General features: G+C 45.1%; 1 pseudogene; it reads left to right on the top strand.

Annotated features, from left to right (window-relative positions):
• Window positions 1–13,987: 13,987 nt before the first annotated feature.
• On the top strand, window positions 13,988–61,389 carry LOC110539774 (katanin p60 ATPase-containing subunit A-like 1; annotated as a pseudogene).
• Window positions 61,390–72,089: the final 10,700 nt, after the last annotated feature.

Genomic DNA, 72,089 nt, shown 5'->3' with positions numbered 1-72,089 from the left:
ATTTAAAAAAAATAAGTTATGGGTCTGGAGAGATGGCTCAGAGGTTAAGGGCACCGCCTGCTTTTACAGGTTCAGTTCCTAGCACCTACCTGGTGGCTCACAACTGTCTGTAACTCCAGCCCCAAGGGATCCGACACCCTCTTCTGATCTCCACAGACACTGACCACATATATTTTATATGTACATATGTTCTGCCCAGTTCACGAACCCCAAAAGACCAGGAATAAACAGACTCCGCTGTAAATACATGAGGTTCTTTTTATTGTAAATTACAAGCTGCAGCTTGGGCCCACACCCCCCACTGCCGAAGGGGTGAGAGCTGAGAGCCTTGTGCTCAGGTTAGTTGGGTGATATATAGATTCTGGTCCATGCCAGCATGCCCAAGGCAGGAGCGATTCCTGCCTGGCAAGCATCTATTGGTCAAAATGCTACATTTTGAATTGACTAGCTATAGGAAGGTCCCCAGACCATTAATGACCTGGTGTCCCTCCCTAGGGGGATGGGCCAGTTTCCTAGCAACTGTTATCTCTAGTGGGTGGGAAATGAATGCAGTATGGCAGGTTCTTCTCCTCAGGACATTCCTGGACTTCTCCACCCACCTAGTTCTGGCCTTAATTAATAATAGCTGATTTTTAATCTTTTGGTCTCTCACATACATGCACGTGCGCACACATATAAACTAAAATAATTTTACAGATCAATTATATAGTGTTTTTTTTTTTTTTGTAAAAACTAAATCTCAGCCGGCAGAGCAGGATGCATTGAAACCAGCTCTCTCCGATGTCAACCGAATTTGCCAATTGTGGTCAAGGTGGAGAGAAGGTGGTCCTGACTCTCTAGTCTGAGCCTAGACTCAGCCACTTGATGTAGAGATCACCACGAACAGAAGTCTTTCTGTGCCCACTCGGTCTCCTTCTGGTGTCTGCCCAACCAGGGAATAGTGAAAAGCCTTTTTTCTCCTCAGGAATCTCCCTGTGGTCATGGCAGCAGCTCGGGTGTCTTGAGTCATTCCAGCATTCAGTGGACAATTCCAAAGATGAATTTTGGCTGGGTGTCGGGGGTTGTATAGGGATTTGGGGAGCTAATCTCCAGTGCATCTGTTGTTGGAGAAAAGGAAAATGGAATTGCTCATTTACCCTCCTCCTGGCCCTCACTCCGTATCTGCCCCCTCCTATCCTGGAAGGGAAGAAGTCCATTTAGCCTCTTTTTTTTTTTTTTTTTTTTTTAACATTTCTTTTTTATGTATATAGTATTCTGCCTGCATATACACCTCAACACCAGAAGAGGGCACCAGATCTCACTATAGATGATTGTGATTCACAATGTGGTTGCTGGGAATTGAGCTCAGGAAGGCTGGAAGAGCAGCCAGAGGTCTCTTTGAGCCATCTCTCAACCTTTGAGCCATCTCTCAACCTTTGAGCCATCTCTCCAGCTTTCAAACTGGATATTTTTGAATCAGAAAGTTCTGGGACTGATATCTACAAAACAAAACATTTAAATTTATGGTGCTAGGAAATCAAATCTGGAGCCTATGTATTTGAGGCTAGCATTCTACTGTTGGGGTCCATCCTTAGACTTGAAGGAGTTCCTGTTCTGGTTTTCGGGGTACAAATGGTTCTGTATTCACAAGGATCACCCCACACTTGGGAATATCCAGTAAAGGTGTGGCCCCAATCTGGTGCTCCCGTGTGCTGCCGGCTCCAGAGGAACCACTGCTTCCCCATCACAGAGGCCGGAGGCTCTGCAGTCCATCAAGCATCTGTTAGGCAATGAAGTGTCTCTGTCAGGGCTTTTCAGGGTCTGTGAGTGGCTCTCTGAAACCCAGGGTTGGACCTCCTGCCACGGAGGGGGAGGGGTAAGTCTAACATGTTGCCTATTTCTGTGTAGCCCGGTGTTACCTTTGTTAAATGGTTGGAAAAAAGTTGAGAGAAGAATGCTATTTAATAGCATGGTTACTTATATAGAAAAGAGTTTTATTATATATTATATTTGTATATATTATGTAGTGTATATAATATATAATATAATAGATATAACATGTAATATTATATAATATATACAATATATTTGTTAAATACAATATTGTCTTATATCTTATATATTATATAGTGTATACCACATAACATATAATGTATACTACATAATATATGGCATATAATATGTAATATATAAATTACATATATAATGTCTTATATTATATATTACAAGGCCCTATTATAAATAGAGTTGAGTCACTTGTTTTCTGCCTCTGTCAGTACCTCAACATCCTGGTATCAGAAGCTTTTCCACCCTCAGCCCTAGTCAGCCAGCTAAAGCTGCCAGCGCATGGCCATGGGCTGCGTCCCTGGGGGCCTGGTCTAGGGCCACTGAGCACTGGCCTTCCTTATATTTGCTGGGCCTGGATCTGGGAACCCACCCCTTACCTGGCATGCCTGCCCTGGCCCAAACCCGTGTAATATAATATAATATAATATAATATAATATAATATATACACAATATATAATAATATATAATATATATGTGATAGGTGTCCATAAATAAAATCCACTTGAACCCAGCCTTGTTGTTGATTTATATCTGTCTCTTTTGATACTACTTTGGCTGCTTTCCCACTCCAGTGGCAGTTGTGGATGGCTATGGTGAGCATTAAATGGCTGGAGACCCCCCCCCCAAAAAAAAAAAGTTTTCACAAGGCTCTGCCCAAACCTGGCCTCAGAGCTTCATCTCCCTGGGTTCTGCCTCCTCGCTTTCCCCAAGGTGGCGGTGACTTAGTGGCTGTCCTGATGAGCCCACGGGCCACAGCCCTAAGATGAGGTGACTGTCTCTTTCTTCAGTGGCCTTGTTAGTTCGATGGTGGTCCAGAAAGGAGGGAGATGTCAGCTTTGGGGTGTCTGGGAGAACTCCTACCAGTGTGGCCATGGCATTTAAATATTTTTTCTTTGCCTTTCACAGTTGCTCTTTAGTTGTCTCTTTAGTTGTCCTGCTGGGGCACAGGTGACCAAGCTGAGATTGTTGGGCTGTGTATGTGTGTATGTGTACAAACAGGAAGTTAAACATCAAAGGGGAGGAAGGATGCTTAAAGAAGGGAGGAAGGGGCAGAAAGCATGATGTAATCCATGGGACATGAAAGGAGAGGACTATTAGAGGGGAGAAAGGGACCAGGAGGAGGCAAGCAAGTAGAATGGGTTGGGGTAGGCTGGCAGGAAGGAGGATGGATGAGAATAAAGTCTAATGACACGAGCACACACAGAAATGCCACCGTGAAACTCCTCAAGTTGGTCTGGAGAGATGGCTCAGGGTTAAGAGCACAGTCTGCTCTTCCAAAGGTCCGGAGTCCAATTCCTGGCTCACAACCATCTATACTGGGATCTGGTGCCCTCTTCTGGCCTGCACATATACATGCAGATGGAGTACTCAGACATAAAATAAATTAATAAAGTTTAAAAAAGAAAGTCCTTAAGTTGACTTTTAAAGTAATTGGGGGAAAACAAAGTTATTTACAGAATAATTTCATGATGTCATACTGTTATAGGAAATTTTTAAGGTCAAAGCCTGGGCCCTGGCAGCCTCAACAATCTTGGAAGGCTTCTTTCAGGAAGCTTTTTATTGTCAGTCTTATCTCTTACTGGTCAGAGGATGGGTGCTCTATCTTCTGTCCAACTCCCCAGTACAAGTGGCAAGAGGAAGAAAAAGACTAAACAACAGAAGAGAACATTCTGAAACAGGAAAGCTAAACCATTCCTAGAAATCTACAGAACTCACTGGCCAGCACCATGACCTATGGCCTCTCCTAGCTTCCACTGATAATGAAACCTGGATTCTGATAGAAAGAAGGCAAACACGGGCCAGGGCTGTGACAAACCAGAGAGACAGAAATGGGAATTCATCCTGTACCCTCAGGATGGTTCTCAGCAGTGACTTGATGGCTTCCAACCATCTGTAACTCCAGTTCCAGATAATTTGATGCATCCTACGTGGAATAGAATAATTTTTTTCTCCTTTGCATTTTATAACTCGTATAGTCTGAACTACTTATACATAGTCATGAACTGTCTTGGACAGTATGTGTGTGCACATGTGTGCGTGTGTGTGTGTGTGTGTGTGTGTGTGTGTACAGGCTCTGTTTATCTACACCCCACATCTCTGGCCATTGTTCTTTGTTTTTTTGTTTGTTTGTTTTTGTATCCTTTGGTATCACTGTGTATCTCAGGCTGTCCTCAGTTTTGAAACCCTTCTGCCCCCATCTTCTGGGAGCTGAATCATATGCATTTGCTATGAAAAATGTGCAGCTTGGTTTCATTTTTGTCCAGTGTGTGTTTGGTATGTTCAGTCTCTCAAGCAAAATATGAAATGCTTTAGATGAAGGACTATGCTGTGAAATGATATTTGTATTCTAGTATTGTACATATTAAAAAAAACATCTTGAATGTGTAACTAAAAACCTGTCTTTCCACATAAATATATTTCCAGACCTGAAAAAAAAATCTTTTATAAGACCCTGCATCTTTCTAAAAACACTTTTTCCTCCTACATGTTATTTTTATAGGCACTAAAAGAGACAGTGTGGCGGTAGTAAGGGGTAACACTTGTCGACTTCCAGCTGCTAAGGAGATGCTTCTCTGATTGTTTTCCCAAGTGATAACTGCTTTCATCCTCCCAAGAACTCTGGGAGACTGGTGTTACTGTCTCTCTCCTACACCTTAGGAAACTGAGGCATGGTGCCAACTTCATTGTCAAGGTCAGAAAGCAGGGTTCGGGTAGATAGGGCTGGTGTCCAAGGGTTTACCTGGCTCCTGCAGTGCATTCACAGGAAAGTAAGAGAATAAGGAGCAGAACTGTAATTAGAGGCTGGAGGAGGAGGAGAAGAAGGAGAGGGAGGAGGGGAGGGGGAGGAAAAGGAGATGCTAAGACCATCTCAGGATCTATCTATCTATCTATCTATCTACCTACGTATCTATCTGCCAGGTTTCCTGTGTTGGCCCTCCAGAAAGCCAACGCTGTTTCTGAGCCCTTAGCGTCGTCCAGTTCTGTCTTCCATTGCCTCACTGGATAACAATAAAATGCTGTCTATTTGCTGATTTTGTGGAAGTCCCAGAGGTATTTGTCTACAGGTCATTGTATAAGCTATATTGTATATGCTATAAAAGCATATATTGCATATGCTTCTCAGAAGAGAGGGAAGCCTCATCACTATTTAAACCTTCAGGTTTTTAAAAATATTTTATGTATACTGTATTCTGCCTGCATGTACACGTGCATGCCAGAAGAGGGCACTAGATCTCACTATAGATGTTTGTGATCTATGTGATGTGTGTATAGATGTGGTTGCCGGAAATTGAATTCAGGATCTCTGAAAGAGCAGCCAGGGCTCTTAACCTCTGAGCCATCTTAGTCCTAGGCTTTTTAATAGGCTCCCCCCACAAAAAAAAAAATGTTTGCAGCCGAATGCAAGATGGCATCAAATGAAACAATTCAGAGTGCCTCAAGAGCATCTCAAAAGGGAACAGGAAAGGGGGGCAGTCTGTTTGGGGGTGGTGCCAATATCTGAGGAAGGCTCCTTAAAAATTAATGCCTTTTACTTTTCGGCGTCTTCTTGTCTGATGTGGCAGGGGAGAAGCAAATCCAAAGATGGCCAGATAAGAGACCATTAGTAGTTCTGCAAAGCAAAAAGTCAAACTGAAGTGCAGATAGTTGTCGTCTTCAATTTTACGCGGATACATTCCAATAGTGTATTCTTCAGAGAGAAAAGATTTTTTAGATTTTCATTTTATGTGTACGAGTTTGCCTGCATGTAGACTATGCGTGAGGAAGCCAGAAGAGGGCATCAGGTACCCCGGAGCTGGAGTTTCAGATGGTTGTGCGCCATTGACAGTGAGCCTCTCTCTCCTCACCTACAATAGTGTTCCAAGACCTATGAGGACAGAAGGAGATAAAACGCTTTCAGGAGCACAGCCCCTGGGGAAGCAGAAGCCATTGCTACCAAGAATTCAAGGGAGGACAGAGCAGCAGTTTGAGGGGTGCTTCTGCCCTGTGGCCGTGGGGGTTACGGACAGCCACAGTGCGTGCTATTATTGTGCAGCAGGCCCGATGCCTGGTTTTGACTTGTCCTCTCCATTGCCTTGCAAGGCTGGGGAGCTGGCCTCAGCCAGTGTTCCTAGGGTAAGAAAAGGGGAACCCACCGAGTGTTTGCTGCTGCTGCTTCAGCCGCCTCCCCTCTGCTTCATTGGGTGGTTTTCTGGCTCATGGGAGGACATACATATACATAATAAGGACAGACGAACATATGCGTAGGAAAATTCTCAACGTTTAAAGAAAATCTATTGCCTGTACAGTATTGTGCTGGCGGATGCTTGAGAGTATTAAGTAAGAAATACGTGGAAATGGACTGTATTTGGCCATCTTTAATTAGTCACTATTCTGTTGTCGTGGTAAAACACCACAACCAAGGACATTTAAGGAAGAAAGGGTTTGTTTTAGCTTGTGGTTCCAGAGGGAGAGTCCATAGAGCAGAAAGCTGGCAGATCCACCCCTTCGGAAGTGAGGTGAGATAGGGACTCTCAAAGCCCCAGCACCGAGGCCACACCCCCTAAGCCCACCCTGAACCCGCCACAGTGGCGCACTTCCTCCAGCGAAGCCATACCCCCTAAGCAGACCCATATCCGGCTCCCACTTCCTCCCCACACAGGGCCTCCAAATGCAGGAAAAGTGTTCAAACACCTCAGCCTCTGGGGGAACATTTCTCATTGTAAAATACGTGTTATACCCACAGCTGAACATGGTAGGATGTCCCTGTCAACCCCTGCATCCTGCCTCTGAATTGTCCCCTGAATTATTCTGCTTGGCCTCTATCTAACTCCAGCAATTTGCTCTAATATTCTGGTTCCTTCTCATTCTCTGGCCCATTTTGCCTTCAATTTCTCTCTGTAAAAGTCTCCTGGTAAAACTGCCTCTTCTCTCTGCATTAAATATCTTAATATTTAATATCCCTTAAAGATCTTCCTTTTCCTCTCTCTGCTTGTTGGGAGTATCCTATTCTGTCAGGTCTTTCCTTGATTCATCCCTGTTCAATTAGATATCACTTTCAAACATGGGTGTTTCCTTCCACAGGCTAACTTCACCTTTATTGTTTGGGAGTACATGTACCAACAAACCTGGATCTGAGCTTTTCTTTATCAGAAACTTGCTCTATACCAGCCTGGCCTTGAACTCAGATCTGCTTGCCTCTCTCTCCTGGATTAAAGTTGTGTCCTCCAGGTGTGGTGGCTCAGGCCTGTGATCCCAGCACTCGGGGAGGCAGAAGCAGGAGGATCGCTGTGAGTTCGAGGCCAGCCTGGTCTACAAGTCCAGGACAGTCAGGGCTACACAGACAAATCCTGACTCGAAAAACAAAACAAAACAAAACAAAACAAAACAAAACAAAACAAAACAAAAAGTTGTGTCTGTATTCCAGCTGGATTACACAGACCAAGAAGGTCTTTGGATGTGTGATCTCTTGCCAGAGCAGCCATGTTCTGAATTAAAAATTCCTCTACAGTTTTAGCCCATGCTCTGGGGCAGCTGTAGGCTCATTAGTAGTCATACAGGCTGGACCAGACCTGGGGTCCAGCAGTGGCTGCACTCTTGTAGAACAGGGTCTCATTTGTCATGAGCCTGAAGTCTAGTGTGGTTCCACACATTTGCTTTGGCCCCTTGGCCCCTGTCTGTTTGAGTTTCCCACTATGACGCTGGACTGCTTGACACATTGGTTTGTACAGTCGGAAGTGTTACTTTACTTCCCAGTCCTTGCTGGCCAGGAGAAGGAGGAGGAGGAGGAGGAGGAGGAGGAGGAGGAGGAGGAGGAGGAGGAGGAGGAGGAGGAGGAGAAGGAAGAAGAAGAAGAAGAAGAAGAAGAAGAAGAAGAAGAAGAAGAGGAAGAAGAAGAAGAAGAAGAAGAAGAAGAAGAAGAAGAAGAAGAAGAAGAAGAAGAGGAAGAAGAAGAAGAAGAAGAAGAAGAAGAAGAAGAAGAAGAAGAAGAAGAAGAAGAAGAAGAAGAGGAGGAAGAAGAAGAAGAAGAAGAAGAAGAAGAAGAAGAAGAACAGGAAGAAGAAGAAGAAGAAGAAGAAGAAGAAGAAGAAGAAGAAGAAGAAGAAGAAGGAGAAGAAGAAGAAGGAGAGGAAGAAGAAAAACAGGAAGAAACCAGAAGGACTTTAGCAGAGAATTTCATGTAAGGAGTTGAATGGATGGATGAAAACTTTTGAAAGGAACTTGGATATGAAAACCACAGGGGGCAGCTGTGGCCTCTAAGGCTGCAGAACTGCTACCAGAAAGGAGGTTGGCTTTATTGGAGCCCAGAAACTTGGGGGAGGGGGTGGGTTAGCTGGAACTCCCAAACCCACAGACTCTTGCCACTTGAGCTGATAGCTTGGAGCCAAGAGTGGAGATGTAGCAGGGAGTGTGCTGCAGCCAGGAGACCCACCATCCAGCTCACAGGCTCCTGCCAGGTAGGGTAATGCGGGGTGCTTCCCCTCTGCTAGCTCTGTGCTTTCTGCCCAGCACCCCTGGAAGGCAGGCTGTGAAGCAAAAGCACTCTTTGCACTGTTCCAGCTCTCCCAAATGTAGTAGATGGCTCAGTAGCTTCCAGAGTGGCCTTAACTTTGAGGCTGTGCTCCGAACTTTAACAGCACGCCTGTCTGTCTGTTGCTGGGCCAGGAGCACAGACCTGTAGAACCAGCACTCAGGGAGGCTAAGGCAGCAGGACCCCGAGTCTGAGGCTATTCTTATTCACATAGTTGCAGGCCAGCTAACATGAGCTCCATCGCATTGATAACTTTGTGATAACTTTCCAACACCCAGGGAGGAAAACTGTTTCAGTGGGGAGTGCAGGGGGGAAGGGATGGGGTGCATAAAGCCTCCTCTCACAGAAACCTAACTTGCCAGAGTCCCCTCTGCTGAACACATGTGGGTGCCTATTTCCCCACGCTCCAAGGATATTTACATCACGGGGTCACAGATGTTTTATATACAATTAAAGGTGCGGGCCACCAAGCCCCACACAATGTGTAAGTTTTAGGTACCTTTATTGTGGTATCATCATTCTAGTCTACTGCTATTGTTAATCTCTTTCTGCAGCTAATTTCTAAACTAAACTCCATCATGGTAGGTCTCTGGGAAATAATAACAGCACAGGCAATTCAACATTACCCACAGGTGGACTTAAATCTTCTATAGACAATGGGGACTACCGTAGTCCTGGGGGAGGTACTGGAGGAAAAGGAAGGGACCATGTGTAGGTAGCTCAGTTGGGTGAGCATTTGTTGGACAAGCTTGAAGGCTCAAGTTGGAGGGCCCAGAACCTGTATGAAGGGTGTGTGTGTGTGTGTGTGTATGTGTGTGTGTGTGAACTCGCTGGCCAGCCAGGCCAACCTGCATGGTGAGTTCCAAGCTAGTGAGAGATGAGAGAACTTGTCTCAACAAAGCCAAGGAGGAAGGTGCCTGAGCGATGATGCGTGACTTCTGGCCCTCCATACGCATTTGCATGCACTTGTGCATTCCCATACCATGTCATTGTAATGGAAGTTTTGGTTTCTCTAAAAACTCATGTTATGTAAATATGTTTTTGTTTTAATCCCAAGTGTGGGGTTTTAGTTGGACTTCAGTTTGTCCATAGCTGATAACTGTCTCCTGCGGAGCATGGCTTTTGATAGCTGTTAACGGTCTTCCTGTGCAGCACGGAGAGGGATGTGTTCTGGGGCTCAGAGGGATATAAACATGAGAGCTCAGAAAGTGTGGCCTGTGCTGTTGGTGCCTGGCATGTAGCAGCTTAGAGAGAGACCAGAGACGGACAGTGTGGTGGTTTGGAGCAGACAGATGGAGAGAGATGCTTTGGGGGCACAGCAGCTTGGAGGAGACTGCTGGCTGCTTCTGCTGTTGGCTGAGATTGGTACAGAGCTCTAAAAGAACCCCTCAACCCTAAACAGCTGGGAGAAGTAAAGGGGCCCCCTCCCCACTAACCTAAACCCCACATTCATTAGAGTTGGGACATGAAACTCTACAAAATGGGATGAGGGTGGGATGTGAACTGGTAGAGGAGATGGGGAATAATACAATGGACAGATGGGAAGCTCTGAAAAGAGCAAGGGTCATAGGTCAACTCGATGGGTGAGTGGCAGTATCGGACTCTAGAGGCCAGGAAGATGGAGATCCCAAGAGAAAAGTATGATTGCATTGGATACATTACATCTCCTTAGAAGGGTGATAGGCTAATTAACATATATTTTCAACTCCAGTGTTTGGGCTGGGTTTGTACAGCGCTACCTATCACTTTAGCCACACAGAGTGTGATCGTTTGAATGAACATGGGTGCAGATATTGGAAGGGTTGGTCCGCAGGTGGTGGAATTGTTTGGGAAGGATTAGGAGGCCTGGCGTTGTTGGAGGAGTGTGTCACTGGGGATGATCTTTGAGGAAAGATCACAGCATTCCCAGTTAGCTCTCTCTCTCTTTCTCATAAGCTCTAGGCTACTACTCTGGTGTCCGCCTGCTGCCATGCTTCCAAGTGTGGTGGTCCACGACTCACCCTCCGCAACTGTAAACAAGACTCAGGACATGTTTTCCTTATAAGTAATCTTGATCACCATGTCTCTCCACAGCAACAGAGCTAAGACACAAAGTATCCACTGACAGTAAGAAAAAGTTTCTTATTGGTTCTTACTCCTCCAAAGCCCCCTTTGGGGTGTTTCTGGCTGTGCTGCCATGGTTTATGGTCTCTGCCACCATCCACTCCAGCTCACCTAAGCAGCTGTCTCTGCCATCACCCAGTCCTGCTTAGCTGATTTCCTGGGATCCTGGCACTGAACATCAAGGCAGCTCTTTTCATGGCTGCAGGTTGCTCGCTGCCTGGTAGAGGCTAGTGTTGATCAAAATGGGGGAGGAGGAAATGGATGGATCGATCAGGTGACCCTCGTCTACTACAAAAATGCGTGCTGAGCTGGGAGCAGATCACTCCCTATGACCTATGACTCTCTCCGGGAAAGGAGAACCAGAGCTGTGGAGAAAATTTGACGGGTGATCAGGGCCAAGTGCTGCTTCCCGAGAAGGACATCCTAGGACATCACTAAGGTAAGGATGGACCTCATGGCTTAAATGCCGCCACTTCTCTCTATAAGCTAACAATATACAGGGTTCCACTTTCTTTCTCTTTTATTATTTCTTTCTTTTCTTTTTCTTTTTCTTTTTTTCTTTTTCTTTTTTTTTTTTTTTTTGGTTTTTCGACACAAGGTTTCTCTGTGTAGCCTTGGCCCATCTTGGACTCCCTTTATGCACCAGGCTGGCCTTGAACTCCCAGAGATCTGCCTGCCTCTGCCTCTTGGAGTGTTGGGATCACAGGTGTGTCACGGCACCTGGCTTAATTTCTTTCTCTGTAGAAGAGATCCTAGTTATCTTCATCTTGCTTCCATGCTTCTAGTAGAGTACCCCCTCTCCCAGGGGGTACTGGTACTAATAACTGAAACCTGGAGGGAGACTCACAGTTCATGTGCACATGGACTGAATCAAATTGAATATGGGGAAATATACAATGCTGTGAAAATACAGTGTGCATGTGTGGCCATGTGTGCCCGCGTGTGCCTGTGTGTGTGTGTGTGTGTGTGTGTGTGTGTAAGTACATACGACAGCCAGAGGAGCCGTAAGTGCTGGTCAGGTGTTCTCACTGGTCTGGAACTCATGAAATAGGCTAGGCTTGACCTCCCTGCCTTCCCTACACCATGCTGGGATTACAAGTTGAGCTGCCACACCTGGCTTTTTCCACCCATTGCTTCTAGGACTTGAGCTCAAAACTATGTGCTTTCAAGACAAGCCCTGTAAGGACTGGGCACTCCCCCCCCCAAAAAAAAAAAAAAAGATTATCGGAATTGCTGACACCATAGTTCCTTTGGGGAAGGTGCTTCCACTGTGTAGAAAAAACACTGGTTAGTAGTGGCAGGTAGTCAGGAAATCATGGGCTAGGAGATGGAAAATAGTGCATAAACAGAGAGGGAGGGAGGGAGAGGCTGGGAGAGATGGCATTGTAAAGATGCAGCCAGTGTCACTGGGGATGATCTTTGAGGAAAGATCACAGTATTCCCAGTTAGCTTGTGGCTAAGTTGTGGCTCCTGCTGAAGGAATGGGAGTTGGTGGGTAAATGCCATGGCTGAAAAGGAGGGTGGGATGGGGACAGCCATGACCACTCCAACCACAATGAAGGACTTTTCAGAGGAAGGAGTTCTAATTTTAGGGGTGTGAGTGCATGCGAGTGTGTGCATTTAATTAAAACCCACTTATTCCAAACCTTCAGAAAAACGTGCTTTGCAAACAAGCCAAGAAACGGGGTTAGTGGTGGGGGGAGAGGGAGAGAAAAAAAAAGAGAGGGAGGGAAGGAGGAGGAAGAGGGAAGAGGGAAGAGGGGGAGTGGGAGAGGGAGGAAAGGGAGAAGATTAGCAGGTGAGATGTGAGGAGGTCTTCAGTTCTCAGAGAATGAATTTTGATCTAGAAGTGACCCTGAGCCCATGACCCCCGCAACAGTACCTCAGAGAGGACTGGGCAAGAGACTTGAACCACTTTTAACAAGATCTGTGTGACAGAGTGACTGACAATGAAGTAGCCTATTCAGTCCCCGTTTCCCCCCACCTTTCAGAGACAGAACCTCACCCTGTAGCCCAGGTTGACCTAAAATCTGAAGTGCCCTGCCTCAGCCCCCCAAGTTCTGAGGATGGCAGGTGGGAGGCTGGCACCCAGCTCCATCATAACCTAACTGTTCTTTTCTCTGACAGGCTCTCACACATCCCAAGCCGGCCTTTAATTTTCAAGCAGCCGAGGTCGGTCCTGAACACCTAGTTCCCCAGCCTCCGTTTTCCTGAATGCTGGGGTTATAGGCATGAGCCACCATTCTCATTTCTGTGGCGCTGGGGGTCAAACTCACGGCTTTATGCATTCCAGGCGAGCCCTCTAACAGACGAAATGCATCCTCAGCCTTAATTTAAGCGGCATCATGAGAAAATGTGACGGCCGGTAAATCACTTCCTCCTTTTTATTAATTTTTTATTTCCTAATCTATAAAAGCTGGAGATTGGGCCTAGAACGTCTGTGGGGTTTCTATTACAGTTCTGGCATTATATTACTTTTGAGGTAAATTTACATACAGTAAAATGTTTTGTTCAGGTTTTTTTTTTTTTTTTTTTTTTTTTGGCTTTGTTTTGGCGCACCCGGCTAACATGTTCTGACAACTACAGACAATCCCCTGACCTTTAGCAAGAAACAGGACTTTGAAATCAGTACAGGTCAACGTCCCCCTCGGCCAAATTACTTTCAACGGCTAGCCAAATATTTTGACTTTTATCACGACCGGCTTAACTAGTCTCTGAAAGCTACAGTGAGGTGCCAGGCTTTTATACTGCTTCGTCAGTATAAAAAATGGATTTATTTTAAACACAGGTTGTTGAGCCCGGGCCATACTACAGCAGCGATCTTGGAGAGTCTGCAGACATCTGCCTACATCATTATAGCTTCGAATTCCGTCGGGGTGGGTAGTGGGGAGATCAGTGCCATCACGTGAGTCCCAAATACTGCTGAAAGCGGTGCTTAGTCCATCTTATGCAATGGCTCACTCTCACCCCGCTCCCGGGAGGACGGAATAGACAGGTCGGCGAGGGCTGGTTCAGAGGCCACGTCCTCAGACCGAGAAGCCCCGCACACGCCCCGCCAAGAGTCCCGGGTTCCTGTTCCCGCTCGGTGAGGGTTCCACTGCGCATCCTTCCCCACCGCTTCCCAGTGCTGACTCATTCTCCCCGCCCCCGCCTTCCCCTCACCCCGCTGCCATGGCAACCTTGCAGGCCGCGAACTAACGGACTTGGGGCGCCCCGCCCCGTGACAGCCCCGACCTTCAGGATTTCAGTGCTCACCCAAGGAAGCCGGGAGGCCGGAGAGGACCCGGCGGCCACGCCCAGATGAGCAGCCGCAGTCCACCAACACTAGGATGCTCGCTCGCAGGAGAAGCGCGAGAGCCGCGCGGACAGGCGCACCATGCGGCCGTGGGGCGTCTTGGGTCTTGTACTTCGATGGCTCGCCGCCTAGGCTGGGTGGCTCGCTGGGCAAGGACGACGAATCCCAGCGGTCAGGAGCGCAGCGAGGTACTGATGCGGAGGGAGCCGCCCTGAGGGCGTTATTGGGGCTGCTGGTCGCTGAGTTGGGGCGGGGGAAGGGAAGGTGAACCTCAGGGCTGCACTGGGGACCCTCCATCCCCCCTCCATCCCCTCTCCATCGCCTCCTTGAGGAGCTTGGGCCTCCGAGGGTGCTGCCTCCCTGTGAAGGACCATTTGTATGGCACAAGGTCGATGCGACACCCAGCATATCTGTCATTAAAAGGGCTTTGCCTTTCCCCGTGTATTTCTAGACATTTCTGCTCGTTTATTCATTTATTTATCTATTCTATCTATCTGTCTATCTATCTATCTGTCTATCTATCTGTCTGTCCCAGTAGCTCAGAGCTGCCAGCATATTAAACCCAGCCATGGTCAGAGGACAGTGTGTTCAGAGGACAGTGATATTGAAAGGGAAAGTGAGGGCAGATGGAAGATGTTACTGTTCCGTTAGCCCTCCTTCATTCCTTACTTTGGTAATATTTTCTCCTTTTACCTAGCCACCTTTGCTAGAAGTTAATTAATTTCATTGAACTTTCTGAAGAATCTCCTTTTTGGCCTCACTGAAGTGTTTCGTATTCTTTTAAAATTTGACTGCTTAATTTCATGCTTCATTGTGAAGTTTTGGCTAGCCAGAACTCACTGTGTAGACCAGACTGCCCTCAAACTCAGAGACCCACTTGTTTGTGCCTCAGAATGCTGGGATTAGGCATGGCTAAGAATGATTTTTTTTTGTCTTTATTATGTGTAGTGAGAATTTTGCTTTCTTTGAAAACACAGAAATATTATAAGACTATGTTTTGATTTTAATCCCAGGTGTGGAGATGTGGGATCTGCTTCAGATTGTCCGCACCAGCTGACTATGATTTGCGTTGTGTGATTTGCCCAGGTGTGGATCGTTTCTGCGATTGTGTGGTGGTTGGAATTCTGGGGACTTTTCAGGGGGTATATAAATGCTAGGGCCCCAGGAGGCAGGGTTGTTTTTGGTTGGTTGGTTTTTGGTTGTGATTCATTAAGTAGTTTCGTTCAGAGAAGAAACAAAAAACAAGGAGAAATTGGATACCTGACTGTGTAGATCGAACTTGCCCCAAGGAACTAGATGCCCTAAACAGCAGAAGTAGTTAACTTTACCCCCTTTCCTGGTTTATCCTTTTTTCTCTCCTATCTAGTGTTGTGGGGCTGAAAGGGTGGAAGAAAAGGGGTGGAGAAGGGTGGAAGAAAGAAGAACCCACAAAGCAGCCGAAGTCTGGCTACAATTTTGCTTTTTCCTTTCTGCCTCTTTGGGGTTTAATTCCTCTGGCCCTCAAAAGAAAGGTGAGTGCTCCAAGCCAGCACCATCAAACTGCAGACCAGCAGGCTATTCCTGAACAACCCATGAATGAGGGATGACTTGCTTTTTTATTTTTTTTCTAGTAGTTGATATTTGATAGCTCGTAGAAAGGGAATGCAGATTTCAGTGAGTACGTGTAAGTTGTGTTGGGATGCGGCCACACCGAGCTGCCTGTGTCCCACCTACAGTTGCCTTTCTCTGAATGGCAGAGTTGAGTGTGCATGTCAGAGATGGAGTGGCATTTGACAGGCTTTATGCAAGTGCTGAGTTCACTGTCAACCCAGTCTCTGTGCTGTGACACCTAAATTATTATTTCTGTCAGTGAATACGCCTGTCAAAACAAGAAAAGGTGGGGAAATGCATTTGGAATTTTAGCTTGAGAGCAGAGCACATGGCTGCACTGTAGTGTCAGCACACTTGGGTGTCACCAGAGTTGGCACCCAAGGTCACATACCCAGATTACACAAGAAAGCAAAGACTGGACAAATCAGCAAACTTTAGCAGGGATGTTGCATCCTCCAGGAGGATGCCTTCACAGAACTGAAAAGTGGCAATGCAGGTCCGTTTCCAAATGGCTCTGTTAGCCAAGCAGGGGAATCACAGACCAGTGGGGAGTTGGATTGCTGTAGGTGCAGATTTGCATCTGGAGAAAATAAACTTGCTTAAAATGGTTAGCCTTTTGGTACAGCTGGTTGCTCACAGCATCGAGTTTGCCGTCAATCAATTAAAAAACAAAGCAAAGGATTCTGAGCAGTTTTCCCTGGTTCTGGATGTGATGGCAGATGTTAGCAATACTGCTCAGTTGTTTACTTGAGGGGCCGGCACAGAGCTTGGAGTTCCTGAATAAATAGTGAATTTGAACAAACAGTCACATATTGGGGCAGCAAGGACACACACAGGGTTTTGAAAGTGTTAAAACACCAGTTCCTCACAACTTGAATCTGAGGAAGTGCGTTAGGATGATGGTTGCAAACACTATCTGTGTAGAATGGGCATCAGCTCAGGTGGACAGGGTCACAATGCTGTGAAAATGTCACTTAGATAAGCTTCAGTTACCTGTTGTTAATTCTTTGGTATTAAAGATACTATGTATATCTGTTCCATGGTCCAAGTCCGTGCAGGGTTAGCATTTGCCCTCATGGAATTAGCTGTTGCCAGTACTATGGCTTTGTGTCAAGAGTAAAAATGATGCTGTCCCTTGCCTTAGCCGTACAGCCGCCTGTTGGTGCAGTAATAGCCAAATTTTGAATATAGGGTATGGGTGGGAGGTCCCCAGAATGAGAGGAACTGCCCTCAGACAGTCTTACTGAACAGCAAGTGGCTTATTTCTTAACGGTTTCACCTTACACATTCCAACACAGAACTGGAGCTAGTAAAGTTAGTGCGATGTCAATCAGTGTTTGTGCGCACTCTCAGTGTCGTTCAGCCTTCCATGTAGTCAGAAAGGAAAACGTGATGTCTCCATTCCTACTCAGAGTGGACGTCAGTATTCTCCCGAGCTTACGTGGGTTTCAGCATTGTTTTCTAGACTCTGATGCAAATTCCCATATTAGATATCCATTGAACTAGGTTAATGAGGTTCTGTTCAGCCTACTCTTGAATCGGTCTTGAATAACCAGAGTGCATTGCTCAGATGCTCTGGGAACAGCGACTATGCTGACTAGAAGGTTCCTAACAGTAAGTGGGAGGACTGAACTGGCTCATACTGAGCCATTTAAGAGAAGGCTTCACAGATGAAGTACACACAGTGTTACTAAAGCTCTAATGACACGGTGCATGATTGATGGCTGCGACCACTAATTCAGTTCTGAACTTTGAAGAGAAAAGATTCTTTTCATTAGGAGACTTGCTATCTATATGTTTGAATTTTATTACTATGAAATATAGAAAATCTTGTTTTTGTTGTTCTTTTTCTTCTTCCTCTTCTTCTTCCTCTTCTCCTCCTTCATTTTCTGAGATAGGGTTTCTCTGTGTAGCCTTGGCTGTGCTAGAACTAGTTCTGTAGACCAAGCTGGCCTCCAACTCACAGAAATACTCCTACCTCTGCCTCCTGAGTGCTGGGATTAAAGGTGTGCACCACCATGCAGAGCAGTTTATCATCTTATATAAGTGTTTACACAGTATCCTCTATTTTGCTTGTGAGTCCTTAGAACTTAAATAGTTTGAACCTTTACCAAAAGGATGCCAACATGTTTGTTATGTCAAAACATTTTCCCCTACATAATGGTATACCTGTACATTTTAGCAGACAGCAACCTTAGAAGAATGTAATTCATGGAGAACTTTGTTTCTACAGATTTATTCGCTGAAGTTTAGCTAGTTATAAAACAAGAGTTAGGACTGTCACAACAAATATCTGAGATCCACAGCCTAGAGGAAGAAGAGTTTGTTTTGACTCTTGTGGTCTTAGGTGTCAGGCGATGCTAGGCTGGTTCCAAGCTTTCGCTCCTTTCTGAGGGAGAGGCAGTGCATCAGGGCAGAAGAACGTGATGAGCAGAGCCGTGGTACCCAGGAAGCAAAACCTATGAGATGCTGCCACCCATATCCTGGGTGGACCTTGTTCCCAAGGGGGATTTTCTCTGGAGTCATCCTCCCAGGTATACCCAGTGATGTAGTTTATTGATCTTCCATGTGCTTCTTTTTAATTTTTTTAAATGTATGTGCCTGGTGTGAATGCACGTGTGTATGCATGTTTGCAGGTGCGCATGTGTGGTGGTGCACTGGGGTGTGTGTGAACAAATCATGTGAGGTCAGAGAGTGGCAGCAGTGTCCTCCTTTGCTCTCCATCTTATGTATTGAGGCAGGGTCTCTCCCGTGAGCCTAGAGCTTGCACTGTCCACTTTGGGAGGGTCAGGTTATCTCAACTGAAATAATTCTCTAGGAAGGCCAGGAGAAGTACTGACAGTTAATTGGCTTGCTATTCCAGGGTAGCTTGTGCTCTTGCTGGGTTCCTGTTCTCTGTATTTCAGGGCTTTCTATGGTCTTGGGAGGAAAGTGTCTTTGATGAGAAGCTTTGAGGGCTCTAGGAGACCTTAGGGAAGTCTAGAGAAAACACAGAATTGCTGAGCAGAAGGCCTGGCTTAGAAGCCAGAGGCCTGGAGGACATTCCTCGCATCAAATGGATAGATCAGATGGGGTGTTATCAAATAGGTAGAGAGGTGGTTCAGCATTGGAAGGAGAGAGCCAAACCATGAAGTTACTTGACCCCCACTCCCCTGTACAAAGTAAATACATGGTGAGAGAAGGACACGGTGAGATGCAGAAATCTCTCACAGTTTAATTCATGCGTGTCATCTAGACTTGCTGTACGACACAGCTAAGGCACTGAAATTATGATGGACATCCAAAGGCTTTCCCTCCAAGGTGAAACTTGACTTTTTCCTCCTGGGGTCCCGGAGTCTCAGTGAAGACCGCAGATGTGAAAATACTTAGTGGTGTTCACATCATCGTTCTGTGTTACAAAGAAGCAGCTGGGCAGAAGGAACTGAATCTTGTAAATATGTCTGACTGAGTCTGGGGCAGTTATAAATGATCAAGGAGCACTCATGTCCACTCTTCATAATTCAGTCGTTTGTCACCAGCTGGTGGCACTCCCTGTTAATCTCCCTGGCTGTTCTGTGAGCTCCTTCGCTCTTACAGAATTAGAAATTTAGTTCAGTATTAAGGCAATTTTGACTCTCAAAGTTACAGAATTGATAATTGTTTTAAAAACCAGTTCTAAGAACCTTTAAAAAAAAAGCATCATATTTTATTGCTCAGGTGCTGGAAAGAAGATGAACTTGGCAGAGATTTGTGAGAATGCAGAGAAAGGGCAAGAGTACGCATTCCTGGGAAATTATGACTCCTCAATGGTGTATCATCAGGGAGTGATACAGCAGATCCACAGACACTGCCGGTCACTTTGAGAGCTGACCATCAGAGGAAGTGGCTTCAGGTGGGATGGTCCACAAGTCCTCCGCGTGCCATGGTGGCCGTGGTCTGCAGAAGCAGACTTGGGAAATTAACCCTAGAATTAAACATTGTTATTATTTGTCTGGAAATTGAAACACATTTCACATTTGCCTCACATGCAGCCCTGGAAAGCTGCCTGCTTAATAGTCTATGTAATTTTGACCATACATTTTAATCTTTGAGAATACTTGATTGTAGTCGAATGTATTCTTAATTTTAAAATGTTCATGTTCAATTGTATCTGGCAACAAGTTTTTGAAATTAGGCATTTCTTGTTGCTGTCTCTCCTTTCATTTTTGTTTGTAGTTCTGACCCATTTAATAAACGTTTTCCTTGAAAGTCTTCTTACAAATACAAAGGAGCTGGTAATCTAATAAAAAGCATTAACATATTCTGTCTTTTTGACTGTACTACTTGATTATATAATAGTCTAGTTAATACAAACTTGAATTCTTATTTTCCCAGTTATTGTGGCTTCAGCTCCTTTTAAAATTAAAAGTACAAAGGCAGCACTTGGAAGTTTGCATTTCTTCTGGTGCCTTTCCAGAAACTCTCCTTGGTTCCCGCAGACTCAGAAGCTGCAGCTTCACTGAGCTTTGAGAGTAAATTTGGCTCATTTTCCAACATCAGATTTACCAAACTGTATTGAGTAAGGACAGCACACTTGCTGACCTTTGGCTCTCCTGTTTCATGCCTCTCACAGGCGGGGTGCTTGTGTTTTGTGGCGGGGTGTGTTTCTGTTGACGTATTCTTCCCGTGTGCACTCTTCCCTGGGCCTGGCGTGTGGTACCTCTGTGGAGTGTCTCCTATGGCTGCCCATGCTGGCAGGTCGCTCTCCCGGGGTCTGTGGTTCTGCAGCGTCCTAGTGTGTTCCTCTCAATACAGTCCCAGGGAACATTTCTTGTGATCCACCTTGGAGTTAAATGTGCTTCCTGGCTGAAAAGTTACTATCATTGTTGAAAGTGAATTGAAACAGACAGCTTTCCCAGCCACTGCGGTTTGAGAATTAGCACGGGCGCCAAGTTTGAAGTCAATACATTCCACGCTATAGGTACTCAGTTATGTCTTTCAAACGGAGGGAGAGTCTTGACTTTTAGAGATAAATATTATCCAGGACTCAAAAGAGTTGAAGGCCAAAAGAGGCTGTATGTGATCCTTGGCATGCCCAGCAGTGGCCAGACTCAGGACTGGCATTTCCTGCTTACTGACTGTGGAGATGGGAAATGGCTGAAAATTTGACCAATATTTCTTTCATCTCTAAGAATATAAAAAGATTTAGCATGGTATCTGCTATGTCTGGGGTGGAGAACTTGTTCTTGTTATATTAAAATCATGGCATTTTATTGGCCATGCAGTGTTTCTCCACTGCTCTCTGCCTGTCTCTATCTCTCTGGATGCTCGTCAATGTTCCTGTGACTCATTTAGCACACTTTGATTGACACTAAGACAGCTACACACCACGTACTGATTTCTTCCAACTTCGTGAGCTCTACATGGCTTCTAACATGGCAGCTCCTTTCTGAAGGTACAACAGGAACTCCTGGAAGAATATGAGTAAGTTAAGGGCACCATCAGCACTTTAGAGAGCTTTAAAACCGACAAGCCTCCTGACTTCCCCATGTCTTGCCAAGACGAACTGTTTAGGGATCTGGCAGTGTGCCCCCACCCCATCCCTGAGGAACACAAGTAAGTGGGACCCAGCGACTTCTGGATAACGATGCTCAGGCTGAAGCCTTATTTGAGCGGTGTTCTGCAGAACCATTTTGGAGGCTTATAGACGTAACCTGCTCATCATGTTGATTCCTTGTAGGAGTCCAGAGCCTGTGCGTGTCAGTTTCCTTACTGCTGTCCCACTAACAGGCATCCTGCAATTTTCCTGTTTAGAGACATCTTTTAGAGCCTTGCTTTCAGCATCACACCTTGTCCGTTGAGGACTAACTCCTTCATGTGAAAGGGATCTGGCTGGGCTTCTGGTGCCTTGGTGTAGAAGGGGTTCCTGTAATCCTCAGTGGCTGTATGTTTAAAGGTCAGACTTCTCAGGGTGGAGTGAAGTAACACTCTTATACCCGCAGTGTCTCTGACCCTCAACATCCATCCTGTTCCTTCCCTTTCTCTTCTGTTTGCATGCAGTGCGTTCTTTCTTCAAGGAATGCCCGCAGCTCACACCTCTGAGCTGCTCATCTTAATTCAAGGCAGCTGGCTGACGGAAGCATTTTTCTTGTTGCCTGGACTCACAGGGACCACGTTGCACTCACAATTGCAACACGAGTGATTACAGAACAGTGGCTCTGTTTATGTAAAAACCAGGAGGCAAATGTTCATTGCTAACATAGAGGTTTTCCCTTAGGAGAACCCTGAGTGAGAAATGCCATTAACAGTACAAGCCCGGAGACTGAGGCCCGGGGGACTGGACGTGTGGGTCACGCTGGACCAGGCCTCCCTGGCATTCCTTCTGTTCCTTACCCTGTGATGTGGTACTGTGGGCACAGTGTTTTCCCATCACAAATCCATTTTCTTTTACCCAGTTGCTGGGGTCATCTGTTCAACTAACTGCTTTCTTTAAATGTTTTTGGAAAACATTTAAAGGATTGTGAAAAATGCTTAATTTTTTTGTTGCTTTGTTTTAAGGCAGGGTCTTGCTCTGTAGCCCAGGCTGGCCTGGAACTTGCTCTGTAGCCCAGGCTGGCCTCTGTCTCTGATCCAGGATTAGAGTTCTGTACCACTACACCCATCTAGTGCTTTCAGAAGCTTCTATTAAGTCACAAGTGGCTTGCGATTTTCCTGGTAAAGGCGCATACTAGGAAAGATTTTTTTTTTGATTAGGTAGCCTCACCCCTCAGAAGGCACTATTTTAGAGGTCAGGATTATTCTCTTGAAGTCTCCAGAGTAAATATTTAAGAAAAAAAAAAAAAAGGAAGAATGGGGCTGTGGTCTGTCAGAACACCACATTTCCCCATATATAATGTAATGCCTCCCTCTTTTCTGAAAGTCTGAATTAATTCTGAAATATACCTCTGGCTTAAAACTAATGGTAACAATAAATTTACATTTTAGAGTACAGGTCCTGAGTTTCAGGAGGCTGTGGCTGCAGACAGTAACGCTAATATTTGCAACTAAAATGATAAAAATTGTGGATAGCATTTTCCCATTGACGTTGTCTTCCTGGAAATTGTCCTTCCTCAGAGTCCCCAAAAGCAGCCATTTCCTGTCAACTGTCCTTCCTTACATGCCTATGACATAGATTGTATTTTTTTTTTACACTTATTTTACTTCTTCTTCTTTTTTTTCCTTTTTTTTATTTTTTTATTTTTCAAGACAGGGTTTCTCCGTTTCCTGGGCTCACTCTGTAGACCAGGCTGGCCTCGAACTCACAGTGATCTACCTGCCTCTGCCTCTCGAGTGCTGGGATTACAGGCATGAGCACCACTGCCTGGCTGTGTGTAGCTCTTCTATGTGGTGTGCATCCATGTTCTCTATGGATTAGATACGGCATATAAAGTGATCTGAGCATGCTTGTCACCTGGAAAGATGGCTCTTATTTCTACACTGTATTAGTTACTTTTGGGTCCCTGACAAATATGACTCAAAGGAGGACTTGGTGCTCACGGCTGCACAGGGTGGAGTCTGTGATTGCCTGGGTCGTTATTTGAGCAGAACGCCTCAGTGGAGGACGCCCGGCAACAGGAGCACATGCTCTGAACAGCCTTCTTTTAAGAGTGTCCCATGGCACCCGAACAGGGATAAACCTGTGGGGACATTTCATGTCAGATTGTAACACACGTCAGCAGCCACAAGAAAACACAGGACAGCTTCAGAGGTTGGACAGAGCGGGGTTTAGCGTTCAATATGTAGGTGTTAGTGTGGGGTTCATAAATTAAGACTTGGGGAGCAGACTCTGCCCCTAAGCAACAGTGGCCTGGCCCCGGCGGAGAAATCTATGGTGATGCACGCGTAAGGCACGTGGGACAGGAGAACCTCCATTCTGGCGCGTTGACCATCATTTTTGCACGGGCGCTCAGGTAACGCTTTTCTCCCAGTAAAGGGCATTTTACAAAATTCATTTCTTCCTCAAGTCATGAAACAAAAAATTCCACCTAGAGATAAGGACTCATTGGCAGAGTTCTTTGAAAAGAAATTGCTGTCTGCCCAGGTTCTGGATCTGAGCTGCGTTTCCGATGCTCACTTGCTCTGGGGCCAAATTTGGATTACCTGCTCTGGATATTGATTTCAAAGTCTGTGGTGTATGTTTGTGTGCTTGTGCTTGTGCGTGTTTGTGTTTGGGGAATCTCTACTTCATGGGATTAAATAAGAGAATTCAGTGATGTTGACCAACAGGTAATAAATTAAAATCGATTGGTAAGCTTTGAAGAAAACTACTATGGTATTCTTTCAGATAAATAATGAAAGAACGACATAATTAACCAGGGTCTCATCCAGAAAATCCTCAGATAGTTGTATTTTCTCCCTGAAGTTTCTCCATCAGTCCTTAGTTTTCTGGAGCATGTTGAGTAACAGAGGGAATGCTGGGTTTTCAGGTTAAAGATCTACACAGTTGAGGTTCATTTTCAGGGCAGGGGTGGCCACTGGTGACCACTGGTCACTGGCTGTTTCTAAGAAGTCTCTTATTTAAATTCTCCAGTGACACCATCAAGTAAGAACTGTTTTAGCATGCCGACACCAGACGATGAGAGCGAAGCTAAGTGTGTTATTGCTCCAGTGTCACCTGAGCAGGAAAGTGGCAGGGGTATGGTTTGTATCCGCTTTGTCCTGAGGTTTGAGCTCACACATCCATGACATTTGCGGCTACATTTTCATATGTATTCTGTGTCCTAATATCTGCTTGTTAAGTTCTTACTTGTGGTGGTAGAATAAAGAAATTGAAAACTCTTAATGAAATACATGTTAATAATTTAAATGTAATGAAACTATGTTTCTGCGGGAACACCACACTGGAATCATGTTTTTAGCCAATAGGGAAATGTAATTTACTGCTTTCCTACAAAGCCCTTCAGGGATACAGTTGATGAGGTCGGCTCTGGCCACTGATTTGGCCGACCTATCTGCTTTTGTCAGGTGTATGGACTGTGGCCCAGACCTTCCAGCTACACGCTGCATCATGCACACACTGCGGCTTTTGCTAGGGGTTTGCCATGTTTCTTTTAAGTTAGACTTTCTGTGTTATGGATCTGCTGAGTCACGGTTATGTCTTAAACTGCCAGTGGCTGCTTAAGCAAAGCTGTCTTCTAAAAGAAAGTAGATACATTACCTTAAATTTGGCAAAGTTGAGCTGTGGTGTAGACTCATGTGCCTCAGACTGTGTCCTTTGCTGGTTGGTTTCTTATATCAGTAAAATGAGTTTGACATTTTACATTTAGGCTTAGGCAGTACATTCTCTTTGATGAGGTAATATCTTCTCGTAAGGTCTTGGACTGAATCCAAGGTTGTCTGTCTTTGGAGCAATACTTAACATAGCATTTAGCCAATAAAATGCTCCTTTCCCCCACCCCCTTTTTTGTGTATGCATGTGCACACACAAGTGTGCTTATGTGTGCAGGCACACAGGTGAGAAGAAGACTCTGCTCACTCCCTGTCATACTCACTTGAGACAAGGTCTTGCAGTGAATGGAGCTAGGCCAGAAGCCAGCAACCCCAGTGAGCCCCCGCTACTGTCAGGAACCTCACCACAGCTGCAGGCATTTCTGCAGCCACACACGTGGGATTCAAACTCAAGTCCCAAGAGGTACCCTCAGGTCACTAGTTGTGGTGGTGCACACCTGTAGTCCCAGCATTCGGGAGGCAGAGGCAGATGGATCCATGTGAGATGTGAGTTTGAGGCCAGCCTGGTCTACAAGTTGAGTCCAGGACAGCCAGGGCTACACAGAGAAATCCTGTCTCAAAAACCAAACCAAAGTTCTCCTTTTCCAGGGATACCTCTCAAATCATGAGGTCCCTGAAGTGAAAGGGAAAGGAAAATGATGAAAGCAGTCAGTTCTGCTCACCTGCATGTGGTCCACATCTGCTCAGGGAAGCTTCCACTAGTGCAGCTGGCTCTAGCCTGAGGTTAGTCAGCCAGGATCGCTCAGCTGTTATTGTCAGAATATGCAATGTTTCTTAGAGCAATCAACGATCTATGTGACCAATGGAGATAGCGTGCATGGGGAGAGCATTTCCCTCACACAAGACCCTGTGTCTGATGTCCGGTACCCTAAGGGGAAAAAAGCTGCAAAACCGTGAGGGACTGTCTGTGGTCCTAGCAGTCCTGACAGAGGCAGGAGGACCATGAACTTACAATCTGGGCAACAGAGGACCTGGGGTCAAAAATCTAAGTGATACTCTAAGCAGTGCAGGTCTGGGAACTGCTCAGTAAAATGCTTGCCAGCATGCACCAAGCTTCAGTGCCTAGCACAGAAAACAAAATAAGAGCCCGAGCTTGTGCGTGTGTTTGTTGTATGCGCGCAAGTGTGTGTGTGTGTGTTCAGAAGTCAAAATTGGGTGTCTTTCCATAGACTCTTTCCTTCCTTTCTATTTGGTTTCTCACTGGCCTGGAACTTGCCAAGTAGGCTAGAATTGGGGCCAGTGAGCCCTAGAGACCTTCTAGTTTCTGCCTTCCCAATACTCAAGAGCACACCCCATACCACCCTTTGTTTATTTATTTATTAAACATGACTTCTGGAAATTGAGATCACCAGAGGAAGCCTGGAGCACCATGGGCAGGACAGATATTCAAGGACAAAAATATGGAGTAGAAGCATGCTTTCATCTTTGACTATGCCTTCCTAAAATAAAGCAGGTTTGTGGGCGTGGTGACACAGACCTTTAATCCTAATCTCCGGAGACAGAGGTGATAGATCCCTGTGCGTTCAAGGCCAGCCTGATCTACAAATCAAGCTCACGACAGCCAGGGCTCTGTTACCAGAGAAACCCTCTCTTGAAAAACCAAAAAATCAAATTAAATTAAAATAAATAAATCTGGTTCACGGACAACGCAGTGAACAGATCAACATTATTATCCCAGGAGCTTTCAGGATGTAACGGGCTGAAGGTGGAGGTGCCCACCTTTAACTCCAGCGCTCTGGACGCAGAGGCAGGAGGAGCACACCTGCCTTGGCTCATCTCACTGAGCCTGGAGGTTGTGGATCTGGTGGACTGGCTGGCATTCTCCTCTCCTTGTGCTGGAATGACAGATAAGCTATGTTTTGCTGGGTTTCTAATGCGAGTGCTGGGGCTCAAACTCAGATCCTCGTGCTCATACAGAAGAAATTTACTGACTGAGCCTTGTCCCAGGCCCTGTACTGTTTCCATTTCTATGAACTGTCCAAGACAGACAAATCTATAGAGACAAAGACTAGCTTAGCAGATGCCATGTGCCACAGGAAGGGAAGGCTGCTAAATGGGGACTGGCTGCTAATTGGCATGTTTTTTTCTTTTCTTTCTGAAATTATATCACACCATTCTTCCTTTACGGTCCTTCCCTCCAGACCCTCCCATGTACCCCTCCTTGATCCCTTTCAAATTGATCTCTTTTAGAATTGTTACATGCATATATTCATAGTCTCCACTTCTGAATATGATCTGCCCAGTGTGTATAGTGCCACTCTGCATGTTTTCAGAGCTGACCACTTGGTATCGGATGACCAGTTGGCACGCTGTCCCCACCCTCCATACTTCTTAGGTGCCTGTACCGCTTTGTGTAGTCCTGAGCCCTCATGAGCTTTCTCCTTCCACCTTGCCATGTTGACATTTGTTGTTTCTGAGACAGGGATTTTCTGTGCAGTCCTGGCTGTCCTGAAACTCTGTAGACCAGGCTGGCTTTGATCTCAGTGATCTACCTGCCTCTTCCTGGGGTCAAAGGCATGTGCCATCACCGTCTGACTTCCTGACCTCCTCAGTACAGACGGGGCCATCCCAGCACTTACAGGGTTGGCCTCCCATAGCTGCTTCTCAGCCTGTGCTTTCGTCTCTTGTTGAAGGGAGATTGTGGTTGGGTGAGCTGGAAAAGTGAACTCTTAGGCAGGGACAACCCTTTCCTGGCTTGTGGCTGCACATTGTGGACTTCTCTCTTTGCCGAGCCTGTCTTTCAGAATGCTCAAGCCTGCCATTCTCCCCACTTGGTCGCATGGAATCAGGTGAGGGATTCATCCATCAGTTGTCCAGCAAAGGAATTGGGTGGATGGAGAAACATGTAGTGGACAGCTACAGCTATTCTACTCCGAGCCCCATGCCAAGCTTGTCTGCTTCACACATTTTGTTTTCCCATACGTTTTGTGTTTGTTTTGTTTGTTGTTTTCAGCATCCCATATTGCCAAGGTTATCTTTGTTATATATCCCAGGATGGTCTCGAATGCCAGTTCATCCTGGTTCTAGCACCAAGTGCTAATATTACAGGCACTTCTGGTTTCTCTCTCCACAAGGCTCTGATCTTCCTGAATCAAAAGGGAACAGTTCTAAAAGAGATCAATGCCTGGCCAATAATCCCAGCAGGTACCTTTCTTCGTGGTATGAATCATGATAAAGTAAGCATGAGCACGGTTACAGATGATGCCGTGGAGGCTAAGCTAATACCACTTTGCCTGGAGTCAAACCCCTGACATCTGTGTGTCTGACGTGCCTGTTTCTTCATGGCATCTGCTGGGTGTGCAGGCTAGGATGAGGGTGGAGGCCCACCACACCGCTGAGAGTCATGGTTCTGAGACCTTGAGCAAAGGGCCTCCTGGCCCTTAACTTCTCATAGACTAGTAAAGGGTTAAAGGAACACATGTGTCAAGCGCTCAGCGGTGTCTAATGTAAAACACATGTCCAGGAAGCATTTATCGTCACCGTCTCCAAATGAGATGTGCAGGCCCAGAACAGGTTCTTGACTTGTGCTCAACCAGTGAAGAGCTAGGTCTACACCCCAGAACCCCATCCTACAGGAAAGCAGCCCTGACTCACTTGAGGGTTCAGTATCCTTGTGAAAATACAGGCCCCGAGAAGAGACTCAGCTCAGCTCCAATAAGCATGCTGGTTGAGTCACTGTGGTAGACAGTTTTACTCAGAGACACAGGGAGGGCCCTCAGGTGTCACCCAGGGAAGTCTGATTTTCCCTGGGGTGCCTTAGTCATGTCAGTAGTTAGGTCGTCCTAAATGTAGGGGATGGCAGGAGATCAGGGAGGAGGTTCCTGAAGAGCAGTAGTGTGAAAAGATCAGCTAATCTCTCTCAGTACTTCTATTTAAACACCTCCCTCCCCTGAGGCCATAGGTTTCCTAGCACAACATCTCCTGTTTTGCTTCCCCAGAGCCCAGTGCATTGCCTAGGATGCAGGAAATGGTTGTTGAAGAAAGCGATTCATCAAGTACCCTCTGTAACTGCTAAGGGTAGATTGTTAGGCTGCCACAGGATCCTCCCTGTGGCCTGTGACTTGGGGGCCACAGGTGAGGAAACTGAGTCTGGGGGCTGAAAAAAAATTTTCTTTAAGGCCATCCAGCGTCAGGTCCAAGTACCTCGAAACAGGCTATACACTGGGGAAAACTTTAATTGCTGTGATTAGCATTGGGAGTAACTGCCAGTTAGAGAAATGACTGGCTCCAATTATTAGTTGTGAAAAAGGAACCAGTTAGAGCTTTCCTGTTGAATGCCATGATGGTGTCAGCAGGAGCGACTCCTTAGAACAAAAGGCCAGGCCCTGAACTGTGCCCCAGCTTTTCTCTTGCTATTTCTGGCACAGGGAAAACTGCCAGTCAAGTTAGCATTTGGAAACTTGAGTGTCTCTGTCTTCAACAGAAGGCACAGCAGCCTCATGGCTCTTGGTTGCACAGGATACTTACTCTGAGGAAATCTCCTGCTGTCTTGGCAAGGCCTGAGTTCTTCCTGAAGGTATGCCAGAGGCCTGCTTCTGAGCCTCCTTTAATGGACGGTGGCTGGTGGACAGCAAACAGCTAGACCGTCCTGAGCTGCTGCTGACTGGTCAGGGAAGGATGGAGTTTGGCTCAACCATTAATAGACAGCGACCAGATCTGTACAGACACCTGGCTGAAGACTGCCCCACGCGGCTGTTTTCCCCAGTGGGCTCTAGTTACTGGAGGCCCCACCCCCATAAACATTTCACTGGGGCAAAAACTAAGCCTCTGGAGGAATGGTGGTCACATGGCCATCAAGGGCAGTGCCCTCAGCTTTGATGTGAACTCTAAATCGCTGAAGGCTATTTAGAAGAGGTGGAAAATTCTGGTGGTCCAGTATGGCTTTCTCTCAATAGCAAAGGGACCAAGTAATGCCTGAGGTGAGCTTCTCTCTGTGAAGCAAGCCCAGGAAGCAGAGCAGACAGGGAAGTGAGGAGAGAGCCTCAGGGGACTGTAGTTGCAGGACCAGGCCTGGCTTGGCTTTTCTGACCTGTTCTTCCATCCACTTACTGTATTTGAGGAATGGCTGCGCTGCAGCCCTACTAGGTTGGTGCTGCCCGGCCCTGGTGCCAAGCGCACGCCCTGAGCTCCCCGCCATCCTAACATGGAGCGTCCCTAGGCTGTGCCTTTCAGGCTTGGCCTGACCATCTAGGCTGTGTGCCGTCCGCGTGCAGTCTGGCATGGGTCCCGATGCCCAGACCGTAGGGGTGAAGTGCGCTCGAGAGGGTCATCTGCCTGGGTGCGGAGAACTGCAGCGTCAGCTGCCCCAGCCCAGGCGTGGGGGGCGGTGCAGGGCTCCCCTCGCCCTGCTCAGGGCAGTCAAGACCCTTGGGCCCGAGGGCGGCCAAGGATTTCGTCCCCTCGCTAGGTAGCCTAGGGACTCGGCCTCCCTGGGTAAGTGGGTGGGGGGAGCGGCTTAGCGGCTAGGCGGCCATCCAGGCAATCTGGGTGCGGGGAGTGGATTCAAAGCCTGGGGAGGGGGCCTGTTTCCTGGCCTCATCCTTTCGGCGGAGGCCGCGGTCACCGAGGCTAGGTGGTGGGGAGAAGAGTGCAGGAAGGGGGAAGGGCAGGGGTGGTGGGTGAGCAGTCAAGGGCAATGCAGGCCGACTGCGCTGTGCTGCGCTGAGGCCGCTGCTGATGCCTCCTGAGGCCTGCTGAAGGGTGTCAACCCTGCGGCCAAAGGGGAGTCCCAGGCTGTGCAGGCTTGGCTTGGGGACGCAGACCCGAGCTGCTGCCTCCGCTTTGTTTCCTGTGCAGCTTGGGTTGCAGTGGTCGTGCTGTGGGTTTAGGGTGCGGCTGGGCCAGGGGCTTCCCCTGCGGCCACGTGTGCTCGGGGCTTGGGTCCTGGAAGAGTCCCAGGTGAGCCCTCCAGCAGGAGGGGGGCGGCCTCGGCCTCGGCTCCGAGGCAGTGGGCCCAGGGCTGGTGCCCAGTGCATGGGGAGCCCAGGCTGGACCGTAAGATGGAGGCCGGTGTGGGTCTGAGCCGGGCGGGCAGGCCAGGCCTCAGCCGGGCCACCTGTCTCTGGGGTTGGGGTTCAGGAGGAGCGGGGTGCGGTGGTTGTGTGTGAGCAGGGGCTGGCACGGCGCCCCGAGGTGGGTGAGGGGATCGAAGGGCCACCCACAGGCCCGCAGGCCTGGACGCTGCCCCAAGGGCGCGCGAGCCCCCATTCCCAGCCGCCCGGGCGCTACGTCCAGCCTGAGCGGGCGCACCGGGGTGGGCAGGGGCGGCAGCAGTGGCTCTGCAGCCCCACTTCACCTGCCCTGAACCCCCGAAGAGCGAGGCATGCGAGCGCGCTTGAGCTCGCGGAGGCGCGTTGTGGGGTGCGAGGAGGATGGGGAGAGGAGGAGGAGGAGAAGGACTAGGTCCGGAGAGGTCGCGGGAGCTTACCGCGCTGGCCTCCGCTCTGCTCGCGCCCGGGGGTGGTGAGGGTCCCCCCAGCTGGCCCGGGATGGGGTGCGGGCACCGTGACTAGTGCGCAGGGGGGCGGGGAGAGGAAGACGGCCGAGCCGGGAAGGTGGTGGCGCCGGTGAGGTGAAGGACGCGCCTGAGGGCCGCGCAGGGCGGGTGGCGATGCTGCAGCCGAGGCCCCCTGCCCCGCCTCCATCCCTCCGGGCCGGCCTTCCAGGCCGGGCTTCGGCCAACTTCTTCCCGGCGCGTCCATCGGCCTCAGGTTCCCTCCTGGGCAGTGCCCCGGGTGCTCAGTCCTTGCAACCGCGGACCCCGGGGCGTTTGCGTTGGTAAGGCAAGCTCCGGGGCGCACCCGCCTCCAGGGCTAACTCGCTGGAGGCCGGTGCTCGGTAGCTGCAAAGCTTGGGGTGCCGGCGGGGTGCAGCGCTATGGTGGCTGCTGCGCCCAGCTTGTGGAGGAGCGCAGAAACTGCCCCCGAAGCCCGGCGCCCTGTCTCTTTCTGGAGATTTGGCTGTCGGACTTTGGCCGTGGGGAGCGGGAGAGGAGGGCTGTTTGAGGCCTGGGAATTTCCACTACCAAAGGGCTTTTAGTTCAGCCCCAGCGTCCACCAGTCTGCAGGGCAGGGAAGAGAAACGGGCCGTTTCCATGTAGCAGGATTTACCCAGCTCTGGAAGATGTAGACCTCAGAGACCCACTGAGGCCATTTTCCTGTGTCAGCCTGGAGAACGTTTTCCATCCTTGGAAGTGCAGCGGAAGTGCTGCCATTTTGAAGAGAAGAGCCTGTTAAGAGTCTGTTAACTCAGATTAATTACTCTGTCTCTTGGATTTCAGGTTGATGCGGGCACAGTACAGATCACGCTTGTGAACTACCTAAAAGAAATTGTCTGCTGTCCTTTTCTAAGCCAGTGGATTTAGATGCCCCCAAAGACAAGGGCAGCCCTTTCAGTAATGGTCAATCCAATTTCTCTGAGCCACTTACTGGTTGTACTATGCAGTTACCGACTGCCAGTGGGATATCACAAAAATGCTTATGGACAAGACTCTCTCGTTACATTCCACTGCGGAGACTGCAGGATCTGGCCTCCATGATCAATGTGATTTAAGTGGGTCTGCTGATGGGTCAGAGTCCTTTCAAGACCCTGCAGAAAGTGATTCAAGAGCGCAGTCGCCAAATGTTTGCACTTGCTTGAGTCCCGGTGGTCCAGCAGCACTTGCTGTGAAACAGGAGCCCTCTTGTAAGAACTCCCCCCAACTCCAGTTAAGAGAGACAGAGACGACCAAGAATGGCTTTCTGCACTTTGAGAATTTTGCTTGTGTGGACGATGCGGATGTAGATTCTGAAATGGAGCCAGAACAGCCAGTCACAGAGGATTACAGAGGAGCTCTTTGAGGAAACTCAGACCAGTGCCACCTGCAGTGATGAGCCTAAGTCAGAAAACGGTGTAGAAGTGGCCATGGAAAGGGAACAAGACAGCACACACGGAGCAGTCAAACGGCTATCCTTGCCATTAGCCCCTCAAACCGAAAAACCGTGGACGGAAGCAATGAAAAGACAGCCCTCCTTCCACCCTCCATTTCACTAAGAGACACAACATTACCATAGAAGAACAATTTAACTCAATTAATTTATCTTTTCAGGAGATCCAGACTCCAGGACCGGTTCATTAGGAAGCATGCTGGAACTGCCTTGCCCGTCATCATCTGCCTCACAGGAATTGCCATTTGTAAGCAGTTTTTGATACAACTTAAATACACATTTGAGTGTATATATACAGACTGCTTAAAGGGAAACTTTAATTTGTTTCTGTTTGCAATTCATAGCTGGAAGTTAATCTTTGATTCTTAAACCTTTGAGTTTGGTTTTTTATAGTTTATCCCAAATCGTTTCAATGAGGACTGGCTAAATGCTAGAGCTCTAAGGGTATTTGACTGAGGCCAGGTTTATATTTTCAAGATATAGGTAGGTATACATTTGTTTACCTTTGAAAACCAAACAGAACAGCAACAAAAACTCGGAAGCTTTGGTCTGCTGATGCCAATAGTGCGGGGGACCAGGGTGTGACTTGGAGCCCTGTGTCTGGATAAAGCATGACTTGTTTCTCATGGGCCAGACTTGCTGCAGGTTGATTTGCATTTTAGGCACAGATTTAGCTTGGCTAAGATGGGAAACCTTCTTGGCCAGCACTCAAAATTTAAAGTAGGTTAAATTTCTTTTTGAACTACTTGCAAAGTTACAGTGGCCTATGCCTTTGATAACTGCCACCACTGTTAGGCTTGATAAGCTTTTCTAGTGTTAAAATTTGAAGTGTCTATAGTCCTGATTAGTCTAGTGGGCTCTCCTCTCACTGGGAGAAGTCCTGGAGACAGCTGCCCTCCTTCTGGGTTTCTTGCTGTAAATTTAGTGATCAGCTGCTGTAACCTGGGTGTCCCGAGGTTTGGTCGGTTTTGTTAGGAATAACTGGTTGCCCCTTGGAGCAGTATCTGAGGGTTGATCTCAGGGTTCCCGGTCTTTTGTAGGTCTGAGGTTGGGGCTCTGTGCCCCAGAACCGAAGAGGTAATCTGTGGCGGGTGAGTACTGCTCTTGTACTGGAGCAGGAATGGAGAGGAATACATGAGTTTCTTAATGTTGTGTAGTGTTTCTGGCAGGTGATAAAAGATACAGTTCTTGTTTTTTAGAACTTCTTGACTAGTTAAATGACCAGTTGGCCTTTTTAGACCCAGTTTCATCACTTCTAAATTTAAAAATACTTGATTTTTGAAAGACCACTTTTAGCTTTACATATTTGATTCTGATTTTGTTTCTGCTCTAACACTATATTGTCATGGACACTGGTAATGTCACCGAAGAGGATTATACTTTTGTGGGGAGTCAACAGATGCTTGAAAACACAGCATAGATTTTATGAGACATTTTTAATAGTATGTAGACGATTGTCTTGAGGGCATTAAAAGTTATTTTACCTTATCTCCAAAGCTGCAGAAAGAGAATGTGGGTGTGTTCTTTGTTTTGGTTGTTTGGCAACAGCTATGGCTTAATACTCTGGTTTCTTAGCTTGGCAGTTACAGATTTTAAAAACTGGTTGTGGATATCTTGAATTTTTGTTTTATTGTCCTGGATATAGATTAGAGTACTGGCAGCTCAAAGAAAGCTTTTCTTTGGGTTCAGGTCGGTATTTATAGTTCATGTGTGTAGTTTTGTCCTTGTTTTCACATGTGCATTAGATTTGAGGGTAGAGTTAGATCTAGTAGAAGCATACAGTAGAAATGTAAACCTGTGTAGGTCTCGTCAGTATATGTGTTCCAGTATTGGTCCTGCTAACTCCAACAGAGCTAGGCACAGTGGCTCATATCTATAATCTCAGCATTCTGGAGGGTGAGTTTGGGGCCACCTGGGTTACATAATGAGTTCTAAGTCACCCGTTCTACAATGTAAGACTGTCTCAAAAAACCACCCTCCACCCCTGCCCCCCACAAAATTTTTTTTTGAGTGTATTATGTGTATAACATGGTACCTGACAAACTTGTGTAAATACAGAACATTTTATTCACTTCCTTTTCTTCCTAGTGTGAATCTCTGTCTACATTGTACATATTAGGTGATTTCTTAAAAAAAGATTGATTTCAAATTTTTCAAACTAAGTCACAGGCAGTGACTTAATAATTATTTAGTCCATATTGTTATACTGAGTGGATCTTCATAGCCTTGTAGTGACCCGTCCCGCAGGACTGTCACCGGAGATCCTGAATGGGGGAGTGGGAATGAAAAAAGGGGACAAGGGCTTAAGAAATAAAGACCAAGACAGTATCTCTGATCAAAGTCTTTGTTTATTATTTTTAGTATATCCTTTATATAGGCAGGGCGAAAGGAACGTAATTGCCTTTGGCAGGGTTACTAAGTGACTAGAAATCACAGGATGGCCCACCAAGATGTGCTAATAATGGTAATTTGGAAAGTTCCTCAGAAGAGTTACTTAGGAAGCCCTGAGGGAGAGGAGGATTTAAGGTATTTCAGGAAGATGATCTTATCGAAAGCCCTAGATCAGCCAGGAATGTACTATTGTATCCGGGCAGTAGTCTGGTCAAGCTAGATGCCAAAATTCAGGGGGCAGCAAGGTGTCAGAAGCCCCCAGACATTGCAGTAAAAAGTAGTGTCACAGGAGAGTTAGGTCAAAGCCATCCAGGTGTGGTGTCCCATGCCCACTTAGCACTCAAGAAACTGAGGCAGGAAGGGTTCCCCTGAGGTTGAGGCCAACCTGAGCTACAAATAAAAAAGACAAAAAACAAACAAACAAAAAAGAAAAAGAAAAAAAAACAAAAACAAAAAACCAAACTCACAGAGATTTGGTTTAGCTCCTGAGTGCTTTGAATGAAGACGTAGGTCAGCACTGCCCAGCCCCTAAGTATGTGTGTTTGAGACAGGGTGTTATACAGCTCTTGACTGCTCTTGAATTTTGTATATAGCAGAGAATGACCTTGAGCTTCTGATCCTTCTGCTTCTACCTCAAAAGGTGGAGTTACAGGTGTGTTACCACCTGTGGTTTATCCTGGACAGGCCTCAAACTGAAAATTCTGTTGGCATTATAGTCATGTAATGTTGCTCATCTACTTGCATTGATTTATTTAGCTACTGCTTCACTGTGTGAAAACTGTCTGTAGATGACTTTGGAACTTTTAACTAAGAAATTCTGATTGCAAACTGATCTTTTCACCTTATGTCATAGTCATTGAAAATGTGGTATTAAACTGGATGTTATGGCATATGTCAGTAATCCCAGCAGTTTGGAGACTGAAGAGAGGATTTGATTTTGAAGCCAGTCTGGGCTACAGAATGAGATTTAAATCTGGGTGTTGTCACTCAGCAAAGGCAGAAGCAGGTGGATCTCTGAGTTCCAGGGTAGCCTGGTGTGCATATAGAGTTCAGCATCAGCCGGGGCTACACAGTGAGATGCTATTACAAAACCAGTGTAGGATACACACACACACACACACACACACACATGATCGATGACTCAGCATTTAAGAGTACCTGCTGCTCTTTTAGAAGACCCAGATTTGATTCCCATCGTCTGTATCAGGAAGTTCACAGCTGCCTATAACTCCAGATCCAGGGAGATGTGGTATTTGGTCTCCATGGTCACACACACTCCTGTACACATACTTTCACACCTGTATGTATACATAATTAACAATATGAATCTCTCAGGGCTGCAGAGATGACTCAGCAGTTAGGAGCACTGGCTGCTCTTCCAGACAACCCAGGTTTGGTGTCCAGCACCTGCATTGTGGCTCACGGCCCTCTATAACTACAGTCCCAGGAGATCTCACTCCCTCTTCTTGCCTCCTCAGGTGCTGCCTGCATGTGGTGCACAGATACACATGCAGACAAAAGCTTATACACAAAATAAAGTGGAAAAAAAGTAAACATGAGAATCTTGATTAAAAAGCCAGTTGTGTGGCTGGAAGGGTGGCTCAGAGGGTAAGGCTGCTCTCCAGAGGTCCTGATTTCAATTCCCAGCAACTACATGGTGGCTCACAACCATCTATAATGAGATCTGGTGCCCTCTTCTGGCATGCAGGTATACATGTAGACAGAACATTGTATGCGTAATAAATAAAAAAAAAAAAAAAAAGGAGAGGCCAGGTGTGGCAGTATGCACCTTTAATCCTAGCACTAAGGGAGGCAGAGGCAGGTGGATAGCTTTGAGTTTAAGGCCAGCCTGGCCTACAAAGTGAGTCCAAGACAGTCAAGATTACACAGAGAATCCCTGTCTTAAACAAAAGATACACACAAAAAAAAATCTTGTAAAAAAAATGAAACAATAATGACTCATGCCTGTAATCCTAGAACTCTGAGGGATAAAGATTGGTGAGTTCATGTCATATTGGGTCCAAAAGCAGCTTGGAATGCATAGCAAGGCACTGTTTCTTCTCTCTCTTTTTCTCACACACAGGCACACACACACCCAGGCCCCAAACCAAAAATGCGTCACCAAATCCAAAACAAATCCCAGCAATGGGAGTTTATCTTGGTAGTAGTAGAGTACTTTATTCCTACGCATAGGGCCCTAGGTTCCACATAAGTGAAAAAAAGCCGGGCAGTATTTATGAGTTGACTTCTTTTTTGTTTCTTGAGACAGGGCTTCTCTGTGTAGCCTTGGCTATCCTAGAACTCACTGTAAACCAGGCAGGCCTTGAACTCAGAGATCCGCCTGCCTCTGCTGGGATTAAAGGCTGTCACCACCTGGTGATGAATTTACCTTTATTACCAGTGTGCATAAGGTTAGAGGCTGACTTGAGGAGTCAGTTCTCTTACCGTGTGGGTCCTGGAGATTGAACTCAGGTTGTTTACCTGCTGAGTCATCTTGATAGCCCCATTCTGTTTTTAAAACTGTTTAATGTGTGTGTGTGTCACAGTACTCACACTGTATAGGTCAGGACAACTTGCTGGATTTAGTTATCTCCATGCCCTTTCTTAGGCAGGTCTCTTGTGTTTCAGGCTATCTGGGCCATGAGTTTCCAGTCAGTTCTTCTTTGTCTGTCTTAGGAGAGCTGGGATTACAAGTGTAGACCATGGCATCTGGCTTTCTGTGGGTTCTGGGGATGGAACTTGTGTGGTCAGGCTTGCAAGGTTAGATCCACTGAACCATGTCCCAGGTCCCTTGTGTTTTATTTTGGGGGGAGGCTAGTTTGAGATGGGGGTCTCTCTCTATAGTCTTGGCTGTACTGAAACTTATTGTGTAGATGAGGTTGGCCTTGAACTCAGAGATCTCCCTGCCACTGCCTCCTAAGTACTGGGGTTAAAGACATGTGCCACCACCATCTGGCTCCTTCATTGTGTTTTTAATTTATATTTTTGCTGATAGGTTAATGCATGCTTTTTCTAAAAAACAGTTTTATGTGTATGGGTGTTTTTTCCTTCATGAATGTCTATTAATGACTGTGTGCTGTGTCATTGGAGTCTAGAAGTGGGTATCATACCTTTTGGAAGTTGGGTCACCAGTAGTTGTGAGCTGTCCTGTGGGTGCTGGGAATTGAATCCAACTTCTATGGAAGAACAACCAGTACTCTTAACTTCTGAGCCATCTCACCTGTCCCATGCTTATTTGCTATCTGTATTTTGTCTTTGCTGAATATGTTAATATATTTTGTCTGTTTTCAAATTGGATTATCTTTTTTAAATTTTATTTTAAAATTTTTATTAATTACAGTTTATCCATTTTATATCCCTCCCTCCCTCTTCTCCACCCATGCCCCTCCTCCAGTCCAGTGATAGGGGAGGTCCTCCTCCCCTTCCTTCTGATCCTAGTCTATCAGGTCTCACCAGGAGCGGCTGCATTGTCTTTCTCTGTGGCCTGGTAAGGCTGCTCTCCACAAATTGGATTATGTAGTGGTAGTTGTATTAGTGACGATGATAGTGGTAACTATTTTACTAGCATGGTATAGTCCAGGTAATTTGTACTCCTGACCCTTCTGCCTTAGCCTACCACATGCAGAGATTTCATCTTCAGAGGTTTCATTTGTAGGGCTGGTTAATGCTGAATGATTGTATTTAGGTTTCCATGCATGCTAGGCAGGTGCTTTGCTACTTTTACATTTTATTTTGAGACAGAGTCTTTCTAAGTTGTCTGGTTTGGCCTTGAGTTCACTATCTTTCCGTCTCAGCCTCCTGAGTATCAGAAGTAGCTCTGTGCTATAATACTCAGTAAATTTCAAGAGTTCTTTATCTATATTCTAGGTGATGTACTCCTCCTCCCCAAGACAGGGTTTCTCTGTGTAGCCCTGGCTGTCCTGGAACTAGCTCTGTAGACCAGGCTGTCCCAAAGCTCAAAGTTCTGCCAGCCTCTGCCTCAGCATGATAGGCAAAACAGTCTAATGGTGCTATATCCCTGCTCCCTCCCCTCCCCTTTTTTGTTTTTTTTTTTAAATTTAATTTAATTTAATTTTATTAATTACACTTTATTCACTTTGTATCCCCCCATAAGCCCCTCCCTCCTCCCCTCCCAATTCCACCCTCTCTCCCCTTCTTCACGCATGCCCCTCCCCAAGTCCACTGATAAGGGAGGTCCTCCTCTCCTTCCTTCTGATCCTAGTCTATCAGATCTCATCAGGAGTGTCTGCATTGTCTTCCTCTATGGCCTGGTAAGGCTGCTCCCCCCTCAGGGGGAGGTGATCAAAGAGCAGGCCAATCAGTTCATGTCAGAAAGAGTCCCTCTTCCCATTACTATGTAACCCACTTGGACACTAAACTGCCATGTTTTTTTTTTTTTTTTCTTTTTGAGACAGTGTTTCTCTGTGTAACAGAGCCCTGCCTGTCCTGGACTCCCTTTGTAGACCGGGCTGGCCTTGAACTGAGATCCACCTGCTTCTGCATCAGCGCTGATATTAAAGCAAGTTGTACACCACCCTGCCTGCCCCCCCTTTCTTCTTTTTGTTGCAGGGCCTGCCTGTTTATCTGTCTATCCATCTGTCCATCTGTCCATGCATGCATGCATGCATGCATGCATGCATCTATCTATCTATCTATCTATCTATCTATCTATCATCTATCTATCTTTTGGTCAATCGATCTTGCTATTAACCCAGGTTAGCATTGAATTCCAAACAATCTTCTTGCTTTGGCCTATACCTGGTGAGACAAAATCTTGTTATGTAGCCCTCAGTTGGCTTGGGACTTTGGGTTCTTCTGCTTATTCCTCCCAAGTGCTGAGATTATAGGAATGTTCTACCAATTAAACTTGAAAGTAGTTATAATCCCCCACTTAAAAAGTGGTTATTTTCATTTTATATGTATAAGTGTTTGCTTAAATGTATGTGTGAGTACCACATGTATGGCTGGTGTTCAAGAAGGCCAGAAGAGGTTGTTGGAACGTTTAGAACTGCAGTTACAGGTGGTAGTGATCTGCCTTGTGGATGCTGGGAACTGAATCCAGGTCCTTTGCAAATGAGTCATCTTTCTAGCCTCCACTCCAGATTTTCTTTTTCTTTCTTTCCTTCTTTCTTTCTTTATTTCTTTGTTTTTCCTTCCTTCCTTCCTTCCTTCCTTCCTTCCTTCCTTCCTTCCTTCCTCCCTCCCTCCCCCCTCCCTCCCTCCTTCCTTCCTTCCTTCCTTCTTTCTTCCCTCTACTCTTTCTTTCTTTCTTTCTTTCTTTCTTTCTTTGTTTTTTTTTTTTTTTTTCTTGATATAAGGTCTTGCCCTAGCCCAGGGTGGCCTTTAAACTCCTGATTCTCCTGCCTCCACCTTCCAAGAGCTGGGGTTTTATTTTTAATTTTTAAAAAATTAATTAATTCAATTTACATCTTGGTCATAGGCCCCTCCCTCATCTCCTCCAGTGAGCTGGGTTTTAGATGTGTGCCACTATGCCTGGCTTATGTATTGCTAGACAGTGAACCCAGGGTTTTTGTTGTGCTAGACAAGAATTCTACTAACTGAGCCACATCCCCAGCCCTAGTTCTAACTCCTTAGAAAGCGTTGTTTTGATAGCCAGTGAAATTGTATGAAAGTGCTGCATGCTTGGATATGTATTGATTTCTGACAGTATTTAACTAGAAATATTTATATAGTTTTTAGAATGTAGAAATCTAATATGTATATGAGTTCAGAAACAATAAATTACACTATTTCACATTCTCTGATTCTTAGGAGTGAACCCTACTGTTGAGCCCTCAGAGATGCTGAGTTATCAATGTGTATTTGAAATCAGGGTCTATAATTGAATAAAGTTTATTTTGTTGTTGGAGAACATTTTCAAAGCTTGAATTCAACTTAGTTCTTTTTGTTATTGTTTTGTTTTGTTTTATTTGTTTTTTGAGACAAGAGTTCTCTGTCCTGGCTGTCTTGGAACTCACTTTGTAGACTAGGCTGGCCTAGAATTCAGAGATCTGTCTGTCTCTTCCTCTGAAGTGCTGGAACTAAAGGTTTGTGCCACCACTGCCTAGCTTTCAACTTAGTTTAAAAAAACCAAATATTACTTTATGTGTATGAATATTTTTCCTGCATGTATGTCAGTGCTTGCACAGGCCAGGAAAGAGAGCATTGGGTACCCTAAAACAGAAGTTACAGATGGTTGTGAGCCACCAGGTAGGTGTCGAGAATCAAACCTGGGTCGTTGGGAGGAGTAGCCACTGCTCTTACCTGCTGAGCCATCTCTCTCTAGTCTTTAACCTCGTGTGTGCATCTATTTATGTCATTGTGCTCATAGTTGTCAGAGGACAACTTGTGAGAGTTGGTTTTCTCATTTCAACATATGAGTTCTGAGGATCAAACCAAGTTTGTCAAATTTTGCATTGAGCCATCTTGTTGGTCTTTGACTTGTTTTTTTGAGAGAGAAATTGTGCCTTAGCTGTATTTATAGCTCATGGCCTAGACTGGACTGCTAAATGTTGAATGAATGAATGAAAGTAATATTTTACATGTTTCTTTTAGTTAGGTTCATAAAAGACTTCCTTTAGAAACAGATGGTCTAGGGATATAGCGCTGTTGGTTAGAGTGCTTGCCTAGGTCTTTAGGCGCTAGTTTTCCAGACTACTTTATTTGGGGATTCCTTAAAGCTTATACCTCCCTTCCAACCCCCAAACCCAGGGGAAAAAGAAGATTGTAAGGGAAAGGGGGTGAAGCCCTCTTTTCTTCTTCCTGCTGGGTAGGGTTGTAGGATCCTTTTGGGGGCAACACCAATACCCGTCGTCAGGAAATCCAGAAGTCCAGGGAACCAGCAAGAGCAGCACGCACAGCAAGCAGTCCTCCTGCATCTTCTCTAAGCTGCTGCACCTTCTTCCTCTGGGCTGTCAGTTATACCTCCCAAAGGCCTCAGAACTCAACTAATTTCAGCTGGCAAAGACTACTCTCTGCATGAGACATTTAACAGGTGTGGACAAAGTAGAATCCCCCACTTGGGATTATAACAAAAACACATTTACATATCATAAACCAAAATGTCCATGACACAGGTTAATAGGAGTAATATCCATTTAAAACATTTTTGGAGCTGGGATTTTGCTTAGTGGTAGCCCTTGGATTCAGTCCCCAGAACCGCTCACACAATTTTGTTTGTTTTTGGAGATGGTCTCACTATAGAGCTTAGGCTGACCTGAAATTACCTAGTTGCCCAGGCTGGCCTTAAACTTCTGATGTTCCGTCCCCATTTCCTACTTGCTAGGATTTCAGATATGAGCCACTGTGTGTGGCACTTTATTTGCTGGGTGGGAAGCTAGTAGGTACTGAACCCACAGTTCTCTATATGACAGGCAAGGCTCTGCCACTGGGCTGCATCTGCCTGTCCTTGTCTTTCTTTCTCTCTCTCTCTTTTTTTTCCTTTCTTATTTTTCGAGGTGAGGTGGGAGTTGGGACAGGGTTTCCAGTTCCCAGACATCCTGTGTTTTATTCTGATCTGTGGAGGCAGCAGGCATCCTTGCAAGTAAAACACACCTATATGTAAAAAACAAAACAAAAAAACCCAAAAAACAAGCCAACCACTCACTCAAAGGAAATTTCAGATATTTCTTCCTAAAGTCTGTATCTCCATTTACTTTGTTTATCCATGTGTCTGTGTGTATGTGCCACATGTGGGTGCCCGTGGAGGCCAGCAGATGGCATTGGATTTTCTGAAACTGGAGTTGCAAGCAGTTAGTTGTAGCTGCCTGATGTGGGTGTTTGGGAATCAAACTTAGGTCCATTAGGAGTTTGGGAGAGCAGCCAAGTGCTCTTAAGCACTGAGCCATCTGTCCATCCCATTATTTATCTTTTTATTTTTGTTATTTTTTTGAGGACTTATTTTACATGTATGAATGTGTATCATATGCCTGCCTGGGAGTTATGGAGGGGTGTAAGCCACTGTGTGGGTGCTGGGAATAGTAACAAATGCTCTTAACTGCTGAGCTGTCTCATTACTTGTTCCTCCCCTTTCTTGTCAGGGTTTCAGGCAGTCTAGGATTGCCTCAAAACTGGTTATGTATTGTAGTAGCTAAGGCTGTCTTTGAGCCCCTGCCTTCATCTCCTAAGTGTTGGCATTGCAGACTTGTGCCACTACACCAATTGTTTATTTTGCATGTGTCTAAGAAGGCAGTGGGTTTGTGTGTGTGTGTGTGTGTGTGTGTGTGTGTGTGTGTATGTATGTATGTACATGGGTATACCTGTATTTGGAGGCCAAAGGTGTCAGGTGTCTTCCTCAGTTGCTTTTTACCTCATTAATTTTTTTTATTTTAATCTTGTGGTTTGGATGTACATATGTGAGTGCAGGTACTTACATGGAGGTCAGAGTACAACATTGGATCTTGCTTCACTGATTGCCTAGACTGGCTGGCCAGCAAGTTCTGGAGCTCTGTCTTGCCTGTCTGTGCTTTCCCAGTGGTAGGACCTGGAACTCATGTACCTCACTCTGACTTCAAACTTGGGACCCTCTTTCCTTAGCTTCCTAAGTGCTAGGATCATAGATTGTCCCTCTGTACCCTGCTCACCTCATAGATTTTGACCTACTCTTAGTAAATCTGTAATTGTTGACCCTTTAATAGAGAGCTTGAACTGTATTCATTGTGTGTACAAATTACATTTTGTATGTTTCCATTTTTCAGTTAGTGGCCATTTGATTTTTTCTACTTTTTTGACTGTGGTAAATAATCCTGTGAGCATTCATATACGTGTGTGTGTGTGTGTGTGTGTGTGTGTGTGTGTGTGTGTGTTTATTTTCCCCTAGTGCTGGGTATGGCATACAGGCTCTTGAGGATGGTAGGCAAATACTCTACCACTGAACTGTACCTACAAGCCCTGGCAGTATATCCATTACTCTCGAGTATATCTATGAGTAGAATTACTGAGTCATATGGTTATTACTTTTATTCTATGTGAAGAAATCTTTTAATCCCTTAGAAAAAAATTTGTTTAGATTCATTTCATGTACACTGATTCTGCCCTCATGCATGCATGTTTACCATGTGAATACCAGGTGCCCACAGACATCAGAAGATGATGTCAGATCCCCTGGAACTATAATTACTGGATTGAATGCTGGGAACCAATCCTAGGTCCTCTGTATTCTGAGTCAACTCTTCATCCTGGATCTTTTGACTAATAGCAGGGTATATTAAAGTTATCATCTTGCTTTTCTTGTTATTTTGCTGGTAGCTTTGATTCTTATTCCTTCATAACTCAGCACATTTATTTTTTTGGTAATGTGTCTTGATAATACAATGTGTTGCACCTGTTTTAAAAATTATTTTATTTGGGGTTCCTTAAAGCCTCTTCCTTTCAACCCCCAACTCTAGGTAGGAGAGAGAAGTTTAGTGGGTAGAGGGGCTGCAAACCCTTTTACTTCTCCTGGCTGTTTAGGCTCGATGGGTTCTTTTTGGGGTCATACCAACCTCTGTCAACAGCAGAGACAGCAAGCAGTCTCCTCTGTCTCTCTCCTCCAAGCTGCTGTGTCACAAAGCATCTCTAGTCTCTCCAAACAGCCACTCAACACAAGCCACCCTTTCTCTTCTGGGCTCTCCTGTTTATATCCCTCAGTGTCCTAGACCACACCCCTCTTTATGCTGCAGGAGGATGTCCGATACCAACTGGCAGAGACACACTCTATATAACATAACCGAGCTTTTAAGAAACCAAAACCTCCATTACAACAATGTAATCCACTTGTAACAGGTAAATGAAGAGAAGGCAGAACGAGTTCCGTGTCCTCAGTTAGGGTTGATCCTTACAGGGACATCACTGGGGTGTCACTGTTAGGGAGTGATAAGTGCAGTCACTCGTAGTTCGAGCTACAGCTGTGTTATCCAACCTTGAGCCCTAGTTCTGCACCTTACTAAACAGTTGTTACTCAGTAGCGTGTGAGTGTGTAATGAAACCACGCCCTCTGGAAGAGCACACATTTAATTAAGCCTTCCCTCCAGCCCTGAGTGAAAGCAGTCTTAGGGTTGAAAGATTAACATATCGGAAGGAGCCACATCCTTTATCTTTTGAATAAGGGCGTTGGTCAGCATTTACTTGAATTATTTCCATGAATTCATTCCTTATAACTATTTTTTGACCACTTGAGTGCCAAGTGGATAGTTTCAGGTATTTAGGAAGGAAATTTAGTTTGATGGAGGAGCTCTGTAAGCACCTTTGGAGACATGGCCCTTAGAGCGGAATAATACTGTTTTGTGTCCCCTTGGGCTAAGCAGAGGAAGTTGTTCCTTGTCCTTGTATCTTAGATACTTTGGCCTCTGAAAAATACCTTAGTATGTTTTCACCTTCTTTTTCGTATGTACAAGATTGAAAGCTCAGGCATTCTAAACATGAATTTTTTCCTCTGAAGGCAGGAAATTTGTGCTATTTAATTTGTGCTTTTTAGAGACATGGGCCTGGGAGCTGGGATGGAGGCAGCTAGATACCAGATTAGTCAGACATATTATTTTTTGTTTTGTTTTTGTTTTTCGGGTGTTTTGCTTTGCTTTTTTTGAGACAGGGTTTCTTTTTTTTTTTTTGGTTTTATCAATATTTAAATCATAAAATTAAAACAAATGATATGAAGTAAAATATACCTTACTACTTAATATATTAGAATTTTTTTTTTCTTTTTTTTTTTTTCAATGCAGTTTATTCAGGAACATTGAACAATCCTCGGACCCCGGGGAAAGCCAGCCCACAGCTTAAATAGCCTCTGGGTAGCCAACCCAGGCGTGCCACGGGGGCAATGCAGATAGGTCCACATACATGGAAGCAAGCCAGATCCTCGGCCTTAGCCAAATGTGGAGTTGTTCGTGACAGAGAGCACTCACCATCGGGAAGGTGGAAGGCGGAAACCAGCTCCATCTTTAAGGCATAGCATTCCGCAGCTCTCTACAGTTCCCCCTTTTTGTTTTAGACGCATCAGGCAAGAGTAGAGGTCTGATCTCTGATATTAGAAATAAATTGGGACTTTGTACAGATGTTCATTTAGGTGTCATCCACCCAAAGAGCATCAGACCCGTCCAATACCTTTTTCTCAGAGGCGGGACCTGGGGCATCAACCCGCATGCAATCAGACATGCTCTTCTCTGGGTCCAAAGCGGCTGACCCTGAGTGCAGTGCTTAGCCTCGCATCCTGAGCGTATCATTTTAGCTTTTTATGGTATCCAACCATGCTTGGGGAGAATGTCCTGCTTCAATGGCTGTAAAGGCCTGAATGATCATGGCTGCATCACACTGTTGTGAGACTCTAATCTTGCATATATACCACAGGCAAACCAAGGAGACCAACACCAGAAGGCCTGCTAACACTCCCATGCCCGCCCATTCCTTCAGATGATTCATGGCTGCAGCAATCCATGTTGATAATCCTGTGGCTAGTCCTGCGTCTACTCCGGTAGAATTTACTGTGACAATGGCCACTCTCAGCTGCTCCATTGTAGTATCGAATTCTCCAGTCCAGTTACCTAAAATATAGCTCGACAATTGTTTAGACAGATGGGTTTCTTTATGTGTAGTCTTAGCTGTCCTGGAATCACTCTGTAGACCAGGCTGAGCTGTATTATTTTTGGAGAAAAGATTTGGCCTGAGCTTCTGTGTTGAACAGTTTTAAAGAGCTTCATTTATATTTATATGGTATTATGTTTGAATGTTGTTCTGAGTTGTGCTGTACAATCTTCTATGTATCTTCCTTGTGTATCATAGGAAAGTTTTAGGTGGGGTGTATTGGCGTGAGTAGTGCATGACCTGTACTTCTGGATTGACTTTGTTTTGTTTAAGACAGGATTTCACTATGTAGACCAGGCTGGCCTTGGACTCCTGAGATCTATGCTTACCTCTGTCTCCCAAGTGTTAGAGTTAAAGGCTTGTACCACCGTATCCTATGTAGTTTTGGGATTTTTTTTTATTATGACCATTAATGAGAATGTAAAACAAATTGAAAATTGTTCTAAAAGGCTGTGCTGTGAACAGTTGAGTCAAGGTAATTTGTGTTTATTTTTATCATTGAATAGCTGAGTTGTCATGTATTTAAAAAAACAACCCAAAACATTCATTATGGATTGTGGGTGCTGTGTGCCACAGTGCTGATGTGGAGGTCAGCGGGAAACAGAAGGGAGTTTGTTCTCCACACCACATGGGTCTCGGGTCAAACTCAGGTTGTCAGGCTTGGTAGCAGGTGCTTTTACTCACTTCCTGACCTTTTACTCATCCTCCTGACCTTGGCTAGATTTTCATTTTGTGTTTAGGCATTGGCTTTTCAGAGTTCTATTTGGATGATAATGCTTTGAATGTTTTTTAAATCCATACTGATTCCCCATGTTTGTCTGTCTAAAGTGTCAACCAAAGAAAAAGTCTACCCACTGAAATAGGGAGTTGGAGATCTCATTTGGGCAAAATTCAAGAGATGCCCATGGTGGCCCTGCAGGATTTGTTCTGATCCATTGATTAATATGCACTAAAAAATGAAAGGGAATAATGTATGGTTGATTATTTGTTTTGAAATACAATGTGGAGTCATAAGCTTTAGCTGCTTTTAGTATGTCTCAGGATATTTGTTTCTTCCATTGTTTTCTTTGGAAATTTTAGGAACTGTTAACAACTTTCATCTTTTTAAGTTTGTCTTACTCTGAGGTTGAAAAGTAGTTAGACTAGACATGTTGGTACTTGCCAGTACTCTCATTGTTTGAAAGGTTATGACAGGAGAAGAATCATGGATTTGAGGACAGCTATATAGTGAAACTTTTAAATAATTCTCCATTATACAATGGAAAATAGAAATCATAATTTAATGAATATGTCCTTAGCCCCTTTACCCTCTTATTTTTTTGGAGATGGGGTTTCACATATCCCAGGCTGGCTTTGAACTGTCTGAGCACCTGATCTCCCTCCATCTCCCACATGCTGGGATTACAGGTGTGTGCCACTCAGTTTACGTGGTGCTATATATAGTCTGGGACTTTGTGCATCATTGTAGGCAGGCACTCTAGTAACTGAGCTCCATCTACAGTTTTGGTTGTTTTTTTTGTTTGTTTGTATGTTTTTTGTTTCTCAAGACAGGGTTTCTCGGTGTAGCCTTGGCTGTCCTGGACTTGCTTTGTAGACCAGACTGGCCTCCAACTCATAGAGAGCTGTCTGCCTCAGCCTCTCTGAGCACTGGGACTAAAGGTGTGTGTCACCATGCCCAGGTTAATGATTGATTTTTTATTTTATATGCATTGATGTTTTACCTGCAAGTATATCTTTGTGAGAATGTTGGATTCCCCTGGAAGTGAAATTTGAGGCAGTTGTGAGCTGCTATGTGAGTGCTGGGAATTGAAGGAATTGAACCTGGGTCCTTGGAAGAGCAGCCAGTAGAGTGCTCTTAGCTACTGAGCCACCTCTCCAGCACTCTAGTGTTTGCTTTTTAAAATTTCTTTGAAAAATCTTATTTTTATTTATTTCTTTATTTTATATATGTGAGCGTTTTTCTTGCATACATGTATACACACCACAAGTGGGCCTGATGCCTACAGAGGTCAGAAAAGGTGCCAGATTACCTGGGACTGGCGTGTAGATGGCTGTGAGCCTCCAGGTAGGTGCTGAGAACCAACCCTGGGTCCTCTCCAGGACCAACAAGTGCTCTTAACCTCTGAGCCATTTCTTCAGCCTTCAACTTTTTATGATTATTTATGTGTGTGAGTGTTTTGCCTGCTTGAATGTCTTTGCAGCGTGTTTGTACAGTACCCATGGTTAGGATCCTGTGAAACTGGAGGTACAGGTGGATGTTGGTCACTGCACATGTCATTGAACCTGGGTCCTCTGGTATGGTAGCCAGTTCTCTTAACCACTGAGCCATCTCTCCATCCCTAATGCTTTCTTTTTTGGTTAGTTTCTTGATGGAATTAGGAACGTATCCTGGGACCTTGCACACACTACTAAACAAGTGCAGTAAAGCTGTTTTTTGTAAGCCTTGGAGGGTTCCATTAGAATTAACTCGAGGGAAGTGATTGCTCTGGGAACAGAGAGTAGCGTGCATGTGTTCTGATGCTGAGGGTGGAATGCAGCACATCATGCAATGCCTGTGGTGTTGATACAAATTCTGTGCATGGTTCTAGGACGTGTGTTATCATTGGAGAGCTGTAAGGGCGGGTCTGATACCTGGTTTTAAAACCTTCACTCTGAGCGTTGTGTTGGTGTGGCACAGAAATTAGCAGCTACTCCTTTTGTATAGAGGTAATTAAAGCTATAAGGTCTTATCTGTGCGTTTGATTATAGAAACTAATAAAATATCCTCTAAATTATAATTAGAGAAATTCATTCTAGGAGCCAGGCGTAGCTCAACTTGTAGAGTTCTTACATAACATGCATGAAGCCCTCTGTATAATCCTCAGCACCAAATAAATGGCATGTGGTGGCACAAGTTTGTAATTAGGTGGCAGGCAGGGGTCAGAAGTTCAAGGCCATCCCTGATTACACACAGAGTTTGAGGACAGGCTGGGGTATCTGAGATCCCACCCCAAACAAACAAAAATAACACTCTGATCAGAACCAAGGGCAAGCATGTTTACTGGCAGAAGGTACCAGTGGGGGTTGGGGGTCCTGTGCCTAGAGAGGTGGCTCAGAGGTTAAGAGCACTGGTTGTTCTTCAGAGGTCCTGAGTTCAACTCCTAGCAATAACATGGTGACTCATAAACATCTATAATGAGATCTGGTGCCCTCTTCTTTTGTGCAGGCGTACATGAAGGCAGAACACTATACATAATAAAGAGATCTTTTTAAAAAAAAGATAACATGGGTTAGCGGGGTCATAAAAAGTTAAAATTCCTTAAAATCATGCTTTCTGGGAACTCAATTGCAGATTAGAGAAATAAGCTAATAGCTAGTTAGTTCATGCCCCCCCCCCTTTTTTTCAGTTTTCCCTCTTTAAATATTTTCAGGTTTGATTTTTTTTGTCTTTATAGTTTATTATGACAAGCTATAATTACTTGTGTTTTAAAACCTTACTTAGCATTTGGTGAGGCAGAGGCAGGTGGAGCTCTGTGAGTTTGAGGCTAGCCTTGTCTACAAAGTGAGTCCAGGACAGCCAGGGCTACACAGAGAAACCCTGTATCAAAAAACCAAACATAAATATATAAATAACTAAACACCTTACTGAATATTTGTTTGTCCTGTGTGTGCTTACTATTTATCTTCTTTTGCTATCACCATTGTTCAGTAGCCCACGAGGACTGTTGCAGCATGTAATTTTAAAAGTCACGCATGTGTTCATACATATACATGTATAGGTACACATGCCATGGGGCAAGGGTGTGGAGGACAGGACTTGGAGGCATCATATCTCTCTCTCCTCACCATATTTCTTAGAGATTGAATTCAGGTTGTTAGGCTTGGCAATATGTGCCTTTGCCTGCTTGGGCTATATTACCAGACCTGTTCATAGCAGTGAAGTTCTTTCCTCTTAATTTTTTTTTTTTGGAAAAATTCAAACCTGCAGAAAACCCAAGTATAGTGAAATGAAAAAGTTTATATTTAGCAATTGCAGATTTGTGACAGTTCTTATTTGATATGACTATCAAAACTCCTATAATGAGATCTGGTAAAGTGTAGTAAAATATATAAAAATACAGTGATCTTTCTTTCATTCCTTTCCTTTCCTTTCCTTTCCTTTCCCTTCCCCTCCCTTCCCCTCCCCTCCCCTCCCCTCCCCTCCCCTCCCCTCCCCTCCCCTCCCTCCCTCCCTCCCTCCCTCCCTCCCTCCCTCCCTCCCTCCCTCCCTTCCTTCCTTCCTTCCTTTTTGTCATAAGCTAATTATTTCAAATGATGATAGAAAGTACAACTTTTGGGTGCTAGGGGATGGCTCAGTCAGCATGTTCTTGCCTTTCAAAGCATAAGAACTGAAGTTCAGTTCTCATCACCCAGCGAAAGCCCAGGTGCTGTGGTTTGCTCTGTAACTCCTCCAGCACTGCGGGGCCGGGAGGGTACAGTAGGGTAATTCTGCAACTAGAACTACAGGTGCCTGTTGGCCTTGTAAAATGAGTGCTGGGAGCCCTAACTAGGTCCCCTGCAGGAGCAATAATGTGCTCTGAGCCATCTCTTGTTTTTTAGACAGTGTTCTGTAGCCAAGGCTGACCTCAAATTTATTGTGTAGTTTACGATGACCTTGAACTCTGGATCCACCTGACTCCTGGATTGTAGGCAAGTATCACCAACCTTAGCTTAGGTGGATTTTTTAACCTGTTTTTTTCCTTTTTTGAGACAGGTTCTCAGCGTGTAGCCCTGAACTCTTCTGTAGCTCAAGCTGGCCTTAAACTTACAGAGATCTGTTTGCCTCTGTCTCCTAAGGCACATACCGACCCCTTGATTTATTTTTAGATAAGGTCTCTTGATACAGCCCGGGCTGGCCTGGAACTCTTTATAGTCCAGTCTGCCTTTGAGTCCTCCTGCCTTGGACTTCAGAGTTGTGTTATTAGTGGTATGATTGTGTGTGTGTGTAGGTCATAGGACAACCTACTAAGTAGGTTCTGGATATTGAACTCAGGTCATTAGACTGCATATGTTTTGTTTAGCTCAGGATGATTTTCAGGTTGTGGCACTCCTTTGCCTTTACCTCCCAAATGTTGGAGGTACTTGGTACTGGGTATGAAAGAACATTGTTTATTTTTGGCAAACTGGACCCACTGAGCTATAACCCAGCCTATGAGAGAGAGAGAGAGAGAGAGAGAGAGAGAGAGAGAGAGAGAGAGAGAGAGACAGTGGGGATTGAACTGAGGGATTCATACATGTGAAGCATAAACCTTCCTGACTGAGCTACATCCTCAGTCATTTCTCATTGTTAGGTTGACCTCACTTCTCATCCCAGCGTACCATGGTTTTTATTTTTGTTGTTTTTGAGGTGAGATTTTACTATGCAGCCCTGGCTGACTTCGAACTGGATCTGTAGATCAGGTTGATCTCTAACTCACAGAGCTCTGACAGCCTCTGCCTCCCAAGTACTGGGATTAAAGGCATGCACTACCATGCCTAGCCTACCTTTTTTTTAAGATGTATTTTTCACTTTTTTTTTTTATATTGGAGGTGTTTTATCTACATGTATGTTGATGCACCACATGTGTGTGGTGCCTGTGGAGGCCAGAAAAGGGTGTCAGATTCCCTGGAACTGGAGCTATACATGATTGTTGCCACCACAAGGGAGCTATGAACCAAACTTTGTCCTCTGGAAGAACAGCTAGTGATCTTAATGGCTGAACCCTGTCTCTAGCTCTGTAATCAATATGAGTTTCCTTTTTCCTTTTTTAAAAGACTTATTTTAATTATGTGTATGTGTTGTGGGTGTCTGTGTAGGCAATGAATGGTTTATATGAAGGTCAGAGCATCGGGTTTCTCAGAGGAGTTACAGGCAACTGTGGGCCACTAGATTTGGGTACTGGGAGCTGAGCTGAGGGTCTCTACAAGAGCTGTACATGCTTTTAACTGCTGAGCTCTCTCTAGCTCACAGAGGGCAGAAGGTGGCTCTCCGGAAGCTGGAGTGAGAGAGTGTGGGCTGCCTGCTTGGGCGCCAGGAGCAGACTGTGGGTTCTGTGGAAAACCAAGAGTCATTAACAGCTGAGCCGTCTCTCTTGCCATCTCTCAGCATGGTTTTGAATATGTACTTGTCTCGACCTCTTACATATTCAGCAAGTGCTCTAACAACTTGCAGGACTTAATGCTCTCCTTTCATCATGTGTTTTCTGCAGACCAAACTCAAGTTGAACTCAGACTGTCAGGATTGTGGCCAAGTGTCTTCATCTACGTGGTCCTATGTCATTCACTCGTGTCCTGCATGGTCCCATGTTGATGATGGTTGCAATGTATCCTACTTGGTCCCATGACAATGGTCACAATTGTCTTGCTGGTCCTATGATGATGGTCTCACGTGTCACCCATGGTCCCATGATGACCGTCACATGTGTCCAGCATAGTCCAATGATGATGGTCACAAGTGTCTCTCATGGTCCAGTGATATTGGTCACATGTGTCCTGCATGGTCCAATGATAGTGGTCACAAGTTTCCAACATGGTCCAGTGATATTGGTCACATGTATCCCGCATGGTCCAATGATGATGGTCACAGGTGTCTCTCATGGTCCCATGATGACAGTCACATGTGTCCAGCATAGTCCAATGACTGATGGTCATATGTGTCCCACATGGTCCAATGATGACAGTCACACGTGTAGAGTTTTTATTAAAGGAGGGCACGTCCACTCCCAGCACTTCTACTGCTCAGTTAACCCACCTTAATCGTGGTGTCTCCTTACATTTTATAAACAAATGGCTGAATACCTTCCTTCTCACACTTAGCTTCGAGACACAGGCATGGCAGGATGTTGATGCCTGCTGACTGCACCAATGAACAGTGACTTAAATGCACAAATCATAGTTGAGTTATGTTATGAATTATCTCATGTGGGGTGTTGGTGCATGTTTAAGAATGACTTTTTCTGGAAAAAAATGTATGCCCATATGTAATTCATGCTGGTATACATGCACATGTGAGTTCATTAGCAGTATGAGTAACGCAAGGCATGTGCAGCTATCTGTCTGTCATTTAGAAACAGCAAAGTCCAGTGCTCTTTACGGACTTTAAACGATGCTCTTCCTGGTATGGGCCCACGTCTGTCTCTGTCTCGCCTGTGACTGCAGTGATGGGTGCAGTGGTGACACAAATGCTGGTTAATTGTCTTCATTGGTTAGATGGAAGTGACACAATGAAAAGCTAAGGATCCTGGAATTTTGCTCATCTTTCCATGACTTGTGCAACATTGATGAGTAGGACAATTTTCAAATATGGAAGAACATTTATTTTTTAATAATGTAAAATGAATAGAAATGCCATATGTGTTTGTGCATGTATGGTGCATATGCATGCATGTGTATGTGTGTAGGTGCGGCTGCCTACCTGTGTATACATATGTGCAGGTCATAGGTTGACAGCAGGCTTCTCTGTCATCACCCATCTTCTCTTTGAAGACATGTTCTTCTGCTGACCCTAACCTCTAGTTGGCTGTGGGCTCTGGGTGTTGTGCCCAGTTCGTGAGACCCCCAAAGACCACCAGGAATCGACTCTGCCACAAAACACATGAGGGTTTATTTAATACAAGCTCGGGCTCAGGTTGTAAAACTTCCTGTGGAAGCAGGAGAAGAATGTAGCAAGACGGTCTAGGGGAACAAGGTTTTTAAAGAGAAAAACTGCAAGTGGCGGGTTACATGCCTTGGCGTTACATGATTGGGTAAGGGAAATTGACTTTTGAAATGATTGGTTTACTTTAGGCATCAAGACCGTAAATAGTTCTGGCCTGGCCATCTGGGCTGGTTTCCTAGCAACTGTATTCTCTAGTGGGCAGGACAAGAATGTGGGAAGGCCAATTCCTCCCCCCAGGTGGCTGGACATGTCTCCACCTGGCTGGCCTTTGTTCAGGTTGTGCTTTAAACTTTGAACCAATATCTCAAAAAACTAATTTTTAATTCTTTGGTCTTTCACAGGGTCCTCTTGTCTCTGCCTCCCATGGGATTACAAGTGCACATCACCACCTGGGCTTTCCACCTGGGCACCATGGTCTGCACTCAGGTTTTCATGCCTTCCTGCCAGGGTGGTGCCCTCTGAGCCACCACCCCAGCCTCCAATGGCATTCTTTTAAGTTGGCTTGGCATTGACATTTTAACCCTCACTGTTGAAAGTCTAGATAGTCAACAGGAAAACAATGAGCCCTAACTGGCACCACCTGCTGAGTTCTGCAGTCTACAGTTCTGACTCTACTGTGATGGGTTTAGTATCTCACTCAGTTTTGCCTACATCAGGTGGGTGATTCCCCGCTCCGAGCTGCTTCCACCATGGGGACACAGAGTTAAGACACGTCTAGTCCACAGACAGTGGTAATCGGGAAGGGAGGTGATTTAAGTATTATCTTTTTAGCATATGCATTGGGAGGTCACATCAAATAGTTTTGCAAGCAGGTGTTAGCCCTGTAACTGGGAGAGTGGGGGTTGCAGGTCTCTATAATTGCCAGCATTCAACATTGCTGGTGTCTTAACAGTACCATGGTTTCATGAGTGTGTTTACTGAGTGTTGTGTAAATACTTCCTAACTCAGACAGAAAATCTTTCTTACATGTGTTGAGTGTATTTTGATCAATGATGTTCTTAAACTTTCTCATTCTGATTTGTGGACATTAAGCCATCTGTATATGTTGCCGTCTTACATCAGCTATCATGTAGCACTTTCATCTTTGTAATCCTCAGACATTTTTACCTCTATAACTGTGGCTGAACTGCACATATGTAGGAGTTGGTACTATCTTTTAAAAATTTTTTAAAAATCTGTGGCAGCTTTCTTTTCCCTTTTATTGTCACCTTGGTCTTTGAGAGAAGAACCCTTAGGTTGTGGTAAGGCCTCTTGATTTTACAATTTGTAAATGTACATCTGTACATTTCTTGTTGAGCTAAAGTTTCTCCAGTTTCAAGGCTGTCAGGTTGCTGGGGGTTTGGGAGCTCTGTTTGAATGTGGTATTTCCTAAATGGGAAGATTGGTTGTGAAATCTCAGTAACCGTCTTTCTTTAGTTCTTTTCTCCTTTCTCAGAACTCTACCCGTGCTGGCCGTTGTGCATGCTCCAGAAAGCATAAGCCAAAATGCAGGGGAAGCCATTGCCCCTGGTCTGTGTGCCCTTGGCAGCTCGGGACACAGCCCACTTTGTGTTCTGTGATCAAACCCTCTCCCTGCTCTGCCCCCTTAGATTAGCTGCAGTATCTTCCCGCCAGCATTCGCAAGCCCTGGCTGGCCTGGCTGCTGCTACCTCTTTGATGGTGCCCTCAACCCACTGCAAACTGTGCTTTTGCCCCTGTTTTTGGAACTTGTGAAGGACACAGCCACTTGAAGAAGGATGCTTCTGCTCCTGATGCTAAACAGTTCACCATGTTTGGCTCACATGTGGACTGTGTCCTTTAACCTCTGCCTAGGCCTCGTGAGGACAGAGGTCTGTCTGTTTGCTTCATTGCTGTATTCTGTGCCTAGAACAGAGCCTGGCACACTAAACTGGCTCATAAATAGCGTGGACAGGACATGGAAATTGGGAAGCATAGTGCTTGCTGTGCATCTGTTAGCTCTTAGTGTCTTGACGGGACCACGCAGGGCGCTGCAGCCAAGACACTGATGCTGTTTGCACTGTCAACATGCATTACTGTGTGGACCAGTGGGGCTACAGTGGGCTATAATTTGGGGGCCTGGTCTGTCTAATATTTTCTGTGTTTGCTTCTGCCACAGTCAATCTACAGTTTAGCTGACACATTCTGGCCACTGTGTGTAGTTCACTGCTTGGCTAGAAAGTTGGTATCTTTGTTGAAAGGGAAAATCGTTCTGCTGATCTGAAACCACCTCTTCTGTTTCCTCACCTTGGCCTGGCTCCTCTGTAGTGATGTGGGGCAGCTGGTGGGGGAATCTGCCCAGCATATGTGGCACCCAAATTTTTAGAACCCTTCTCCCTATGGCATGACGTGTGAGCCGTTGATCATCTGGTCTTCATTCCCCGGGTACAGTCCCCTCAACGTTGTATCTGTAAAATGCTGTGAAATGTAGGGCATAGGGCCAGCGACTGACTACCTTTGATCACTGGGTCCCACACTGTGAGACACTGCAAAGTGAGATGCAAGTACTATCTGCATTTGCAGATGAACTGTGCGGATCATTGCCTACAAGCTATAACTATCTGCCTCATCACTTAGCGCCTCATTTTCTTCAGATAGAGTCTTACTCAGAAAACATCCTTAAGGAAGGTGCCTGGATTTGAATAACTTATAAATGAGTGAAAAGAAGCTACGTATTTTACTTTCATGGAAAAAAAAATGTTGGCTGGCCTCCACAGCATCAAATGCTTGCTAAGTCTGACCTTAATATTCTGCAACATTTCAGCCTAGTATCATGTATAAGTCACAGCATCCCAAGTGATGGTATGGGTTCTATGGCTTGAAAACTGTCCTTTTCACTAAAGTAGTGCAGTTAATCGGTTGCTTGTTTCCAGGTTCACGGTATTTATTGTTGGCTGTCCCTATTCTTATTTATTTATATTCCAGTTTGTTATAAGGACATCGGCTGCTCATTTTTTACTGATGATTTGGCTTTACCTTTTTCTCCCTTCAGTGTCTTGAACTGATGTGGTCCTCCCTGGGAGAGTTGCTCGGGGCAGGTCCATCAGTGGCTCGCCGCGCTTCCCCCTTCCATTCTGCAAAAGGCTTTTACTTCTGCCATTCCTCTCCTCCGCGCCATCGCCCTTCCCGGCAATAGCCAGTGTCCCTGTTCAGTCCCACTGAGGACTGTCCCCACACTGGACTAGATGATTGGTGAGGGCAACACAGCGCATTGTCGTCCCTGAAACTGAATTGCCATCGATGGGCTGTGTAACCTGCCCACAGCCACCTTCCTGTAACCCCATGCTTCCTATTTGCAGAGACAGAGATGGGCCCTTTCCTTCCTCTGGGTGCATGTCGGCCTCCCTGTCCTGTGGACATTTGTATGAAAGTGAAATTTTAACTTGACTTTTAATCTGGCAAGTGTCAAGTACAAAGACATGTCAGGGCTTGGGTTGACGGGTCTCTAGAATGCTATGAAGTTGGCTTGTGACCTGTCGCTTGTTTTAGATTTGCTGGTGGTGTTTGCTGGGTGGTTCGGCCACAAGTTTGCTTGTTTTAATAGTCGGTTTTAATATGCGCCCCTTGAGCTGCAAGGATATCAGTAAAGCATTTAACCTAGCCGCTGCCACTCCACTGCCAGTAAGTCCTGAAGAGCAGGTCACCAGAACGTGGTGTGGTCGTTTCCCGAGTACTAGCGCCTCTGCCAAGAGAGCTAGTTGGTTCCTTTTGGTAGTGACCGTGCCTTCCTGTTTCCCCCAGAAGTAGAATTGGAGCCGTCTATCATGTTCTGTTGTGTCCTCATTGTGACCTTTGCCTTCATTTTTATATCACACAGAAAAGGGGCAGATTCTCTTGGTGGGGCAGGGTGGGGTGGGGCCCTAGTGATTAGGGCTGTTCTGGGTGGAAATCTGAGACCTCAGAGCATTTCTCCTGCACTGATGACTGAGTCTTGGTAGAACCTACAAGTCTTTCTTTTTCTTAAAACCACAGTATTAGTAAAAGAACACAGGATAGATCAAACATCTCTTGAGGTCCTACTCCTGTGATTGAAAAAGGTCCTTGGAGCAGAAGGAAGAGGCGGGAGCGGTGAGAGGGAGTTTGGGTGGCAGGGCCTGGGCTACGTTTTTCTGCCCCGATGAATGGAGCCTACCTTTGCTTTGACACTGAATCTTTGCCAAAAGGCTGAGATGCAGGCACATGCTCGGCCTTTCTGACACCCATTTTCCTTATAAGGGAAAGCAGCTGCTGTAGTGTCAGATTGTTTGATTCAGTGAGGCACCATGTCAGCTATTCTGTCACTAGGGTTTCCAGTAGAGCCAGTCAGAAGCAGGCGTTCCCCACACTGTTGGGTCCAGTGAGGATTAGTGAAGGCTTCTCTGGACCTGTCCCCGAAGAATGTGGAGGTGAGGATGACTACCTGAGTCTGACCATGTGATCACCTTCTGACCAGCTAGGTCAGGTAGGATGGCTCAGGGCTAGGGTGCTTGCACCCTGCGTGCACAGGCGCTGAGTTTCACCATTGGCTCCTACCTGTTGACACACACCCTCCATAGACATATGCACACACATGTACACATATACATACACATGCACACACACATACACAAACATACATGCACATACGTGTATACACATACCCACATACACATCTATACACACAGACATACAAACAAATATATGGACACACATGCACACACATACACAGACATGCACATACATACATGCATATACAGACATATGCATACATACATGCACACACGTGGACACATATGCACACACATACATACACGCACACTCATAGACACGCATGAACTCATAGACACACTGTATGCTGAAAGCCTAATGATATCAATTAGAGTTATTTTGTCACTGACCATAACATTTTTATTCATACCTCCAGGTAAGGAAAAATATGCAAGATGGCCCGAGTGATGATGAAATTCCCAAGTTTGATGGTGCTGGGTATGATAAAGATTTGGCGGAATCTTTATCTGGAGAGGGACATTATGTCCAGGAACCCCAGCATTCACTGGTGAGAGCCTTGAATTATAGTCAAGAAGAAAACATATCATAAGGGTGGGTGGATTGCTGTGGATCTTGTCTCCTCCCGATCTCCTGATAATAACAGTTCTGTCAAAATGTAACCAAGGAAGCTCTCCATGTTGTTGTCGACATGCTGACAAAGTTTGCTCAGTTTAAAGATGTTCTAATTAGTAATGCCAGTGTGTGTTTACTGGCCATATTTTATTTTAAGATTTAGTTATTTACTATGTATATAGTATTCTGCCTGCGTGTACACCTGCAGGCCAGCAGAGGGCACCAGATCTCACTATACATGGTTGTGAACCACCATGTGGTTGCTGGGAATTGAACTCAGGACCTTTGGAAGAGCAGCCAGTGCTCTTAACCTCTGAGCCATCTCTTCAGCCCCCTCACTGGTTATTTTTTTTATAGAGAATTAGAATACAGTCTTAATAAAGAAATTGTTTTGTAAGTAAATGCATTTAAACTAATTAGCTTTGACTGTAAGTCAGAGGCATCTCTCAAATGCAACCGTTCCTTCACAGGGACGACAGAGTGGATCTGGAGGAAGCCAAGAAGTTGCTCCAGGAAGCTGTGGTCGTCCCCATGTGGATGCCGGAATTTTTCAAAGGGCTCAGAGGCCCTGAGGTGAGCGTGCCTGACAGCCCTGGCGTGGATGCTTGCACATGCAGGGCAGTACTGCTGTGTGTCTGTGCTTGCACCAGCAGGTCGGGCAGCCCACCTTCATCTCCATACCTGGTGTGGATTTGTAGTGGGTTACACCGCAGCCACATAGCAAGGGGGGGGGCTTAGAGCGCTGAAGCGGCCATCTTCAAAGCCCTGTGTATGATAGGGGTCACCTGTGCTTCAGTGGCTGAGCTAGAGGTTAATTAGAAGAATGTTGGGATGTTTTTTCTGCAAATAAAAAGTTAAGAAACTGATATGTCTCTCTGCGTGTATGTCTGTGTAGGGGAACGTGCATGCAGATGCCTCCACAGGCCAGAAGGGGGTGTTGGATCCCCTGGAGCAGGAGATAAGGGTGGTTTTCAGTCTTACGTGGGTGCTGGGAACTGTGCTCAGGTCCTTTGCAAGAGCAGCAGCCCACCCCATGGTCCCAGAAAGGTTGCTGAAAGTAGTCCAGACAATTATAGGAATGTCTCCCCTTGGGTTCCAGAAAGGTTCTTTCTGAATGCATGGGAAGGTTCCTTGTTGCCTGGGGCTTCTCTTTTCTCCCTTCCGCTTCCTCTTTTCCTCCCTGTCTCTTGTTTTATCAGACAGCGTCTCTTCTGTAGTCTAAGCTAGCCTCCAACTCTGAACACTACACGCACACTTCTCAGGTGCTAGTGTCATGGTGTGCACCACGCCTGCTCAGCCTGTCTATCATGAGCTCTTATCTGGCCACCTCTGACCCGAGACACCTGGAGACGTCACCATTTTCTTGATGCTCTTGCTATATGCAACAGACTTTATGTTTCAGTGGGGATCCTCTCAGATACCAGCATTATCAGATGATGAGCATTTGTGAACAGCATTTCAATCTAGTGTGTTGTTTAATTCATCTTGCAGTTTCAGGGTGTGCTGATGGTCGGACCCCCTGGGGCTGGTAAGACTGTGTGGCCTCTGAGTGTGGGTCAGCATTCTTCAGCATCTCCTTGGATGTCTACGCTGACATCCAAGTACAGAGGGGAGTCTGAGAAGATGGTCTGTCTGGTGTTTGAAATGGTACGTGATGCTGTGTCCATATTTCCAAGTGCTGTCTGTCTGTCTGCCTGGGCCTGTGAGTCCTCATAACTGAGGTCTGTGCACATTGTGATCTTCTGAAAGAGCAGCGTGGGTATTTTCTACGAGTTGTGGACACGTTAATCATTGTGGATATTGCCTTCTGCTTGGTGTGTCTTCAACATGTCTTTCTCTGTGAGAGGAAAAGGGCCCTTTGGCTTCCTGTCCACTGAGGGTGATTGGCATTTTGGATGTTTAGTGCAGGGATGGGACAGAAGGGTTTTAAAAATCAGGTAGAGGCAGATCTGTCTTTAGATATTGCTTTATTTAAAACTGTTTTCAGTAAGGTTTTTTTTTTTTTTTTTTTTTTTTTTTTTTTTTCTACATAGCAGCTCTAGACCAGTCAGGGCTGCGCAGTGAGTCCTGCCTCAAAAATAAAGATAAAGACAAAGAAGAAAAAAAAGAATGTCATGAGTGACTACGCATGTTTTGCCCAGCAACACCGACTACATAGGTTTTACTTTTGGATTGCCTTTTCGTGACATGATAGCCATGACAAGGTAGTGGTGGTGCTTGAGGGGACAATGAGTGCACCTGCCGTTTGCACTGTTTTAGAGTGAAGAGCAACAGTTACTTAAGAATTCAGAGTGCTTTATGAGACCCCTGAACGGTCACGTTAACGGATTCTCCTTGAGGCTATGTTCTGCACACCCGCCATGATCTTCATCGACAAGACAGACTCCATCTGCAGTGGGAGAGGGACTTCGGATGAACATGAAGCAAGTCTGCAGGGTCACGGCTGAGCTCCTCATCCAGATGGATGGTAACCAACACGCCATACCGGCTAACACCGTCACTCCTTTTCAGCTCTGCCTGCATGCGTGCTCTGAAAGTCCTCAGTGAGCGGAACAGAAGGCAGCTGTGCCTTATCTTAACCACCCACTCAACCATGCACCTGGTCACGCATCCTCATGGGCTCACTGGGCACTCACCGTGAACCACACAGCAGTGCAGGTTCTATGCTAGGGGGCAAAGGCCTGCTGTGCCCCCTGAGGAGACCCTGGGCCTTCAGACCATGGAGGGGTCCACAAGGTCTCCACAGTTTGAATAATAACACCAGGGCACATTTACTGCTTTTGCTTTAATTCTCTCACACGTATGTAGTAGAGTAGTCCAGGGTCAGCAAAACCCGGGTGAATCCCAAAAGGCAGAGAGCTGAAGCAGATGGGAGATGCAGCAATTCTCTTATTTACTCAAATATTGAGCCTTTTTAAAAGTCTTCTAAGACTTGGGAGCTTTTGGGACTATGCTTGTCTTTCATAAAATATGTTATTTAATCTCAATTTGAGGAGCCAAGAAGTCCTATTTTTACAATGAATTAATACTTTGAAAAATCTGTCTGTCTATCTGCTTGTGGTGCTGGGGCTAGAACTTGGAGCCTTGTGTCTGATAGGCAAGCAAGCACCACTGAACCAACACCTAGCCTTCCCGTGTTTTAGTTTCTAGTGGTCAGTTTTGATAGAAAGAGTCAGACAGTGAGAGCTCTGTGGGGTTCCAGACATTTTTAAGAACATCAGAGGTTCTGAGATCAAACCCTTTAAGGCCAACCAACTGCTATATCAGAGGCAGACAGCTGACCAGAAAGCCACACAGTGTTTCTCTCTGTGTCAGAAGGAACTGTGAGTGTAGGAGTCATAGTCTTCAGGGCAGGAGGGCTGTAGCATAGCAGCCAGGGGGGCTTTGGTGCCCTGGCTAGAGTCGTCCAGCAAAGAGGGAAAGCATTTGGGGAGGAGAGTGAGGGGCTCAGCACTTGTGCCTAGACCACTCACCCCGGTGGTTCTGAGATAGACAACAGGCAGTGTAAGCAAACTATAGGAAAAGATAAAACTGTCTAAAATACCCAGCAAGTGCCATTTCTGATCATTCACTGGCTTTGAACACTCGGTGTCTCAGTTACTGTTCTATTTCTGTGAAGAGACATCATGAGCAAGGCAGCTTACAGAAAAAAAGCACTTAACTGGACCCTTGCTTTCAGTGTCAGAGGGTGAGTCTTTATTATCACAGTTGGGTGCCTGGCAGGCATCATGCTAGAGAAAAAACCTGAGCGCTCACATCTGATTGCAGCTAACTGACACATCCTCCAACAAGGCCACACCTCCTCATCCTTCCCAAACAGTTCTACAAACTGGGGCTCAGGAGTTCAAACATGAGAGCCTATGGGGGCTAGTTCCATCCAGGCTTCTGTACTTAGGATGGTGCTTGGCATCTCACAGTACACAGTGCCAGGTTCTAAGAGGCCAACAGGGACAGTCCATGCTGGGAGACCTGTCCCTCAGCCAGTGAGCCGTTTCAGCTCTTCTTTATACATGGAAGGAATGTGTCTTATTAGGAAGGAAAGCATAACAGAAAACATTAGGTACTTAAGATTGGGGCCAGGGAATCACTGGATACACCTTCAGCCAGCAGGAGTCCATCCAGCAGTACTTACAGAGCTGCTTGAGTTGGAGAGATTTAGTCCTCATAAGAATGATTCAAGAAGGCATTAAGTAATTATTTATTTATTATGCTTGTTGAACTGAGTTGCTCAAAATCTGGTACTTTGATAAACAATCATGTTTGTGAACTTATGTATGAAATGGCATTTCACTGTGTATTGCCCTGAACCAATTATGCATCCTCAAAATTTTTGTTGCTGTTACTTTTTTTTTTTTCTGAGACAGGTTCTCTCTATTTTGTAGATCTTACTGTCTTTGAACCTGCTAGTATAGACCAGGCTGGCCTTGAACTCAGAGATTTTCCTGCCCCTGCCTCCCAAGTGCTGGGATTAAAAGTGTGCACTAACATGCCCGAATGAAGTTTTTAAACCTAAAATTTTAATTGTGAAGATGCAGGCAGTGCACACAAACCCTTGGTTGTTCTGGTCAACAGCACTATGCAGTTCTCATCCTAAAACACTATGCAGTGTTTCAGCTGTTCTCACTTCTTGAGGAAAGTGAGAAAATTAAAAAAAAAAAAAAAAAGAAAGACAAAAGAGGCAATTATAGTGAAAACACTAAAGAATTGAGTGGACCCCAGATTCTCAACTCTCAGAAGCAATGTGCACTATTTTGTTAGAGACTGGAAGAGTCCTGCCCAAGGTTATTGTGTTCTCTGGTTCCTTTGTTCTGCTCTGTGTTGATGCCTGGTTTTCCCACTCTATCGAAGTCACAACGATGGTGATATAGCCTCCTTGAGGTCCCAGCGAGAGCTTGTGTGGCTAACACTTAGAGATACCGGCTGAGGAAAAGGGTTTAAATGGCCATCACAAAACCCTGACTCTGTGCACCCTGTGCCTAAGAGTCGGAGGAGCCTTAGAAAACAATGATCCATTGAAAATGGTGATGGTCCTGGAGGCTGCGAACTTTCCTTGGGACATCGATGAGGCTTTACGAAGGAGACTGGAGAAAAGGATCTACATCCCTCGCCCGACAGGTACACAGCCTTCCTCTTACTGGGTTTGGAACTTTCTGTTGTTTCCTGTTAACCCTATTCTATGTGTTTCAGTCTGCCTGCTGTTGCTCTGTTTGAGGGCCTGTGTGGTATTAGAAGGCTGCTCTGAGTGACAGAAACAGAGGCCACGTGAAGTCCTCTGCGTTTCAGGGACTGCATCTTCAGGGCAGTCTTTGTGCTGACAAGTTTGGTGGCATTTGAGTTCTTTTAAAATTGGGTTTCACTAATCCTTATTTAAATACATATTTATAAAAAAGTTGTCTTGGGTGCTTTTGAAAGTTATTTCCTCTTGAATGCTGAAATTTTCTTTAGCTATTTCAACTAAAGAAATAGCTGAAATAGCTAAAGATGGGATGGGATTGAATGGAATGGGGTAGGATAGGATGGGATAGGATAGGATAGGACAGACAGATAGGACAGGACAGGAATAGGGATGGGACAGGATACATAGAACTTTGTGTTCCAGCAGAGGGCTTCTGTGTGTCTCAGTGGCTCCCCAGCTCTCGCATACATCCACAAATCAATCACCATGTTATATTGTCACTGTCAATATCACCAATCAGCAAAAGGGAAGGCCGTTACTGCTGCAGCCTGCCTCAGGTGTTCTCACCAATGTTTCTGTGTTAATTGCTCTGTTCCATGTGAAATGGTATCATCTCATTATGGCCAATCTGTGTTTCTCCAGATTAAGACACTGAGCACCATTTCATGAACTTATGCAGTATTCCCTTCCATTTTATAATATGTAATATTCAATTAATTGCTTTCTATAAATTCTCTTAACATACATTTTTATAACTCGTATTTTTTCCATTTGTAGTTTGCTTTTCAGTTTTCTTAATGTTATCTCTTGATAGCCAGAGTATTTTAACTTGGTAGAGACCTTTTGTCAAGGTTTTGTTTTGTTTTTATTAATAGGACTTCCTGTATTGTAGGAAGTGTTTGCTTACCTCCAGTTTGCAAAGTTTTCTTCTTTTGTTCACTTTCAGAAACAGTATTTAGCTCTGCGATTCTCCTGGAATTCTGTCCATGGTGGGAGGTTGGCTTTTATTTCTTCCTTGTGTGTATTCAGCTCTAGTACCATTTGCTGAAAGGAATTTTTCAATTCAATAAAAATCTTAAAAAGTGGCATCTTGCAGAGTATATTCTTGACAGTAATGCAACCGAATTAAGAATCAATAATGAGCTATTTGGACTACCCCAATATTTTACTACTAAACAAGTTAACTCTGAATAAAAAAAGGCCTATGAAAATTGGAAAAATAGAAAATATTTTTATATTGGTAGAAAAAAATTTGTCACATCAAATATCGTGATATGCAGCTGACAGAGTGTTTTTAGGTCTGTAAATGTGTACATTAGAAAGGAAGGCCTTAGCCGACACTATTTTAGCCTTTGAAACAGAAATTAGCCTCAGTATGTATGAAAAATAAATTAGAAAAATGTTAAGTTAAATGTGAAATAGAATATTAACTAGGCAAATATTTTTTTTTTTTCAAAATCTCTAGAGGGGTAATGAAGAACAACAGATAAATCATCAGTGTTAGAGCTGAAGGAGTCACCACAACAGACCCTACAGACAGCAGAGAAAACCGGAGCCTGTAACTCCAGATTGTGTCAAGTGAGGGAGAGTCAGATTTCCCTGAATTTTCAGGTTCCCTGAATTTTCTTCCCTGCGTTTCCCTGGATTTGTATGGGCCGTGCAAGTGACTGTGGATGAGAAGTTCACAGCCGTTAATGTTTGTTGTTCAAGAGAAGAAAGGCCTCAACGTGGTCCTCCATGTTTACTCTCAGAGACTGAGAGTCAAGCTCAAAGAATAAGGTCTATCTGTGGTGAGGCAGAACCCAGTGCCCTGGGCAGTTTTCCTGAATGCCAGGTATCAGCCACCATGAGACACTTGTTCACTCTTCTTCTCCTTTCCAAAAGCCTGGACACTTTCTCCCAGCCCTGTGGATCTGTGCAAGGTTTTATTTTAAGATGCCATAGCCTTCTGGTGCTGCTGGATCAGCCTTTGGGATGTGAAGCTGGACCCCCATGTCCACCTGCAGGACGTCCTGGACAAGCCCGAGGGTTACTCAGGCGCAGACATGTGCCGCTGTGACCTTTGACTGCACCCAGTGTTAGTGTTAGGTTTGTAGGACAGCTGCTCTTAAAGCCCCTGGAGTCAGTCCCAAACCAGACAGTGGGGACCCTCGTCCTCGAGATGACTTCCTGCTGGTGTTCTTCCTACTTCTTTTCAACTCTCTTTACTTTCTTTCTAAAAGATTCCTTCTTTACTTAGATTATAATAGAATCATACCCTTCTCCCTTTTCTTCCACCCACATGACTGCTAAGCATGAACAACACGTATGGAGGCGGCCAAGCTCAGGAGGCCCTAGACATGGAACTGCAGGCAGCTAAGCAGTGTTGAGAGTGGGAGAAATAGATTTCCCCAGGAAAGAGCACACCAGTTGGTTATTCATTGCCAAATGGTCAGCCATTTGGAATTTTCCCCCTCATTTTTGACCCTCATTGGTCATTGCCAGACAAACAAGTACATAATGTGAAGATTTTGCTTTTTTTTTTTTTTTTAGATTTATTTATTATATTTACAATGTTCTGTCTACATGTATGCCTACACGCCAGAAGAGGGCACCAGATCTCACTATAGATGGTTGTGAGCCACCATGTGGTTGCTGGGACTTGAACTCAGGACCTCTGTAAGAGCAGCGGGTGCTCTTAACTGCTGAGCCATTTCTTTAGCCCCTTATGACACATTCGAAGGACTGTCTTATATCTGTTTTTCTGATTCCACTGTGAACTTTACACTTTGGTCACATCTCGAAGTTTCAGAAGAGGGTCAAAACTGATGGGGAGACAGTTCAATTGGAATAGTACTGGCTGTGTGAGCATGAGGATCAGGGGTTCAGCTCTCAGCTGCCCCCAAAATGCTGGGTATATTGACACATGCTTGTAATTCTGGGTCTGGAGAGACGAAAACAGAGAAATACCTAGGGCCTGTTAACCAGCCAGCCTAGCCTACTTGGCAAGCCCAAGGCCATTAAGAGACCTTGTCTCAAGAAAACCACGGTGAGGCCAGGGGTGGTGGTGTACTCATTTAGTCCCAGTAACCACACAGCAGAATCAGGCAGACCTCTATGAGTTTGTCTGCCCGTGTTTACATAGTCAGCTAGAGATGCACAGTAAGACCCCGCACATAAAATTAAGTAAATTATTTAAAAAAAAAAGACCTACCTCAGAGCCACCTGAAATATTCTCTATCCCTAAAATATTTCCTATTCTTTTTTGTTTGGATTTGTTTTGTTTTGTATGACTGGGACAGTGTTGGCATGTGCTATGCTCGAGTGTCATGTGTTGGCAGCTGACTCCCCAGGTCGGTAACACTGTTGCTAGATTTGTGAGTGACTGAGTCCTGAGGGTGGGCCCCAGGCATGGACTAGTGCTGTTAACCCAGATGGCAGGGGACCCCCCCCATAGGAAAGTCCCTCATCTCCAGCTTCAGTCACATGAATGTCCGTGCAGGTGTGCCCTCCTCAGACCTAGACTTCTCAGCGTGCAGATGAGAACACAGGCATTCCTGCTCATGCTGACTTACCCATTCTCAGATACCGTGTTAACCAGATGGTGGTAACCACCTCCATCCTCTGTGGTTCTGGGATTCATATGTAAGTAAGACCCCAGCATCTGCTGATCTGTCTTTCTATGATGTGTGTGTGTGTGTGTGTGTGTGTGTGTGTGTGTGTGTGTATGTGTGTGTGTTTTCACCAAGCACAGTGTTTCAAGGCTCATCTCTGATTTTTTCAAATAGAGGAAGTTTCTTCTTTCAAGCTGGATAACAGCTCACCGTATATTCCCCACGATTTCTTTCATCTAAGTCATTTCCATGTCTTATTGTTGCGAATAGGGTTGAAAAGGACAAAGGGGTTGGGAAAGGTCGATGTTCCAACACCCCATCCTATTTTATTTAGATATATATTCACAAGTGCGATTTCTGCATCATAGAATAGTTCTACTTGTATTTTTAAAAATATGTCTTTATTATATGTGTGTGGGTGTTTTACCTTTATGGAAGTTTTATCACATTATTAGTTCTAGGTCATTCTTAGTTGCTTAAACATTCTACCGATGAAATATAGACGTGGTGGTGGTGCAGGCCTGTAATCCCAGCGTTCAGGAGGCAGAGGTAGGCAGATCTCTGTGAGTCTGAGGTCAGCCTGGTCTACAGAGTAAGTCCAGGACAGCCAAGGCTGTTTTGTCTTGAATAACCAAAACCAAAACCAAAAGAGAGAAAGAAAAAGAAAAAAAGGAAAGGAAGGAATGAAGGAAAGGAAAGAAAGGGAGGGAAAGAAAAAGAAAAAAGAAAGGTGAAAAGACTTAGAAACAACAATGACAAAACACAAGGATGGAAGATCTCAGCTGGCCACCACCTTAAAAGGTACAGATAAGACAGGAAACCACCACAAAGGTGCAAAAGCACTAGGAAGACAACCTGCTTCCTTTCTGGAGGGAGGGGCAGCATGTGTGTGTGCAGCGCCCCCTGTGTGCGGAGGCCCAGAGTGAGGACTGTGCTTTCCTGGGCCACTGTCTGTTCTGTTTACTTGGTTCTTGAGCCGAACCTGGAGCTTAGTGGTCCTTTCTAGTCTTCCTAGCCCCTTTGCCCTCGGGATCCTTATCTCTGCTTCCCAAGAGCTAAGACTACAGGTAGGCTACATCCCGGCCTCACATTGTGAGGTGCTGGGTTTAGAGCTCTAGTCCTCAGACTTTCATAGCAAGCACTTTGCTCACTCAGCCACATCCTCGGCTCCCAGCAATACAAACAAGGTGTCCCAGAAGCCTGAACTAACAGACCCACTCACAAATATATAAATAATCTCTTCAGAATTTTCTGTAATAACGAAGTGAAAACCTGACAGTGCTGGCTGGGAGCACAGCCCAGTGGCTAGGAGCACATGCTGCTGCTCTACAGACTTTGTCCCATTCCCTGCGTCATAGAGCATTTGTACTCACACACACATATCCACATACACAATCAAATTTATAAAAATTAATTAAAATGAGAGATAAAAACATGACAATGAAAAGTAGGAAAAAATAAGAATGCTCAGCATTAAAGGCATTAACCAGCAGCACACTAGACAATTTGGACTTTAAAGAAAAAACTTCTGGCTGGGTTTGATGGTGCATACTTTTAATCCCAGGAAGGAATCAAACGCAGTGGATCTCTGTCACTTTAAGACTTGCCTGGTTTACACACACATCAAGTTTGATGACAGCCAGGGTTACAGAGTTAAGACCCTTCCTCAAAAGCAAAAACAAAACTAGAAACTCTCAGTAATTACCTAACCAAGATAATATTTTCATCTTTTAACATCTATTATGTCTTTGTGTCAATAACCTTCAAACTTTTCTCTAGTAGACCTTTTTTGCTTGTTTTGATATGGGTCTTATACAGCCAGAGCTGGCCATGAACTTGTGATCCTTCTGCTTCAGGCTCCCAGCTGGTGGGAATAAAGGATACACCATCACACCTACTTCTCTTTTAAAAATTTATGAAACAGAAAACCATATTGTGCCTTTATTATATGTTGAAATCATTCATGTTATCTGGCTAACTACCTGGAATCAGGGGCAGGCAGATCTCTGTGAGTCTGAGGCCAGCGAAGGATATGTAAGGAAACCTTGTTTAAAATCAAACAAATAAAACCATATTTGTGATGTGTACTTTTATGCATTCCTAGTCAAATCACAACTTCAAAAACAAAAACAAAATGAACAACTGGGTATAAACTGTAGAAATTATCTGATCGAGGACATCACTGTACATGTCTGCAAATACACACTTTGAAATGTTAACAGTGCACCATCCTTGCTTATGAGATCATGGGCTTATTTCACTTCAGAAAACAGTGTGCCACAGCACACATACTATTCCTAGAACTGAAAATCATATTTAATTTTTTGTTATAGAGAACAATTGATTGGGGTTGGAACTATTATGCCTAAACATAAAGAGCATTTTAAAAGTTAATTATCTACCAGAACCCAAGAAATAGAGGATAATAGAAGTGAGTGCCCCTTTTTGTCATGAGTATTCACCTATATCGACCAACTTTTACCCACAAAATCTCCCTGTAGTGTTTTTTTGCCTGCCTTACAGTCATTGCAATACCAATTCCCTTCAGGAATATCAGTGTGTAGGCATTCACAATGAAAAGCAGCATGGTAAGAATCACAGCACAGAAGGCTGCCTCCTGCAGGAATAAAAAAAACCCAGTATGTAGACTACAAGGTTACATAAAGTCCAGGCAGTAATGGCTTCTGCTCAGCAGAAAGACTTTTCTGCGACAATATACCTGTTCGAATATTCCTGAGCCCCCAGCTCATATTTGGATAATAAACAGTATATTTTACTAGAAATTAGTTAAGGCAATGAGGTGAAAAGTAAACAGAATATTTATATGCATAAATATCAGTATAAACATTTTCCTTCTCTGCTAAGACTGTTTATAGCAAATAGAGACCATAATATAAGAAAAGCACAATTAAGTTTTGTGTATGTACAGGTGCTGTTTTGCATGCATGTGGAGGTCAGAGGTTGGTGCTGGATAGATTCCTTGGTCATTCTCTACCTTATTTTTTGTGACAGGATCTCTCACTGAACCTGGAGCTCGTCAATTCTGCTGATGCTTATGTTTTCCAGATGGATCTCCTAGTATGCCTCAGGAACTAAAAACCAGCATCAGGCTACTCAGATAAATCTATATAGTAGCTACAATTAAAAGAAAATACAAAATTCACTGAATAGAAGATGTTTTCAAACAAGATTTCCTGTGATAGTTAAACATTTTAAATTGCTAGCTGGAAATTCCACAGAATACAATTTATTACTCTATTAAGTGACAGTGTTGCTACTTTACCTGGCAAGCAGGAGTCTGAAGAAATGTTCAAGATTACGCTTAAATATATCTACTGCCAAAGCAACTAAAATCTTATAATAAAATTAGTTTATAATAAAAAAATTGATACCTTTAGAAGCAGATACATTGGTGGGCTTAGCAGCACGGCAGGTTATACAGATGTAGAGGTAGCACCTGAAGCCCTTGTTCTGCGTGACAGTTGGTGGGTATTTCTGGACGCATTCTTCATGGTGAAACTTCCCACATAAGGGCAGAAGGCACCTTTTCACAGCTTACTCTGCTTACACATAAAACAGTTATGGGTTCCTGGGGTTGGAGGAAGGCAACAATTTAATACCACTACAAGAATCTATTCCAATCTAAAGCATTAGGTGTAAGTTAGTGAAGAACTTTATGAAGTTTGCCAAACTGACAAAATCTGACCCTAACAAATGAACGACTTTAGTGTCTTTATTAAGTGGACAATCTGGTCAGATGTGTGCTTATTGTTATGACATAGCCGATGTACACTATACTGTTTACAAAGCATTCCTGTCAAAAGAGAAACTTGGTTTTGACCAAATCCAGCCTCTAGATGCAATCAAGTTGTAGGAGATACAGAAAACACAGGAACAGGAAGCTGGCTAGACGTCCCTCCCAGTAGCTGTATTGCTTACTCTATCTTGAG

Source organism: Meriones unguiculatus, chromosome 4 (genome assembly GCF_030254825.1).
Source record: "Meriones unguiculatus strain TT.TT164.6M chromosome 4, Bangor_MerUng_6.1, whole genome shotgun sequence".
NCBI lineage: Eukaryota > Metazoa > Chordata > Mammalia > Rodentia > Muridae > Meriones > Meriones unguiculatus.
This window is presented reverse-complemented; position numbering and strand designations above follow the sequence as displayed.